The 51,654-nt window shown below is 63.8% G+C and overlaps 4 protein-coding genes across 4 annotated transcripts; 2 read left to right on the forward strand and 2 right to left on the reverse strand.

Moving 5' to 3' along the window:
- Positions 1 to 1,855: 1,855 nt before the first annotated feature.
- On the reverse strand, positions 1,856 to 4,526 carry PRX (periaxin; the record flags this gene model as incomplete). The annotated part of the gene is made up of 4 exons (XM_082785245.1): positions 4,433 to 4,526; positions 4,149 to 4,257; positions 3,870 to 4,063; positions 1,856 to 2,989 (listed from the first exon to the last, which is right to left on the reverse strand). Coding segments are annotated over exons 1-4 (1,464 nt in total), but the record flags the coding sequence as incomplete, so codon positions are not given.
- Positions 4,527 to 8,056: 3,530 nt separating this feature from the next.
- On the reverse strand, positions 8,057 to 12,003 carry BLVRB (biliverdin reductase B). Its single transcript, XM_082785247.1, has 5 exons — positions 11,861 to 12,003; positions 10,426 to 10,590; positions 9,516 to 9,605; positions 9,288 to 9,419; positions 8,057 to 8,318 (listed from the first exon to the last, which is right to left on the reverse strand). The coding sequence occupies exons 1-5, from the start codon at positions 11,940 to 11,942 to the stop codon at positions 8,152 to 8,154; spliced, it is 636 nt and encodes a 211-aa protein (XP_082641373.1). The 5' UTR covers positions 11,943 to 12,003; the 3' UTR covers positions 8,057 to 8,151.
- A 2,983-nt stretch (positions 12,004 to 14,986) lies between these two features.
- On the forward strand, positions 14,987 to 41,746 carry SPTBN4 (spectrin beta, non-erythrocytic 4; the record flags this gene model as incomplete). The annotated part of the gene is made up of 34 exons (XM_082785246.1): positions 14,987 to 15,104; positions 15,204 to 15,355; positions 15,583 to 15,756; positions 15,840 to 15,931; positions 16,015 to 16,095; positions 16,220 to 16,335; positions 17,151 to 17,263; positions 18,064 to 18,251; positions 18,338 to 18,455; positions 18,541 to 18,699; positions 19,453 to 19,755; positions 19,834 to 19,984; positions 20,246 to 21,116; positions 21,195 to 21,332; positions 22,179 to 22,935; positions 23,486 to 23,688; positions 23,924 to 24,014; positions 26,483 to 26,623; positions 29,555 to 29,819; positions 32,148 to 32,482; positions 33,207 to 33,296; positions 33,403 to 33,681; positions 33,778 to 33,908; positions 34,113 to 34,317; positions 34,942 to 35,567; positions 36,189 to 36,327; positions 36,413 to 36,497; positions 36,620 to 36,816; positions 37,399 to 37,805; positions 38,437 to 38,506; positions 38,598 to 38,884; positions 39,653 to 39,826; positions 39,935 to 39,977; positions 41,543 to 41,746. The coding sequence occupies 34 exons, from the start codon at positions 14,987 to 14,989 to the stop codon at positions 41,687 to 41,689; spliced, it is 7,446 nt and encodes a 2,481-aa protein (XP_082641372.1). The 3' UTR covers positions 41,690 to 41,746.
- Positions 41,747 to 42,612: 866 nt separating this feature from the next.
- Positions 42,613 to 49,440, forward strand: SHKBP1 (SH3KBP1 binding protein 1). The gene is given in 18 exon segments (XM_082785248.1): positions 42,613 to 42,678; positions 42,793 to 42,846; positions 43,539 to 43,584; positions 43,686 to 43,767; positions 43,770 to 43,817; positions 43,927 to 44,007; positions 44,120 to 44,275; positions 44,370 to 44,454; positions 44,530 to 44,720; positions 44,812 to 44,927; positions 45,002 to 45,089; positions 45,187 to 45,303; positions 46,071 to 46,241; positions 46,339 to 46,494; positions 46,587 to 46,683; positions 47,789 to 47,967; positions 48,054 to 48,187; positions 48,812 to 49,440. Coding segments are annotated over 18 exon segments (1,887 nt in total). The 5' UTR covers positions 42,613 to 42,625; the 3' UTR covers positions 48,845 to 49,440.
- Positions 49,441 to 51,654: the final 2,214 nt, after the last annotated feature.

Here is a 51,654-nt window from a genome sequence, read left to right on the forward strand (position 1 = left end):
GGTGAGGCGGGAGGGCCAATGGGGAGAGGGGGGCGGGGAAGGGGGCGGGAGGTGGGTGGGGAGCAGGGTGGACGCGCGGTCCTAGTGCCCGGCGCTCGGTCCCAGTACCCCCCCCCCCCTCCGTCCCAGTAATCCCAGCCCCCGGTCCCAGTACGGCCCCCACGGTCCCAGTCCCCCTCCTCCCTTTCGTCCCAGTATCCTCCCCCTCCGTCCCAGTAACCCTCCCAGTCCCAGAACACCCCCCCCCCCATCCCAGTATCCCCTCGGTCCCAGTATCAGCCCTCCCAGTCCCAGTGTCCCAGTGGGGCTGATGGGACCCCAAAACCCGGGATATGGGGTTAATGGGGACATGGGGCACCTGGGACCCCAAAACCCATGATATGGGGTTAATGGGGACATGGGGACATGGGACCCCAAAACCCGGGATATGGGGTTAATGGGGACATGGGGACATGGGACTCTTGGGGACGTGGAGTACCAGGGACCCCAAAACCTGTGTGGTGTGGGTTTAATGGGGACGTGGGGGGCACTGCGACATGGGGAAGCAGGGATCCCAAAACCTGTGATGTGGGGTTAATGGGGACATGGGGCTGATGGGGATGTGGGGGACATGGGGCACATGGGGACATGGGGCACCTGGGACCCCAAAAGCCATGATATGGGATTAATGGGGACATGGGGCTGATGGGGATGTGGAGCTTCTGGGCATGTGGAGCAGGTGGGACCCCAAAAGCTGTGGTATGGGGTTAATGGGGCTGATGGGGATGTGGCAGACATGGAGCAGCAGGGACCCCAAAACCCATGATATGGGGTTAATGGGGACATGGGGACATGGGACTCATGGGGACGTGGAGTATCAGGGACCCCAAAACCTGTGTGGTGTGGGTTTAATGGGGACATGGGGACATGGGACTCATGGGGACGTGGAGCAGCAGGGACCCCCAAACCTGGGATATGGGGTTAATGGGGACATGGGGCACCTGGGACCCCAAAACCCATGATATGGGGTTAATGGGGACATGGGGACGTGGGACTCATGGGGACGTGGAGTATCGGGGACCCCAAAACCTGTGCGGTGTGGGTTTAATAGGGACATGGGGGACACTGGGACATGGGGCAGCAGGGACCCCAAACCCCCTGACATGGGGCTCGTGGGTACATGGAGCACGGGGGGGGGGGGACACACGGAGCACCGGGGGGGGGGGGGCTGTCCCATAAGGCTGACCCCAAAAGCCCCCCCAATAACAGAGCCGGCTCCTGGCGCCCACCTTTATTCCAGCACCAAGGGTTTTGGGGGGGGGGGGGGGGGGGGCAAAAGCCGGGGGGGCCGTGTTAGCACCAGCACCCCCCCCCCGCGGAGAAACTGGGGAGGGGGGAGGGTTAAAATTGGGGTGAAAAGGGGGGAAAAAAGAACACCAAAAAGCTGAATTAGGATCTTCGGGGGGGGGGGGGGGGGGAGTGGGGTTAACCCCCCCCCCCCCATGGGCCGATGGCGCCGCTCCTTCCTCACCGGTTCACCTCCTCCTCCTCCTCCTCCCCCGGGGGGGGGCTGCGGGCGGGGGGGCTGAGCTCCAGCCGGGGCAGCTGGAATTTGGGGTCCCCCCCCCCGGCCCCCAGCCCCTCTTCGGCCCCCCCGGTCAGCTCGGGGGGGCACTGGGGGGGGGCGAGCTCCAGGCGGGGCAGCCGCACCTTGGGCTGCTTTTGGGGGGGCTGCGGGGGGTCCCCCCCCACCGAGAAGCCCACCTTGGGCACCCAGCGCCGGGGGGGAGCCTCCGGCTCCGTTTTGGGTTTAGAAAAGCCCCAAAAGGGGCCCCCCCCGTTTTCCTCGGCCCCCCCCCCCGGCTTTGCCCTTCACCAGCACCAGCACGGCCTTCCTCACGCTGCCCATCCTCATCCTCGCCTCCGCGCCTTCCCCCTCTGCCGGGGGCAAGGATTTGGGGGGCTTGGCCCCCCCCGCGCCTCGCCCCCCCCCGGCTGCTTCTTTGCCCCCCCCGAGCCCCCCGGGGGCCACCAGCTCCAGCTCGGGCACCTTCAAGGCCGGCCTCTTCCTCGCCCCCTCCTCAGCCTCCCCCCCCCGCGGCCTCCCCCCTTCCGAAAAGCCCACGGCGGGGATGGAGACCCCCAGCCCCCCCCCAGCCCAATTTTTGGGCCCCCCCCCGAGCAAGCTCTCGGCGCTGCCCCCCCGCCCCGCCGGCCGCGCTTTGAGGTCCCCCCCGCTGCGGATGTCGGGGCTCGAGCCCCCAAATTGGGGCAGCCTCGCCCCCCCCCACCGCCACCCCCCCAGCTCCCAGCCCCCGGGGGGGCCCGCTTTGGCCCCCTTCACTTTGGGGGGGGCCGATTTGGGGGGCTTGGCCTCGGGGACGCCCGCGTCCCCCCCGCTCCCCAAAGCCACCTCCAGGGCCACCGCGGGGGCGGCCACCTCCAGGCCGGCCACTTTGGGCCCTTCGCCCCCCTCGGCGGGCGTTTTGGGGCAAGAAAGGCCCAATTTGGGCAATTTCCCTTGGGCGCCGGCTTTGGGCAGCGCCAAACCCACCTCGACCTTGGGGACAGCGATGGCCAGCACTGGTGCCACCGGTGCCACCGGTGCCACCTCCTTGGGCGCGGGGGCGCCCAGCCCCACCTTGGGGACCGCCACCTTGGGGACCGCCACCTTGGGGACCCCCACTTTGGGCACCCCCACTTTGGGGACCGCCACCTCCACGGCGGGCAAGCGGGGGCCCCCCCCCGGCTCCGGTGTCCCCCCCCCGGGCTCGGTGAGGGTCCCCGGCAGCGCCACCTCCAGCGCCGCCGCCGCCTCCCTCACCGTCACCCGCGGTGGCCGGGGGGCTTCGGGCACCGCGCGGGGGGGCGAGGGGGTGGCGGGGGGGGGCTCGGTGCCTGCCCCCCCCCCCCGGGGGGGCAGCAGGGCCAGCTTGGGCAGGGCCAGCTCCACGTCCACGGGGGGCGACGGGGGGGGCTTCTTCTTGAGGGGCGCCAGGCTCAGGAGGTTCTGGGGGGGGGGACATAAAGCGTGGGGGGGGGGGCGTGGGGACGGCCAGCGGGAGGTGGTGGCGCCCATGGGTGTCCCCTTGTTCCTGGTGACAACCGTGGGTGTCCCATGTCCCTTGTGTCACCCACGAGCACCCCACGCCCCCAGTGCCACCCATGGGTGCCCCATGTACCCGGTGCCACCCATGAGCACCCCATGACCCCAGTGCCACCCATGGGTGTCCCACATCCCTTGTGTCACCCACGAGCACCCCACACCCCCAGTGCCACCCATGGGCACCCAGTGACACATATGGGTGTCCCATATCCCCAGTGCCACCCACAGGCACCCCATGCCCCCAGTGCCACCCATGGGTGCCCCATGCCCCCAGTGCCACCCATGGGTGCCCCATATCCCCAGCGCCACCCACAGGCACCCCATGTCCCCAGTGCCACCCATGTGTGCCCCATATCCCCAGCACCACCCACAGGCACCCCATGCCCCCAGTGCCACCCATGGGTGCCCCACGCCCCCAGTGCCACCCATGGGTGCCCCATGTCCCCAGTGCCACCCATGAGTACCCCAGTGCCACCCATGGGTGCCCCATATCCCCAGCGCCACCCACAGGCACCCCATGTCCCCAGTGCCACCCATGGGTGCCCCATATCCCCAGCGCCACCCACAGGCACCCCATGTCCCCAGTGCCACCCATGGGTGCCCCATATCCCCAGAGCCACCCACAGGCACCCCATGCCCCCAGTGCCACCCATGGGTGCCCCATGCCCCCAGTGCCACCCATGGGTGCCCCATATCCCCAGCGCCACCCACGAGCACCCCACGCTCCCAACGCCGCCACCCCCCACTCCCCCACCCCACCCCTCCCCCAATCCCCGTCACCCACCAGCCTGGCCACCTTGGCCTTGGGTCCCTTGCCCTGGGGGGGGGCTGCGGTGGTCCCGGGGGGTCCGCGCCCCCCCGGCCCGGCGCGCTTGAGGCAGACGGAGACGCGGCAGGGCTGGGCGCAGCGCAGCACCCGCGCCGCGTCCTCGCACCGCACGTCCTCGAAGAAGACGCGGGCGCTCAGCAGCCGGTCACCTATGGGTGGGGGGGGGGACGGGAGGGGGTGAGGGTGGCTTTTTTGGGGTGGGGGGCGCCGATGATAACGCGGGGAGAGGCTGACCTTGGCGGAGGCCGGAGCCGCGGTGAGCCTCGCGGACGTAGATGCCGTCGCGGCCGCCGGCCAGGAGGATGTCGCCCGCGCCGGCCTCCACCACCACCTCCAGCAGCTCCTGGGGGACACCGCGGGGGGTGGCACCCGAGGGGGGGGGCTCCCAAAATGGGGGGGCACCCAAGGGTGGGGAGCGCCCAGGTTCGGCATCCGAGCGCCCACGTCCTCCCTCCCCGTCCTCCATCCCCTCCGGCCTCCTCTTCCTCCTCTTCCTCCCCCCCTTTCTCCCTCCTCACCTCTCCGCTGGCCCGGGGGGGCTCCATGGTGCCCGGGGGGGGCCTCGGCGGTGCCCGGGGGTGTCACCAGCGTCACCACGGGGGGGGGGGCTGCAGGGGACGGGGCAGAGACACCGCTGAGCCCCCCCAATGGAACCTCTTGCGATGCAACCCCCAGCACAGCCCCCCTCCCGGTGCAGGCCCCCCCTTAAAGCCCCCTATTGAACCCCCCCATTGCACCCCCCCTACTGAGCCCCCCCCATTACAGACCCCTATTGCAGCCCCCCAATTTTACCCCCCCATTTCAAGCTCCCCTGTAGCACCCTCTCCCCAAATCACCCCCCTCCAGCGTGTGGGGGGGGCACAGCCCCATCCCTATCACCCTCCATGGGGACCCCCCCCACCTCCCCTCGACACCCCAAAACCTCTCCAATTCCCCCAAAAGAACCTGCAGCCACTTCAGCCCCGTCCCTGTCCCCCGGGGCCGGCAGGGTGGCAGGGGGACATTTCCTTCCCACGCCACCAAAGGCCACAGCTCATTGCTGGCATTCCCGCGGCGGGACGCACCCCGAAACGCGTGTCCCCCCCCCCCCGCAAGGTGCCACCCCCGTGCCCGTGGGGACAGCGAGCCCTTTGTCCCCAGCCTCTCGCCCCCCCGGCCCGGGGAATGCCGGGCATTCGGGGCGCTCAGCACAAACCCCACGGGGGTGGCACCCACGTGGGACTGGGGAGAGGGGGGGGGCACGTGCCGGCGTGCCCCCCCACCCCCCCCAAACAGGCCCTCGCTCCATTGCACGTGCAATTTGCAGCTTTATCAGGTGCAAAGGGTGCACTGGTGCACGGATATATGGGTGCAAAGGGTGCACGGATGCATTGGTGCAGCGGTTGCGTGGGTGCCCCCTTGCACGGGTGCACGGCTGCACGGTTGCAAGGGTGCACAAATGCAGGGGTGCATGGGTGCGCCGTTGCATGAGTGCACAGGCACATGGCTGCAAGCGTGCCCAGATGCACGGGTGCAAGGATGCAAAGGCTGCACGTGTGCACAGCTGCACGGCTGCAAGAGGGCAAAGATGCGTGGACGCAAAGGGTGCCTGGGTGTTCTGATGCGCTGCTGCAAGGGTGTACAGGTGCATGGGTGCACAGCTGCACAGGTGCAAGGGTGCAAAGGTGCAGCAGGTGCATGGTTGCACGGTTGCTCGGGTGCACAAATGTATTGGTGCAAAGGGTGCGTGGGTGCACGGATGCACAAGTGCACGGGTGCACGGGTGCACGGCTGCACACGCACGAAGGTGCACAAGTGCAAAGTTATGCCGGTGCACGGGTGCACGGGTGTGCAGCTGCACGGGTGCAAAGAGCCACGAGCGTGCAAATGCAGAGGTGCAAAGGTACAAGGGGTGCATGGGTGCACGGGGTGCACGCCAGCACGCCCACATCACGTCCCCCCCCCCCCCGCGGTGCCACCCTCCCTGCAGCCAGCACGGCCCCGAGCTGCCCCGTGTGCATCACCCCCCCCCCCCCCCCCGATGCAATGGGGACACGGGGATATGGGGACATGGGGAGGATGTGGGGGACACCGGGACATAGGGACCCAGGGACGGGGGATATGGGGACATGGGGGACATGGGGATATAGGGACAGGGGGACATGGGGACAGGGAATATAGGGACATGGGGGACATGGGGATATAGGGACAGGGGGATATGGGGACAGGGGGACATGGGGACAGGGGGACAGGGAATATAGGGACATGGGGGACATGGGGATATAGGGACATGGGGATATGGGGACAGGGGGACATGGGGACAGGGAATATAGGGACATGGGGGACATGGGGATATAGGGACAGGGGGATATGGGGACAGGGGGACATGGGGAAAGGGGGACATGGGGACAGGGGGACATGGGGGACACAAGGATGGGGGATATGGGGACTTGGGGACACAGGGACAGGGAGCACACGGGGACACAGGGATAGGGGTATATGGGGCCACGGGAATACGGGGACAGGGGGATGAGGGGAAAGGGGGATGTGGGGATATGGGGACAAGGGGACACAGGGACATGGGGATATGGGGTCAGCAGGATATGGGGACAGGGGAAGAGGGGGATTTGGGGACAAGGGGACACAAGGACATGGGGACATTATGGGGACACGGGGACAGGCCCTTACCTCCGTCCCGTGTCCGTGCCCGCCTGGCGCTGGCCCCGCAGGCGGGGGGCGATGGGGAAAAGGGCCGGGGGGTGGGGGCCGGGCGCTGGGGGCCGCCGGTGGCCATTGGTGGCCCTGGGTGCGGGGGCCGGTGGCACCCGGCCCTGCAGAGGCTGGCACGGGCTCAAAAGGTCAAGGGGGGGGGGGGGGCGTGTGGGACTGGGGGGGGGGGCACAAGCAGGGGAAAGCCCCAGGGTGGGGAAGGGACCCCAAAAATGGGCCCTGGAAGGTGGGGGGGGAGGCAGGGATGGGGGGGCACCACTGGAAATGGGGGGCAAGCGGTTGGGTTGGGGGGGCAGGGTGGAAGGACCCCCCCCCTCCCCTGGCACCATGGGGACCCCCCAGCACCCAAGAACCCCCCCGGACCCTCCAGCACCTCAGGACCCCCCCCAGCACCCCAGATCCCCCCCCCCAACATCCCTGGACCCCCCCCCCCCAGCACCCCCACAACCTTTGGACCCCCCCCAGCACCCCAGGACCCCCCCAGCACCCCCCCCCGGTGCTGACTCAGCACTTCCCGCATGGGGGTGGCGTCGGGGGGGGGGGGCCAAGAATGGGGCGATTCACGGCGGGGGGGGGGGCGGAATTTGGGAGGGCGCCAGCCCGACGGGAGGAGCACCCAAGGGTGCTGCGTGCCCCCTCCCCCCCCCCAAAGCAGGGACATCCCAAGGATCCCCCCCCCCGAAACCTGGGGACCCCCCCGCAAACTGCCCCCCCCCTTGCAAACCGGGGGCTTCCCCTGATTGGTCGATTGCGGATCCTCATTTGCATATAGGGCGGGGCGGGGTGCGAGGACTTCGGCGGCGCCCCATAGGAATCCCGGCCCCATAGGTGCCCCCCCCCCACACCCCCCTGCGGCCATATATGACCCCCCCAGTCCCATAGCAGACCCCTGGCCCCATAAGAGACCCCCCCGGACCCTATAGGAATCCCTCCAACCCTACAGTCCTATAGGAACCCCCCCAGCCCTACTAGACCCCCCCCTCCCCCAGCCCTATAGCACTATAGGAACCCCCCCATCCCTATGGGACCCCCCTCCTAGCCCTATAGGACCCTTTGCAGCCCTACAGGAACCCCCCAGCCCTATAGAACCCCCCCTCCCAGCCCTACAGGAAACCCCCCAAGCCCTATGGGACCCCCCTTCCCCAGCCCTATAGCCCTACATGACCCCCCCCCCCCCAAGCCCTACAGCAACCTCCCCCAGCCCTATAGGACCTCCCCCCAGCCCTACAGGACACCCCCTGGCCCTATAGCCCTATGGGACCCCCCCCAGCCCTATAGGACCTCCCCCAGCCCTAGGGGACCCCTCCCAGCCCTAGGGGACCCCCCCCAGCCCTACAGAATCCCCCCCCCACCCCACCGCCACCCTCCCCGTCCCCTCGGGACCCCCACCCCCAGCTCCAAGCGCCCCCTCCACGAGGGCCCAGACCCCGAAGGCGCAAACCAGCGACCCTTTATTGTCACCGGGGTGGGGGGGGAGGTGACCGCCCTGGGGGGTGGGGGGGGGCGGCCACCGCGTCCCCGCCGTCCCCTAGGCCTTGGGGTAGTGGCCGCAGACGTAGACGCCCTTCCCGTCGTACTCCGAGGTGTGGAGGCAGCGGAGCATGAAGTGGCCGAGGTCGTGCTTGGAGATGACACGAGAGCCACCAGCGGTGGCCCCCACGGACACCGTGTAGTCCCCGGTCAGCGGCTGGTCGTCTGCGTGGGGACGGGGACACGCCGTGGAGCCACGGTGCCACCACCACCGAGCGCGCCCTCGGGTAGCGTCACCCCGGCGGTGGCAGTGGTACAGGGGGTGGGGGGCGCCCAGTGGCTCCATGACACCACCCAATGTCACCAAGATGGTGGCATCTCCACGTAGGGTTGGGGACGCCCAATGGCTCCGTGACACCACCCAATGTCACCAAGATGGTGGCATCTCCACGTAGGGTTGGGGACACCCAATGGCTCTGTGACACCACCCAATGTCACCAAGATGGTGGCATCTCCATGTAGGGTTGGGGACACCCAATGGCTCCATGACACCACCCAATGTCACCAAGATGGTGGCATCTCCACGTAGGGTTGGGGACGCCCAGTGGCTCCATGCCACCACCCAGGGTCATTGGACCACTCAATGTCACCCAGATGGTGGCTTTGTCACATAGGGTTGGGGACACCCAAGAGTTCCATGACACCACCCAACATCGTTGGGTTGGGGGCATCTTCATGTAGAGTTGGGGACACCCAATAACTCCATGCCACCACCCGATGTCACCAAGACGGTGGCATCGGCACATGGGGTTGGGGACACCCAATGGCTCAGTCCCATCACCCAACGTCATTGAGTCGGTGGCACCTCCATGTAGGGGTGTCCCCAACCCTACATGCCACCACCCAACGTCACCAAGACGGTGGCACCGTTATGTAGGGTTGGGGACGCCCAATGTCTCCATGACACCACCCAACATCACTGAGGTGGTGGCATCTCCACGTAGGGTTGAGGACACCCAACGCCACCACCCAACGTCACCGTGACGGTGTCACCGCCCACCCGCGCCGCCTCGGTGCCACCCAACACCACCCACCTGGCCGTTTGTCCCCGCAATAGCGGCCACACCACGACACGTTGAGACCCCCCCTCGTCCCCTCACCCCCCCCGCCGTGTCCCCAAGTGTCCCCACGCACCGGCGATGTGCGGTGGCATCACGGCCACGCAGTCCAGCCCCGAGTCCTGCAGCACCCGGTGCATGCGGATGTGGTCCTCGGTCACCGGCAGCAGCCGGGGTGGCACCTTCTGGAGGTCCCACAGCAGGAAGGCTACGGGGTGGGGACACGGGGACACGAAGGGACGATGAGGGGGGGTCACCGGGGGGGTGTCCCCAAGGGGGGGGACGCGTCGGGGGGGGCGCTCACCGGACAGGCAGGCCACCACCTTGCGCACGCCGTGGGCCTTCATGGCGGCCACGATGTTCTTGGTGCCCTCGGACATGACGGTGGTGGGGCCTGGGGGGGGACAGGGTGACAATATGGGGTGGGGGGGGGGACACGTGGGGAGGGGCACGGGGGTGGTGGGGGAGGGTAAGGGGGAGCTGTGGTGCAGTCGGGGGGGTAAGGGGTGGTGATGGGGACACATGGGGGTGATGGGGACACGGGAGGGGCAAAAGGGGCACATGGGGGCAGGTGGGGACAACGGGGACATGGGGGGGGATGAGGGCACGGGGGGGCAATAGGGGCACGCGGGGACAGGCGGGGACAATGGGGACAAAGGAGGGCAATAGGGACATGGGGGCAACGGGGAGGCAGGGGGCAATGGGGATGCAAGGGACAATGGGGACGTTTGGGGACAATGGGGACACGGGGGGGCAATGGGGACACGGGGGCACTGGGGTCCTTGGGGCACTGGGGACACAGGAACGGGGTCCCTGGGGAAATGGGGACATGGGGGGGGGGGGGGGCAGGGGCCCTGGGGACATGGGGAGGTGTCCTTGGGGTAAGGGTGACACAGGGTTGGGGGTCCTTGGGGTATTGGGGACATGGGGTTGGGGGTCCTTGGGCAATAGGGACACAGGGACAGGGACCCCCCAGGGTAACGGGGACACTGGGTGGGGGGTCCTTGGGGTAATGGGGACACTGGGGGAACACAGGGGCCCTGGGGACACAGGGACAGGGACCCCCAGGGTAATGGGGACACGGGGTTGGGGGTCCTTGGGCAATAGGGACACAGGGACAGGGACCCCCTCAGGGTAACGGGGACACGGGGGGGGGGTCCTCATCCGGCTTGGGGACATGGGGGACACGGGGGGGACACAGGGGGGTCCCGTACCCAGGTCGTTGCGGGTGCCGAGGATGATGAGGACGGCGTCCTGGCCCCGCACAGCCTCGGCCACGTCGGCGGGCTCCAGGACGTCGCCCACCACCACCCGGGCTGGGGGGGGGCCCTGTTGGGGCAGGCGCCCGGGGTCCCGCACCAGCACTGTCACCGCGTACCCTGGGGGGGGGAAGGGTGACAATAGGGCCGTGACTCAGCATTCCGGGGCGTGACTCAGCACCGCCGCCGCCGCTGCGGCCCCGTAAGCCTATTCCGGGGGAAATAGGGGGGGAAATAGGGGGGGAATGGGGCTGGGGGGCTGCGTGGGAGCCCTATAGGGTCCTCCCGTCCTATAGTGGCAGCGTCTGCCCCATAGAGGCTCCACGTGCCCTATAGGGGCTGTATTGGCCCCGGGTGAGCTGTGTTGGCCCCATAACGGCTCCGGCTGCCCCATATCAGCTCTGGCAGCCCCATATCGGCTCTGGCTGCCCCATATTGGCTCTGTCCACCCCATATCGGCTCCGTCTGCCCCATATCAGCCCTACCTGTCCCATACAGGCTCTATCTACCCCATACAGGCTCTATCTACCCCATACAGGCTCTATCTGCCCCACACAGGCTCTGTCCGTCCCACAGAGGCTCCCCCTGTCCCCACTGGGTGGGCAGCTTCTACCCCATACGGGCTCTACCTGCCCCATACGGGCTCTGTCTGCCCCAGCCAACCTCTAACTGCCCCATACAGGCTCGAACTGTTCCATATAGGTTTTATCTCCCACATATAGCTCTGTCTGCCCCATACAGGCTCTAACTACCCCATACAGCCCCTTAGTGCCCCATACAGCCCCTATCTGCCCCATACAGCCCCTAACTACCCCATACAAGTCCCTAACTACCCCATACAGCCCCTAACTGCCCCATACTGTCCCTAACTACCCCATGCAGCCCCTAACTGCCCCATACTGTCCCTAACTACCCCATACAGCCCCTAACTGCCCCATACTGTCCCTAACTACCCCATGCAGCCCCTAACTACCCCATACAAGTCCCTAACTACCCCATACAGCCCCTAACTGTCCCATACTGTCCCTAACTACCCCATGCAGCCCCTAACTACCCCATACAAGTCCCTAACTACCCCATACAGCCCCTAACTACCCCATACAAGTCCCTAACTACCCCATACAGCCCCTAACTGCCCCATACAGCCCCTAACTGCCCCATACTGTCCCTAACTACCCCATACAGCCCCTAACTGCCCCATACAGACCCTATACACCCCATATGGGCTCCAGCTGCCCCACACAGCCCACAACCAGGACCCCCCGACCCCATGAACACCCGTCCCTTGTCCCCAGTGGCCCCGTTCCCAATGTCCCCGTCCCAACCCGGAAGGGGGGCAAGGGGGGGGCTGGGGGTGCCACCCATGGGTGCTGCCCCCCCCCCCCCTTACCGCCATCCAGAGCCTGGCTCAGGGTGGCCAGCCCAGTCCTGCCGGTGGCCCCGAAGATGGCGATGTTCTTGCAGGTGGCCATGGTGGCCCTGGGGTCGCCACCACCCCTCGGGGCCCCCCCTCCGCCCCCCCCCCGCCCCCCCCCCGCCTCGCTCCACCCCCGGGGGGGGCGGCCACGGAGCAACGGCCCCGCCCCGGGGGCCGAGGAGCCGGGGGGGGGGAGGGGGGGGGAGGGGAATGTTCCCCGCCCCGGGGCATGCACCGAGCCCTGCTCCGTGCACCCCCAGTTTGCACCACCCCGGTACGTGCACCCCCAGTTTGCACGACCCCCCCCGGTGCATGCACCCCCCGGTTGCACAACGCCGGTTGTGCACCCCCGGTGCGTGCACCCCCAGCTTGCACGACCTTCCCCAGTGCATGCACCCCCCCCAGTTGCACAACCCCAGTGCATGCACCCCCAGTTTGCACGACTCCCCTGCTGCATGCATCCCTGCTTGCACTTCTCCAGTTTGTGTGCCCCCGGTGCACGCACCCCCTAGTTTGCACAGCCTCACTTGTGCACACCTGGTGCATGCACCCCCAGGTTGCACAGCCCCAGCCTGGGCACTATATGGCCCTGCTCCGTGCACCCCCTGTCCGTGCATCCCCAGCATATGCACTCTGCTTTGCATGACACCATTTGTGCACCCCTGGTTTGCACGGCCCTCGTTTGTGCACCCCAGGCCTGTAAAACCCTGGTTTGCATGACCCCAGCCTGTGCACCCCTGGTGCATGCAACTCTGGTGCATGCACCCCGGTCTGTGCACCCCTGGTTTGTACAAATCCGTTCGTGCACCCCCAGTTCATGCACCTCTGGTGCCTGAATCCCCAGTCTGCACGCCCGCATCCGTGCCCCCCTGTTTGTGCCCCCTCCCCCCCCCCCCAGTTTGCAGGGCCTTGCTTTGTGCACCCTTGGTGCATGCACCCCCAGTTTGTGCAACCCCAGTTTGTGCACCCCCCAGTTTGCACGCTCCTGTTCATGCACCCCCAGTTTTCATGGCCATGGTTTGTGCACCCCCTACTCGTGCACCTGCAGTTAGCACGGCCTTGCTTTGTACACCCTGGCGCAGGCACTTGCAGTTTGCACCCCCTTGTTTGTGCACCCCCCAGTTTGCACAGCCTTGCTTTGTGCACCCTTGGTGCATGCACCTGCAATTTGCACACCCCCGTTCGTGCACCTCCAGTGTGCACGGCCTTGCTTTGTGCACCCTGGTGCACGCACCTGCGGTTTGCACAACCCCTGCTTGTGTATCCCCGGTTTGCACGGCCCGAGTTTGTGCACCCCTGTTCATGCACCCCCAGTTTGCACGCCCCTGTTCATGCCTCGGCATTCGTGCACCCCCGGTTTGCACAACCCCACTTTGCACATCTGCAGCCGTGCAGCCCTGTCCGTACAGCCTGGTGCATGCACCTGCAATTTGCACACCCCCGTTCGTGCACCCCCACTTTGCACAGCTCCAGTTTGTGCACCCCCACTTTACGCCCCCCCGCTTTGTGCCCCCCCCCCCCTCCGTGCATGCCCCCCCCTCCCGTTTTGCACGCCCCCCCCTTTCGTCCCCCCCCCCCTTTTACCAGCGGCAGCCCCCGCCCCCCTCCCTCCCGGTGCAGCACCGATGCGGGGGGGGGCTACGGGGAGGGGGGGGGGGGGGCAGCACCGGCGTGATTTTGGGGTGGGGGGGGTCACGGGGAGGGGGTCCAGCCCCGGGATTGGCTGCCGGGGTGGGGGCGGAGCTTGGGGCGAACCGGGCGGCTCCGCGGCGGCGGCCCCGGGAGCGCATCCCCCCCCCCGGTAAGTGCCCCCCCCTCCAGTAATTGCCCCCCCCCCCCTTTCCCATCCCACCCTGGTTGGGGGGGGCACAGCACCGGGAGGCTCCCCTCGACCCCCTTTTTCCCCTCCCCCCCCCCCCCGGTGCGGACGTGCTGGGGGATGCTGGAAACGGGGGGGGGGCTCCTGGGGGAGGGGGGGGCACCGGAGACCCCCCCCCGGTGCCACGGTAGCGGAGGGGGGAGGCTCCGGGAGGGGGGGGAGCGGGATCCCCGGGGGGGTCCCTCAAGGTGACCGCGGGGAGGGCCGGATCCTGCGGGGAAGGGGGGGAGGGAAGGGGGGGGAGCGCGGGGGGGGCTCCATGGGGGGCTGGGGGGGCTCTGGGAGGGGCTGCTTGGGGCTTTGGGGGGACTGCAGAGGGGATGAGGGGGCCCTTGGGGGTCAGGAGGGGCTGTATGGGGTGCTGGGGGGGCTGTATGGGATTTGGGGGGGGGGGCTACAGGGGAGCCGGGGGTCTCTATGGGGTGCTGGGGGGGCTGCAGGGGTGCTGAGGGCGGTTCTGTGGGATTTTGGGGGTGCTGCAGGGGGGCTGAGGGGTCTCTGGGAGAGGCTGGGGGGGCTGTATGGGATGCTGGGGGGGGCACAAAGGTGCTGGTGGGGTCTCTGTGGGATTTTGGGGGGTGTCTCTGGGATTTTGGGTGTCTCTATGGAGTGCTGGGGGGGCTGTGTGGGATTTTGAGAGGGCTGCAGGGGGCCTGGGGGGGTCTCTGTGGGGTGCTGGGGGGCCACAAGGGTGCCGGGGGGGTCTCTGGGATGCTGAGGGGGCAGTATGGGATTTTAGGGGGGGGTTGCAGGGGTTCTGGGGGGTCTCTGCGGGATGCTGGGGGCCGTATGGGGGGCTGGGGAGAACTGGGGGGGGGCTGCATGGGATCTCCATAGGGGGATCTCCATAGGCTGGGGGTCTCCATAGGAATTCTGGGGGGTCTCCATGGGATTTGGGGGGGTCTCCATGGGGTGCTGAGGGGCTTTAGGGGCGTTGAGGGGCTTTCTGTGGGATGCTTTAGGGGTTGCTTTTTGGGGCGGCTGCACCAGATGGTCGGGAGTACCTAGGATGATGTGGGGGGGCTCCTGTGGGGTCCTCCATTGCCCCCCCCCCCCCCACAACACCCCACAACTGAGGTGTGGAGGAGCCCCCCTTAATCCCAAAGTGAAAGGGGGGCACAACGGATGGACAGACAGACACATTTCAGGGGTCCCACCCTCCCCATGACCCTATCAACCCCCCTAATAAAAAAAAAACAACCCTAATCCCCCCCCCCCAGATGGCGACCGAGGTGGACACCATGGAGGTGCCGCAGAACAACAACGGCCCCTGGGAGGGTCCCGACCCCGCGGCCACCGCCAAGCTCTTCGAGTGCTCCCGCATCAAAGCCTTAGCTGGTGGGACCCTGCCCGGCACCCATGGGTGCTCCTGGGGGGTTGGTGGGATTGGGGAGGGTCCGACGGGTTATTTGTGTCCTCCCCCCCCTATTTGGGTAGACGAGCGGGACGCGGTGCAGAAGAAGACCTTCACCAAGTGGGTCAACGCGCACCTCGCCCGCGCCTCGTGCCGCGTCGGGGACCTCTACGCCGACCTCCGCGACGGCTACGTCCTCACCCGCCTCCTCGAGGTGCTCTCCGGGGAGCAGCTGGTGAGAAACGGGGTCCCCCTGGAGCCCCCCCGCCCCGAAAAGTCACCCCCAACTCTTCCCAACCCATCGGTCGCCCCCTTCCCGTCCATCCATTGCCCCAAGACCCAAGCAGGCATCCAACCATCTCCATAGGGTTCTTGGTGGAGGCTTAGCACGTTTTTGGGGGGGGAGATTCGGGGTGTTGAGGGGCTGTGACCCCCCCCCCCTTGTTTTTTTTGGGGTGTCAGCCCAAGCCGACGCGGGGCCGGATGCGGATCCACTCGCTGGAGAACGTGGACAAGGCGCTGCAGTTCCTCAAGGAGCAACGGGTGCACCTGGAGAACGTGGGCTCGCACGACATCGTGGACGGCAACCACCGCCTGACCCTCGGCCTCATCTGGACCATCATCCTGCGCTTCCAGGTGGGCCGGCCGGGGGAGGGGTCCCCCAGATTTGGGGACGGGGTCCCCAGCCCCGGTGGCAGTGCCCCATCGGCTTCATCCAGATCCAGGTGATCAAGATCAAGACCGAGGACAACCGCGAGACGCGCTCGGCCAAGGACGCGCTGCTGCTCTGGTGCCAGATGAAGACAGCAGGGTGAGTGGTGGCACCGTCCTCATGCCAGGATGGGTCCTCCCCGCCCCCAAAAAAAGGGGTGACCTTCCCCTTTCTACCCGCAGGTACCCCGAGGTGAACATCCAGAACTTCACCACCAGCTGGAGGGACGGGCTGGCCTTCAACGCGCTCATCCACAAGCACAGGTTGGCCACGGGGTTTGGGGCTCCTCTGTGGGGTTGGTGTTTTTTTGTGTGTTTTTTTTTTTTTTTTTGGGGGGGGGGAAGACACCCCAAAATTGGGCTCCACGTGGCTGTGTCCCGATTGCAGGCCGGATCTCATCGACTTCCACAAGCTGACCAAGTCCAACGCTACCTACAACCTGCAGCAAGCCTTCAACACGGCCGAGCAGCAGCTGGGGCTCAGCAAGCTGCTGGACCCCGAGGGTAGGGACAGGATGGGACGGGACGTCCTCGTGTCCCTGCTGCTCCTGGGGGACTCTGTCTGTCTGTCCGTCCACCCATCTGTCCACCCATCTACCTATCCATCTCTTCATCCATCCATCTACATACCTGTCCATCCATCTGTCCATCTATTTGCCCGTCCATCTGCCCCATCTGTCTACCCATCCTCCATCCACACATCTGTCCATCTGTCCATCCAACTACCCACCTGTCCATCTGTCTCCATCTGTCTATCCATTTATCCATCTCCATCCATCCATCCATCCATCCATCCATCCATCCATCCATCCATCCATCCATCCATCCATCCATCCACTAATTTGTCCATCTGTCCATCATCCATCTATCTATCCATCTATCCCATCTACCTGTCCATCTGTCCATCTGTCTGTCCATCTCTTCATCCGTCTATCTACATATCCATCCATCTGTTCACCCATCTGTCCATCTGTCTATCCACCATCCATCCATCTATCTATACATCTACTTGTCCATCTGTCCGTCCATCCATCCATCCATCCATTTGTCCAGCTCTCCATCCGTGTATCCACCTCTTCGTCCATCCATCTACACGTCCGTCCGTCCATCCATCCGTGTGGGGTGCGAGGTCTTCTCTATCCACCTACCCGAACCTCATCCAGCCCGTCCTCCTCACCCCATCGCTCGTTCCTCGTTAATTGCTCCCCGCTTCGGTTGCTGCCCCTGAGGACTTCTTCAGCCCGGGGACGGGGACGGTGGCGAGGGGGAGCATTTTGGGGGCAGGGAGGCTCGGGGGCCGACGCTTCGCTGCCCGGCAGATGTCAACATGGAGGACCCCGACGAGAAGTCCATCATCACCTATGTGGTCTCCTTCTACCACTACTTCTCCAAGATGAAGGCGCTGGCCGTGGAGGGGAAGCGCATCGGGAAGGTGGGTGTCGGGGTGCCCCCGCATCACTCTGTGGGGTGCTGGACCCCCAACCCCATGGGGAGCCCCCTCCTGTACTCTGTGGGGGGCTCTGTCTGTGGCTCCATGAGGTGCCACAGCCCAACAGGTGCTGGGTGGTGTCCCACAGGATGCACCCCAAACCTTGCACAGTTCCTCAGAGGGTTGCAGGATGCACCCTTGCACCATGCATGGTTCCTCGAAGGGTTGCAGGATGCATCCTTGCACCACGTGTTTGCTTGAGGGGTTGCAAGATGCACTTCTGCACTGTGCATGGTTCCTCAAAGGCCTGCTGGATGCACCCCTGCACCATGTGTGGTTGCTTGAGGGCTACAGGTGCATCAATGCACCATGCACAATTGCTTCAGGTTTGCAGGATGCATCCTTGCATCATGCATGGTTGCTCAAGGGGCTGCAACATGCACCCCCAAACTGTGCATGGTTGCTTGAGGGGTTGCAAAATGCACCCCTGCACCACATGTGTGTTTTTTTTAGTGCCACGGGTGCACCATTGCACCATGCATAGTTGCTTCCAGATTGCAAGATGCAACCCTGCACCACTTGCGATTGAGGGTCACAGGATCCACCCTTGCACCATGTATGGTTGCTTCAGGATTGCAGGATGCATCCTTGCACTATGCATGGTTGCTCGAGGGGCTGCAAAGTGCACCCCTGTGCCACGTGTGGCTTTTTGAGTGCCACAGGTGCACCCTTGCACCATGCATGGTTGCCTCGGGGGGTCTGTGGGAAGCCCCCCTCCAAGCCGTGCACGCCTCCGTGCCCAGGTGCTGGATCAGGCCATGGAGATCGAGGCCATCATCGAACGGTACGAGGCGCTGGCGGCCGAGCTGCTGGCCTGGGTGCAGCACACCGTCACCATCATCAGCAACCAGAAGTTCGCCAACTCCCTCACCGGGGTGCAGCAGCAGCTCCAGGCCTTCACCGCCTTCTGCACCCTGGAGAAACCCGTCAAGTGAGGGTCCCGGGGAGGGGGCAAGGGTGGGGGGGGACAAGGTTTGGGGGCCACATTCTCACCTTCTGTTGCCCGACCTGTGAAAGGTTCCAGGAGAAGGGGAACCTGGAGGTGCTGCTCTTCACCATCCAGAGCAAGCTGCGGGCCACCAACCGCAAGCTCTACGTCCCCAGCGAGGGCAAGAGCATCTCCGACATCAACAAGGTGCTGGTGGGATGGGGGCGAGGTGTCCCCCCGGGCGGACCCTTGGGGCGAAACCCCGTTGCGACTCCCCCCCCCTGCCTCGTAGGCTTGGAGCTGCCTGGAGAAGGCAGAGCACGAGCGGGAGGTGTCGCTGCGCAACGAGCTGATCCGGCAGGAGAAGCTGGAGCTGCTGGCCCAACGCTTCGACCACAAGGCGGCCATGCGGGAGACGTGGCTGAACGAGAACCAGCGGCTGGTGTCGCAGGTGTGGGGGGGGGGGGGGCTCGGCGGGGACCCCCCCCACAGCGGGAAAAAGAGGAGGAGGGGACATGGTTCTGGATGCTGGGTGGGGTTGGGGTTCCTGGGAAGAACGGTGGGGCTGGCGTCGCTGAGTTCCTAGTGGGCACCCCGAGGGCCAAGGTCATGCCAAGGGTTGGTGATGGCCAGTCAGAGATTGATTTTGGTTGGAGAAGACCCCAGTGGCCAAGTCCAACCATCAGCCGGTGTTCCCAGCCTGGTGGGATGTCCCCATGGGGTCCTGCTCTTCAGTGCAAGGGGACAAGGTCATCCTCAGGGTTGGAGATGCCCAATGACAGGCTGATTTTGGTTGGAGAACACCTCAATGGCCAAGTCCAACCATCAACCGGTGTTCCCAGCTTGGTGGGACATCCCCATGGGGTTCTGCTCTCCAGTGTGATGCACCAAGACCACCTCAAGAGTTGGCATTGCCCAAGGATAGATTCCTTTTGGTTGGAGAAGACCTTCTAGGTTACCAGGTTCTACCATCTACCAGTGCTCCCAGCTCGGTGGGACGTCCCCATGGGGTTCAACTCTTCAATGCAATGCACCAAGCCCATCCCAAGGGTTGGTGATGCCCAATCATAGACTGGTTGTAGAAGACCTTGGTGGTCAAGTCCGACCATTAACCAGTGCTTCCAGCTTGGTGGGACGTCCCCACGGGGTCCATCTCTCCTAGGTGGGGGGCCCACCTTCCTTACAACATCTCTCCCCACCCCAGGACAACTTCGGCTACGACCTGCCGGCGGTGGAGGCAGCCATGAAGAAGCACGAGGCCATCGAGGCCGACATCTCCTCCTACCAGGAGCGCATCCAGGTGGTGGTGGAGCTGGCCCTGGAGATGGAGTCTGAGGGCTACTACGACACCAAGCGCATCAGCGCGCAGAAGGACAACATCCTGCGGCAGTGGGGGCTGCTGACCGAGCTGGTCCGCGCCCGCCGCGCCCGCCTCGAGCAGAACTTGGCCCTGCAGAAGATCTTCCAGGAGATGGTCTACATGATCGACTGGATGGAGGAGATGCAGGTAGAGCCGGGGGACGCTGGGCATCCCCGAGGAGGACGCGAACTCCGGACCCCATTGGCTTTCCCCACCGTTCCCCAGGTACTGCTGGTCTCCAAGGACTTGGGGAAGCACCTGCTGGAGGTGGAGGACCTGCTGCAGAAGCATGGGCTGCTGGAGGCCGACATCTCTGCCCAGACCGAGCGGGTGCAGGCGCTCAATGCCGCCGCGCTCAAGTTCTCGGAGCTGGAGGGTAACAGGGACCACCAGGGTGGGGGCCACCGGGTTGGATGCCACCAGGTTGGGTGCCACCCGGTTGGGTGTCACCAGGTTGGTTGCCACCAGCTCACTAGGTTGGGTGCCAACAGGGTAGGTGCTACCACACTGGTTGCCCCCAGGTTGGGTTCCACCAGCTTGGTGCCACCGGGATGGATGCCATCAGGTTGGGTGCCACCAGAGGGGCTGAGCACAGGGTTCAGGACCTTCCTTGCTAAGTCATCTTCTCCTGCCCCAGGCTACCAGCCCTGCGACCCTCAGATCATCTGCAACCGGGTGAACCACGTCCAGACGTGCCTGGAGGAGCTGGGGGAGATGGCGGCCAAGAGGCGTAAGGAGCTGGAGGACTCACGCCAGCTCTGGGCCTTCTTCCAGGAGATGGAGGAGGCCGAGGCTTGGATCCGTGAGAAGGAGCAGATCCTGGCTGCCAAGACATGCGGCCGGGACCTGAGCAGCGTGCTGACGCTGACCACCAAGCACAAGAGCATGCTGGGCGAGCTGGGCAGCCGGCGGGCGCTGCTGCACCAGACCATGAAGCGGGGCGAGCAGATCCTGGCCAAGAAGAGGTTCAGCCCCAGCGGGATCCAGGAGAAGATCCGAGAAGTCCGCCTGCGCTGGAAGAAGCTGGAGGAGGTGACGGGGCTGCACCAGCAGCGGCTGCAGGAGGCCCTCAACTTCTTCCAGTTCAGCGCCGAGACGGACGACCTGGTGGCCTGGCTGCAGGACACCTACCGCATCGTCTCCAGCGACGACTTCGGCCACGATGACTACTCCACCCAAGCGCTGCTGCGGAAGCACCGGGCGGTGGTGGAGGAGGTGGAGAAGCACCGGGCGGCCGTGGTGGCCCTCCGTAAGCAGCTGGCACTGCTGGCACCCGAGCACCGCCAAGGGGTGGACGTGCAGATCCGCGTGGTGGAGGTGGAGCAGCTCTACGGGGAGGTGGCCGAGGTGGCCGTGCTGCGGCAGCAGTGGCTGCAGGACGCCCTGGCTGTCTACCGCATGTTCAGCGAGGTGCACGCCTGTGAGGTCTGGGTGGACGAGAAGGAGCAGTGGTTGGAGAGGATGGAGGTGCCGGAGGAGCTGGACGAGGTCGAGGTGGTGCAGCACAGGTGCGGGGTGGTGGGGACCGGGCGCCTGGTGACCACTGTCCGTCGGGGACACTGATGTCCCCATCCTGCTCGGGGCAGGTTTGAGAGCCTGGACCAGGAGATGAACAGCGTGATGGGCCGCATCCTGGACGTCAACCAGGTGGTGCAGCAGCTGGTGGAAGGAGGCCACCCCAGCTCGGAGGAGGTCCGTGCCTGCCAGGACCACCTCAACAGCAGGTATCAGCGTGGGGAGGGGTCAGCTTGATGGTGCATGGGGCCAAGCGCACCACAAGGGTTAGTGATGGCCACGGGTAGATTAATTTTGGTTGGAGAAGACCCCAGTGGCCAAGCCCAACCATCAACCAATGCTCCCAGCTTGTTGAGATGTCCCCATGGGGTCCAGCTCTTCAATGCAACGCACCAAGTCCACCACAAGGGTTGGTGATGGCCACGGGTAGACTCCTTTTGGTTGGAGAAGACCCCAATGGCCAAGTCCAACCATCAACCAGTGTTACCAGCCTGGTAGGATGTCCCCATGGGGTCCTGCTCTCTGGTGCAGTGCACCACATCCATCCCAATGGTCAGTGATGCACAATGATGGATTGATTTTGGTTGGAGAAGACTCCAGTAGTCAAGCCCAACTGTCAACCAGTGCTCCCAGCTTGTTAGGACGTCCCCATGTGATCCTGCCCTCCAACTCAATGACCAAGCCCATCCCAAGGTTGGCAATGGCCAAGTCTAGATTGATTTAGATTGTAGAAGACCTCAATGGCCAAGCCCAACCAGTGCTCCCAGCTTGGTGGGACATCCCCATGGGGTCCAACTCTGCAACGCAACACACCAAGCTCATCACAAGGGTTGGCCATGCCCAGTGATAAATTTATTTTGGTTGGAGAAGACCTCCTAGATCATCAGGTCCAACCACCAACCAGTGCTCCCAGCCTGGTGGGATGTCCCCATGGGATCGCGCCCTCCAACGCAATGCGCCGAGCCCACCGCAAGGGTTGGCCATGCTGAGGCCAGGCCTCCTCATGAAGGCAGAGCCTCTGCAGGGCTCCATCCCCTGCTTGTCCCCATCCCCAGGTGGAACCGGGTGGTGGAGCTGGTGGAGCACAAGAAGGGGCAGCTCAGCTCGGTGCTGAAGATCCAGAACTACCTGCTGGAGTGCGCCGAGATGAAGGCACAGGTGCGGGAGAAGCGCAAAGCCATCGAGGCCACGCAGTCGGGCAGCGGCGACCTGGGCGGCGTGCTGGCCTTGCAGCGGCGCCTCTCCACCATGGAGGCCGCGCTGGTGGTGCTGGAGCCCAGGCTGGTGGAGCTGCAGCGCGAGGGCGAAGCCTTGGCCGCAGACCACCCGGGGCGGGCCATGGAGGTCCTGCTGCCCTTCGAGGAGATCAGCGAGGAGTGGGAGGCCCTGAAGCGGGCGCTGCAGGGCTGCGAGGACTCGCTCAGCGTTGCCGGGCGCTTGCAGCAGTTCATCCAGGACCTGGACAACTTCTTGGGGTGGTTGGTGAAGACCCAAGCGGCGGTGGCCAACGAGGAGGTGCCGGGCAGCTTGGCTGAGGCGGAGAGGCTGCTGAACCAACACGCGGCGCTCAAGGAGGAGATCAATGGCTATGAGGAGGACTACACCAAGATCCAGGCGGCCAGCGACCTCCTGGCGCTGGAGGAGGCCGAGGTCCCCTACCTCTCGCTCCAGCAGTGGCTGCAGAAGCTGGACGCGGGCTGGGGGAAGCTGCTGCAGAGCTGGGAGGCTCGCCGGGAGGTGCTGGTGCAGGCGCACGTCTTCCACCTCTTCCTCCGCGACGTCAAGCAGTGCGAGGCCAGCCTGTACAACCAGGTTGGCCTCGCCTCCTCGGGGACGTCACAGCCCCAAAGTGGGGGAGAGGATGGGAGGGGAAGGGCTTGGTGGCCTCCACGGGGAAGGCTGGGAGGAGATGGAGAAGGTGGGTTTGGTGGCCTCCATGGGGAGGATGGAGAGTGGAGAGGTCTGGAAGGAGGAGGGCTTGGTGGCCTCCACAGGGAGGAAGGAGACTGGGGAAGGCTGAGAGGAGAAGAAGGGCTTGGTGGCCTCCGTGGGGAAGGCTGGAAGAAGGGCTTGGTGGCCTCCGTGGGGAAGGCTGGAAGAAGGGCTTGGTGGCCTCCGTCGGGAGGATGGGGACTGGGGAAGTCTGGAAGGAGAAGGACGTGGCGGCCTTCATGGGGAAGGCTGGGAGGAGAAGGGCTTGGTGGCCTCCATGAGGAAGGCCGGGAGGAGATGGACGTGGTGGCCTCCATGGCCTCCATGGGGAAGGCTGGGAGGAGAAGGGCTTGGTGGCCTCCACGGGGAGGCCGCAGCGGCCCTGCAGGTGACACCAGGCCATCTCCTACCCCCCCCCCCCCCCCCCCAGGAGTCCACACTGGCCCACGCCGAGCTCCCGGACACGGTGGAGGCCGTGGCCAACGCCATCAAGAAGCACCGGGACTTCACCACCTCCATGGAGCTCGGCCTCCACAAGGTCCAGCTGGCCCTGCAGGCCGGCGAGAGCCTCCAGCGCCAGGGCAACCTCTACAGCGCCCGCGTGGCGGAGGCCATGGACTCCCTCCGCACCAAGTAGGCGCCCCCCACCCCCCGTGGTGACAATGAACGACCCCCCCCCCCCCCCCATTGATGGGTGCATCCTGGTGGGCCTCCATTGCCCCGTGCCTCAGTTTCCCTTCGGGTCACAGTGGCGTTTTGGGGGAATGACGGAAGCTGGAGGGGTTTTGTGGTTGAGGGGGGTCTGGAGGTTTAAAGGAGGGGTGGGGGGGGTTGATGCGAGCCCCCCCCCACCCCCTGGCCCCCCCAGGAGCCACCACAACGCCGAGCTGGCGCAGGAGTGGATGCAGCGCCTGCAGGACCACCTGGAGCTGCAGCAGTTCCTGCAGGACTGCCACGAGGTAGGGGCCAAGACCCCCCCCCCCAAAAAAAAAAAAAAAATCCACGCTGGGGGTTCCCCAAAAATAAATTCACACTGGGGCGGTCCCCACTGGCTGCTTGGGGGGGCACAGGGGGACCAGGATGTGTCCCCCTCCCCATGCCATGGGGCTGGTGACCCGTGTGGGGGGCTGCTGTTTTGGGGGAGGCTGTGTGATATTTCAGGGGGCTGGATCCTAATTTGGGGGGAAGTATCCCATTTTAGGGGGCTGAATGCTATTTTGGGGGTGCTACATCTTATTTTGGGATCTGTATCTTATTTTGGGGGGCTATGTGCTGTTTTTGTGGGGCTACATGTTATTTGGGGGGCGCTGCATCCTATTCTGGGGGGACTGTATGATCTTTTGGGGCTCTATATCCTATTTTGGGATGCCGTATCCAATTTGGGGGGCTATATCCTATTTTGTGGGTGCTGCATCCTAATCTTAGCAGGTTGCATCCTCTTTTTGGGGTACTGTATCCTATTTTGGGGAGGCACATCCTATTTTTTGGTACTGCATCTTATTTTGTGGGGCTGAATCCCTACTTTTAGGGGCCACATCCTATTTCTGGGATGCTGCGTCCTGTTTTTTGGGTGCTGCATCTCATCTTTGGGGTGCTACCTCCTATTTTTTGATGGTCTGTATCCTATTTTTGGGGTGCTGCATCTTATTTTTTGAGTGCAGCATCTTGGTTTCGGGGTGCTGCATCCTATTTTTGGGGGGACTGAATCCTATTTTGGGGTACTGTATCCTTTTTTTGGAAGACTGCATCCTATTTGGGGGAGCCACATCCTATTTTTGGGGTGCTTCATCCTCATTTTGATGGACTGCATCCTATTTTTGGGGTGCTGTGTCTTATATTTTGAGAGCTGCAACTTGCTTTTGGGGTGCTGCATCCTATTTTGGGGGGGACCAAATCCTATTTTCAGGTGCTGCCTCCTCTTTTTGGAAGACTGCATCCTATTTTGGGGGACCACATCCTATTTTTGGGGTGCTTCATCCTCATTTTGATGGGCTGCATCCTATTTTTGGGGTGCTGCATCCTATTTTTTGGGTGCCGCACCTTATTTTTTGAGTGCTGCATCTTGTTTTTGGGGTGCTTCATCCTATTTTGGGGGGAACATAATCCTATTTTGGGGTGCTGCATCCTATTTTTGGGGGGACCAAATCCTATTTTCAGGTGCTGCCTCCTCTTTTTGGAAGACTGCATCCTATTTTGGGGGACCACATCCTATTTTTGGGGTGCTTCATCCTCATTTTGATGCGCTGCAGCCTATTTTTGGGGTGCTTCACCCAGTTTTTTGGGCACTGCACCTTATTTTTTGACTGCTGCATCTTGTTTTTGGGGTGCTTCATCCTATTTTGGGGGGAACATAATCCTATTTTGGGGTGCTGCATCCTATTTTGGGGGGGACCAAATCCTATTTTCGGGTGCTGCCTCCTCTTTTTGGAAGACTGCATCCTATTTTGGGGGGCCACATCCTATTTTTGGGGTACTTCATCCTCATTTTGATGGGCTGCATCCTATTTTTGGGGTGCTTCACCCAGTTTTTTGGGCACTGCACCTTATTTTTTGAGTGCTGCATCTTGTTTTTGGGGTGCTTCATCCTATTTTGGGGGGAACATAATCCTATTTTGGGGTGCTGCATCCTATTTTGGGGGGGACCAAATCCTATTTTCGGGTGCTGCCTCCTCTTTTTGGAAGACTGCATCCTATTTTGTGGGACCACATCCTGTTTTTGGGGTACTTCATCCTCATTTTGATGCACTGCAGCCTATTTTTGGGGTGCTGCATCCTATTTTTTGGGCGCCGCATCTTATTTTTTGAGTGCTGCATCTTGTTTTTGGGGTGCTGCATCCTAATTTTGGTGGCCTGCGTCTTATTTTTGGGTGCCTCATCCTGTCTTTGGGGTGCCGCATCCTACTTTTGGGGTGCGGCATCCTAATTTTTGGGCGCCGCGTCTTACGTTTTGACTGCTGCATCCTATTTTGGGGCGCTCCGTCCTAATTTCGGTGCGCTCCATCTTATTTTCGGGCGCTGCACCCCAATTTCTGCCGGGCTCCATCCCCTTCTTGGCACGCCGCGCCCCGCTCGCAGCTCGCCTGACCCTATTTTCGGGACGCCCTACCCCATTTTCGGGGTGCCCGACCCCTCCGCGGGGGGGGCTCCCACCTTTTTTCGGGCCCCCCACGGTTTCCCCGGGGTTTGGGGGGGGGTGGGGGGGGGGTTGGCAGGAGGCTGGCCGCGGTGCCGGATCCGGCCCCGTGCGCTCCGCCCGGCTGCTGCAGGGCTCTGCGGCATCGCGCCCATGCAACCGCGCAGGTACCGACAATTGGGATTGGGGGGGGTGGGGGGGGCACGGAGGGGGCCGGAAGGAAAGCCGAGGGGGGGGGGTGGGGGGGCTCCCCGATTTCGGGGGACCCTCGGCGACCCCCCAGGCTCTCCGCAGCTGGACGGTTGGGTCGGGGAGAAGGTGGCGATGGCGCAGGATCCGGCCCCGGAGCAGCGACCCCATAAGCGCTGGCTCCAGCACCAGGCGTTTATGGCCGAGCTGGCGCAGAACCGGGAGTGGCTGCAGCGCATCGAGGAGGTACAAAAATCCGGGGGGGGGGGGGGGGGTCCCGAGGGGGGGTGGGGGGGTGGGCTTCTAACCCCCCCCCCCCCCCTTTCCATCCAAGCTTCCCCCGGAGCTTGCGCCGCCGCCGCTGCATCCGCGTGAAGGGGCGGGGGGCTTCGGAGGGGGGGGGGGGGGGCGAGGGGGGGGATGCGGCGCTCCTGGAGCCCCCCCCCACCCCCCCTCGTTGAGCCCCCCCCTCATTGCGACCCCCCCCCCCCCCCCCCCCGATTGCACAACCCCCCTCCGAGCCCCCCCCCCCATCGCCTCTCCCCCTTTGAGCCCCCCACTTTGGGCCCCCCCCAATTTCACCCCCCCCCCCCTTTTGAGTCCCCCCCATTTCATCCCCCCCACTGCACCCCCCCATTTCACCCCCCCGTTACACCCCCTGTATTTCACCCCCCCCATTTCACCCCCTCATTTTGCCCCCCCCATCCCACCCTCCCCTCACTGCACGCCCCCCCCCCCCCACGCCCCCCCCCAGCATTTCCCATCGCTGCATCCTTCAGCAGCTGCCCCCCCCCCCCCCCCCGCCACTGCAGGCCCCACTTCATGGCAGCCCCCCCCCAAAAAAAAAAATACCCCCCCCACTGCCCCCATCCTGATCGCCCCCCCCCTTCGCTGCACCCCCTTTTCTTGCACCCCCCCCTTGTTGCATGCGTGCCCCCCCCCCCAGCTGCACCCCCCCCCGGAAAATGCATCTCCCCGGGTGTCACCCCAAAACCTAGTACCCCCCCCCAAAAAAAATTTAAACACCTCCCACTGCCCCCAAAAAACCGCACCCCCAAAAAATGCACCCCCAAACTGTACCCCCCCCAAAAAAAAAATTGCACCCCCCAAAACCTGCACCCCCCCCAACCTGTCACTCCAAAACTGCCCCCCCCTTATTGCCCCCCTTATTGCCCCCCTTTATTTCACCCCCCTTATCGCCCCCCCTTTAATTTAACCCCTTTTATTGCCCCCTCCCCTTATTGCCCCCCTTTTATTGCCCCCCCCGATCGCCCCCCCCCCTTTATTTTACCCCCTTATTACTCCCCTTTTATTGCCCCCCCCCCTTATTGCCCCCCCAAATGGGGGTCCCCATCCTTGGCCCCCCCCCCCCACCCCCCCTCCGGGCACACGTGTGTGTGCGCGTGCCCCCCCCCCCCCCCCGCACATGTCCCATGTCGCCCCCCCCCCCGCACATGTCCCCCCCCCTCGCCCCCCCCCGCCCGCGCTCCCCTCTCGCACGGCTGCACCCGGCCCCAAATCGCCGCAGCCGCCGCAGCCGCTCGTGAGCTGGGGACATTTTGGGGGGGGGGGGACACGTTGGGGACACCGTGGGGGGGGGGACACACATACACACACAGGGGGACATTGGGGGGGGGTGGGGGGGACACGGGGATGCCCCGGGTGGGTTTTGGGGACCCCCCCCCCCCGGCTTGGCAAGGTCCTTGAGCGGTGTTGTCCCCGTGTCTGTCCCCGTGTCCCCTTGTCACCATCCCTGTCCCCCCTCCCCGTGTCCCCCCATCGCTGTCCCCTTGTCCCCCCCATATTCTCCTGACCCCCTCCCCGTCCCCCATCCCTGTCCCCATGTCCCCCCCCGTCCACATCCATGTCCCCCCATCCTCCTCTCCCCATCCCCACGTCCCCCTGGCCCCACCCACGTCCCCGTGTCCCCCCCAACCCCATGTCCCCATCCACGACCCCGCATCCTCCCGTCCCCATGTCCCCACATCCCCCTGTCCCCCACCCTGTCCCCATGTCCCACCGTCCCCATCCATGTCCCCACATCCCCCTGTCCCCTTGTCCCTGTCCGTGCCTCCTGTCCCCATCCATATCCCCCGTCCTCATGTCCCCACATCCCCATCCCCATATCCCCATGTCCCCATGTCCCCATCCCTGTCCCCCTGTCCCCACGTCCCCATCCCTACGTCCCCACGTCCCCACATCCCCATCCATGGCCCCCTGTCCCCATCCATGTTTCCTTGTCCCCACGTCCCTGTCCCCATCCCCACATCCCCATCCGCATCCCCCTGTCCCCATGTCCCCACCCACGTCCCCCTGTCCCCATGCCCCCGTCCCCACATCCCCATCCCCACATCCCCCTGTCCCCACGTCCCCATCCACATCCCCCGTCCCCATCCTTGTCCCCCTGTCCCCACATCCCCATCCCCACATCCCCACATCCCCACGTCCCCATCCATGTCCCCTTGTCCCCACCCTATCCCCACGTCCCCATCCCCATCCCCGTGTCTCCATCCACATCCCCCTGTCCCCATGTCCCTATCCACCTCCCACTTGTCCCCACATCCCCATCCACGTCCCCCTGTCCCCATCCCTGTCCCCCTGTCCCCACCCTGTCCCCACATCCCCATCCCCGTCCCCCTGTCCCCATCCCCATCCCCCTGTCCCCATCCCCGTCCCCCTGTCCCCATCCCTGTCCCCACATCCCCATCCCCGTCCCCCTGTCCCCATCCCCGTCCCCCTGTCCCCATCCCTATCCCCACATCCCCATCCCCGTCCCCCTGTCCCCATCCCCGTCCCCACATCCCCATCCCTGTCCCCCTGTCCCCATCCCCACCTGTCCCCACGTCCCCACCCACGTCCCCCTGTCCCCATCTCCGTCCCCCTGTCCCCATCCCTGTCCCCCTGTCCCCATCCCCATCCCCCTGTCCCCATCCCCGTCCCCCTCTCCCCACCCTGTCCCCACATCCCCATCCCCGTCCCCCTGTCCCCATCCCCCTCCCCCTGTCCCCATCCCTGTCCCCACATCCCCATCCCCGTCCCCACATCCCCCATCCCTGTCCCCCTGTCCCCATCCCCACCTGTCCCCACATCCCCACCCACGTCCCCCCGTCCCCATCCCCGTCCCCCTGTCCCCATCCCCGTCCCCCTGTCCCCCCTGTCCCCCCCCCCGGTCCCCAGGAAGGCCAGCAGCTCCTGCAGGCCAAGCCGGCCCTGGCGGGGGCCGTGGCCCCGCAGCTGGCGGCGGTGCGGCAGCGCTGGCAGGAGCTGGAGAGCGCGGCCCAGGCGCGGGGGGCAGCGGCTGCGGGCGGCGGGGGCGGCCGAGCGGCTGCAGCGCGGCTACGCCGAGCTCGACCAGCGCCTGGCCCGCCTGGAGGAGCAGCTGCAGGCGGCCGGGGGGGCCCAGCCCAGCGCCGCCATCGGCACCCAGCTCCGCAGGCTGCAGGTAAAGGGGTTGGGGGGGGGGGGGGGGGAAAGGGGGTGTGTGGGGGGGAGGTTTGGAGGGGGTTTGGGGGTGTTGGAGGGGGGGTTGGGGGGGTTGGGGGGTGTTGGAGGGGGGGTTTGGGGGGGGTTGGGGGGTGTTGGAGGGGGGTTTGGGGGGGTTGGGGGGGTGTTGGAGGGGGGTTTGGGGGGGTTGGGGGTGTTGGAGGGGGTATCGGGTCATTGGAAGGAGGTTCAGGGGATATTTGGGGTCAAGGGAGGGGAGTTTGGGGGGATTTGGGGTCATTGGGCTGGGGTTTGGGGTCATTGGATTGGGGTTTGGGGTCATTGGAGGGGGGTTTGCGGGGCGGTTGGAGTCGTTGGAGGGGGTTTAGGGGCATTGGAGGGGCATTTGGGGTCACTGGAGTGAGTTTTGGGGGGGTTGGGGTCATTGGAGAGGGGTTTGGGGGGATTTGGGGTCACTGGAGGGGGGTTGGGGGCATTGAAGGGGCATTTGGGGTCACTGGAGGGCATTTTGGAGGGGGTTGGTGTCATTGGAGGGGGGTTTGGGGGTGTTGGAGGGGCATTTGGGGTCACTGGAGAGGTGTCTGGGGGCTTTGGGGGTGTTGTAGGGTGGGTTGGAGTCATTGAATGGGGATTTGGGGGGGTTGGATGAGGGTTTGGGGTCATTGGAGGAGGTTTGGGGTTATTGGAGGGGTGTTTGGGGGTATTGGGGTCATTGGACGGGGGTTTGGGGTCACTGGATTGGGGTTTAGGGTCAGTGGAGGAAGGTTTGGGGTCATTGGATTGGGGGTTTGGGGGGTCTGGGGGTCATTGGATGGGGTTTGGGGTCATTGGAGGGGATGTAGGGGGAGTATTGGGGTCATTGGATTGGGGTTTGGGGTCATTGGAAGGAGTTTCAGGGGATATTTGGGGTCAAGGGAGGGGAGTTTGGGGGGATTTGGGGTCATTGGGCTGGGGTTTGGGGGCATTGGAGAGGGGTTTGGGGTCGTTGGAGGGGGGTTTTGGGGGGTGTTTGAGGGTATGGGGGGTTCTGTGTGAGGGTTTTGGGGTTGGAGGGGGTGTAGGGGGGGTTGGGGTCATTGGAGGGGGGGTTGTGGGATATTTGGGATCAAGGGAGGGGGATTTGGGGTCATTGGATTGGGGTTTTGGTGGTTTGGGGGTGTTGGAGGGGGTTTGGGGTCATCGAAGGAGGGTTTGGGGGATATTTAGGGTCAAGGGAGGGGGGGTTGGGGTCATGGGGTTGGGGTTTGGGGAGGGTTGGGGGGCTTGGAATGGGGTTTGGGGGGTATTGGGGTGTGTGGGGGGGGTCTGGGGGTGTTGAAGGGAGTGTAGGGGGGGGTTGGGGTCACTGCATCGGGGTTTGGGGGATTTGGGGGGTTGGAGGGGTATTGGGGGGGGGATTTGGGGGTTTGGGGGCTTGGAGGGGGTTGCAGCTGGGGTTCAGCACCGGTTGCAATGGGGGCCCAGCACCACGTGCACGAGGAGCTCAGCACCACTGCAGCAGGGTCTCGGCACCATTGCTATAGGGTCTCAGCCCCATTGCTATAGGGTCTCAGCCCCATTGCTATAGGGTCTCAGCACCATCGCAGTGAGGTCTCAGCATTTTTGCAGCAGGGTCTCAGCACCCCTGCACCCAGCTCAGCACCACTGCAGTGAGCTCAGCACCATTGCAGCAGGGTCTCAGCCCCACTGCAATAGGGTCTCAGCCCCACTGCAATAGGGTCTCAGCACCCTTGCACCAAGCTCAGCACCATTGCACCCAGCTCAGCACCACTGCAGCAGGGTCTCAGCACCCTTGCACCAATCTTAACACCCCTGCACCGAGCTCAGCACCACTGCAGTAGGGTCTCAGCCTCTTTGCAGCAGGCTGTCAGCACCACTGCACCCAGCTCAGCACCCCTGCGCTGAGCTTAACACCCCTGCACCGAGCTCAGCACCACTGCAGTGAGCTCAGCACCATTGCAGCGAGCTCTCAGCCCCGTTGCAGCAGGGTCTCAGCACCCTTGCACCAAGCTCAGCACCATTGCACTGAGCTCAGCACCACTGCAGCAGGGTCTCAGCACCCCTGCACGGAGCTCAGAACCATTGCACCCAGCTCAGCACCACTGCAGCAGGGTCTCAGCACCCTTGCACCAATCTTAACACCCCTGCACCAAGCTCAGCACCCCTGCACGGAGCTCAGAACCATTGCACCCAGCTCAGCACCACTGCAGCAGGGTCTCAGCCTCTTTGCAGCAGGCTGCCAGCACCCCTGCACCCAGCTCAGCACCCCTGCGCTGAGCTTAACACCCCTGCGCCGAGCTCAGCACCCCCCGTGGCCCCCTCCCAGCCCCGCTGCAGCCCGGCCAGGTGCTGAGTCACGGCCGAGGCTGCCCGGAGCTGCCGGTGCCGCGGTGCCGGCGCGTCCCCCGGTGCCCACGGTCCCGCCGCCGCCCGCAGACGATGGAGACGCAGGTGGAGGAGTGGTGCAAGGAGGTGGGCGAGCTGCAGGCGCAGGCGGCCGCGCTGCCCCCCGAGGCCCCCGGCGCGGAGGCGGTGGGCGAGCGGCAGAGCGCGGTGGGCACCCGCATCGTCCGCCTGATCGAGCCCCTCAAGGAGCGCCGCAGGATCCTGCTGGCCGCCAAGGAGGTGCACCAGGTCAGCCACGAGCTGGAGGACGAGGTGGTGAGTACAGGGCGGGATTGGGATTGGGATTGGGATTGGGATTGGGATTGGGGAGGAATGGGATTGGGATTGGGGTGGGATAGGGAGGGGGATGGGGATGGGATTCCGACTGGGGTGGGAGTGGACTGGGGATGGGATTGGGGTGGGATGAGGATGGGATTGGGATGGGATTGGGGTGGGGGTGGGGATGGCATTGGGATAGGGATGGGGATGGGATGGGGGGGATGGGATTGGGGTGGGATTAGGATTGGGATTGGGGTGGGGGTGGAGATGGGATTGGGATTGGGATTGGGGTGGGATGGAGTGGGATTGGGGTGAGGAGGGGATTGGGATTGGAATGGGATTGGGATTGGGGTGGGACTGGGGTGGGATGGAGTGGGATTGGGGTGAGGAGGGGATTGGGATTAGAATGGGATTGGGATTGGGTGGGGGTGGAGATGGGATTGGGATAGGGATAGGGATAGGGATGGGGATGAGGATGGGATGGGATTGGGATGGGGATGGGATTGGGGTGAGGATGGGAATGGGATTGGAGTGGGATTGGGATGGGGATTGGGATGGAGATGGGATTGGATTGGGATTGGAAAGGGGATGAGGAGAGGATGGGATTAGGATGGGATTGGGGTGGGAATAGTATGGGATTGGGATGGGATTGGGATGGGGCTGGACCAGGACCGGTACAGGGCCAGCACAGGGGCCGGTCCCATCCCCTGCCGCCCCCCAGCTCTGGGTCCAGGACCGCCTGCCCCTGGCCACGCAGCAGGACCTGGGCAGCAACCTGCAGAGCGTGCAGCAGCTCATCAAAAAGAACCAGGTGAGGCCAGCAGCGAGGCCGGGGGGGGGGTCCCACCATCATTGAGGGGGGGTCCACCCCATCACCTCCCCCTTTTCTTCACCCTCTTCCCCCCCCCACGCCCCAGAACCTCCGCCGGGAGATCCAGGTTCACCGTCCCCGCGTGGACGAGGTGCTGGAGCGCGCGGCCGCCGTGGCCTCCATCAAGAGCCCCGAGGCCGAGGGGGTGCGGAGGCTGCTGGAGCGCCTGGGGGGGGCCTGGGGGGAGCTGCAGGAGCAGGCGGAGCGGCGGCAGCAGGCGCTGGACGCCGCCTTCCAGCTGGAGCAGTACTACTTCGACGTGGCCGAGGTGGAGTCGTGGCTGGGCGAGCAGGAGCTGCTGCTGATGAGCGAGGAGAAGGGCAAGGTGGCGGCGGAAAACGTGGTGGTGGGGGGTGTTTTGGGGTCGGAGACCCCCTCCCCGGGGCTAAATTCCACCCCCCCTCCCGTGTCCGTGCCCAAGGATGAGCAGAGCACCCTGCAGCTGCTGAAGAAGCACCTGCAGACGGAGCAGACGGTGGAGAACTACGAGGAGAGCATCGCCCAGCTCTCGCGCCAGTGCCGAGCCCTGCTGGAGCTGGGGCACCCCCAGAGGTGGGCGCAGGACCCCCCGCAAACCCCCAAACCCCCCTCCCCCAAACCCCCACCCCCCCCAAAACCCCCCCAAACCCACCGCAACCCCCCCGCAAAGCCTGCAGCCGGGGGGGGGCCGGGTGCTCACCGGGCGCTCTGTGTCCCCCCCCACCTCAACCTTCCCCCCCGTCCCCCCACCCCGTCCCCCTCCCCGTCCGTGCCCAGCGAGCAGGTGAGCCGGCGGCAGTCGCAGGTTGACCGGCTGTACGTGTCTCTGAAGGAGCTGGTGGAGGAGCGCAAGGGCAAGCTGGAGCAGCAGTATTGGCTCTACCAGCTCGGCCGCGAGGTGGGCGAGCTGGAGCACTGGATCGCCGAGAAGGAGGTGGTGGCCGGCTCGCCCGAGCTGGGGCAGGACTACGAGCACGTCACGGTGAGCGGGGACAGGGGGCTGGGGGGGGCCTCGTTCCATCCTGGGGGGCCTGGCGCCGCTCCTGCTCCGTGCTGGGGGTCCTGGGGTTGTCTTTGTGCAGTGCTGGGGGTCCTGGATTTATCCCTGCTCCACGCTGAGGGTCCTAGGGATCGCTGCTCCTCCATGCTGGGGGTGCTGGGGGTGTCCTTGTCCCATCCTGGGGGTCCTGGCACTGTTCCTGCTCTGTGCTGGGGGTCCTGGGGTTGGTTATGTGCCATGCTGAGGGGCTTGGGGTTGTTCTTGTGCCGTACTGAGGGTCCTGGGCATCATCACTGCCCTGTACTGGGAGTCCTGGGGTTGTCCCTGGGCAGTGCTGGGGGTCCTGGGTATCATTGCTCCTCCATACTGGGGGTGCTGGGGGTGTCCTTGTCTCATGCTGGGGGACCTGGGGCTGTCCTTGTCCCATCCTGGGGGTCCTGGGGTTCTTCCTGCTCCATCCTGGGTGTCCTGGGGCCGTCCTCATCCCACGCTGGTGCTCCTGGTGCCATCCCTGCTCCACGCACCGCAACCCCAGCCCCACGCCGCGGTCCCGTCCCCCGTCCCCATCACCTCCCTGACCCCCGTCCCGTCCCGTCCCGTCCCCAGCTGCTGCAGGAGAAGTTCCTGGAGTTCGCCAGCGAGACGGGCAGCGTGGGGCAGGAGCGCATCTCGGCCGTCAACCAGATGGTGGACGAGCTGATCGACTACGGCCACGCCGACGCCGCCACCATCGCCGAGTGGAAGGACGGCGTCAACGAGGCCTGGGCCGACCTCCTGGAGCTGATGGAGACGCGGGCGCAGCTCCTGGCCGCCTCCCACGAGCTCCACAAGTTCTTCAGCGACTGCAAGGAGCTGCTGGGGCAGATCGAGGAGAAGCGGCGGCGCCTCCCCGAGCTGGCGGCCAAGGAAGCGCCGCGAGCCTCGGCCGGAGCCTTGCAGCGGGCGCTGAGCGCCTTCGAGCACGACGTGGAGGTGCTGGTGGGCCAAATCCGGCAGCTGCAGGAGGGGGCGGCGCAGCTGAGGACCGTCTACGCCGGGGACAACGCCGAGGCCATCGCCAGCCGGGAGCAGGAGGTGCTGAGCGCCTGGAAGGAGCTGCTGGGCGCCTGCGAGGAGTGCCGGCTGCACGTGGCCAGCGCCGCCGACCGCGTCCGCTTCGCCGGCACCGTGCGCGACCTGGTGTCCTGGATGGACGGCGTGCTCTGCCAGATCGGCGCCGGAGAGAAGCCCAGGTTTGGGGGGGGTCCTTGCCCCCCCGTGGGGACGGGGACACGGGAGAGGGATCGGCACCAGGAGCCCTGGTCTGGTCCGACCACAGGGCTGTGCGTTGTCCCCGTCCCAAGGACCCAAGTTGGGTCCCCATCCCAATTTGTCCCCATCACAGTGGCCCAAATTTTGTCCCCATCCCAATTTGTCCCCATCCCAAGGACGCAAATTTTGTCCCCATCCCAACTTGTTCTCATCTCAAGCATCCACATTTTGTCCCCATCCCAATTTGTCCCCGTCCCAAGGACCCAAATTTTGTCCCCCTCCATGGAGCTGAGGATCCGTGCCCATCCCAATGCCCTGTGTCCTGTCCCATCCCAAGGTCCCATGTCCTGTCCCATCCACGGTGCTCGTGTCACCCATGTCCCATCCCAAGGGCTCATGTCTTGTCCATAGGACTGGTGTCACCCATGTCCTCTCCCACCCGTGGATTGGTGTCACCTGTGTCCCATCCCATCCCAAGGCCCCGTGTCCTGCCCCATCCACGCCACCGAAGACCCCAACGCCCCCTCCAAGCTCCCGACCTCTCTCCCCACGTGTCCCCCCGCCTTGGTGCCGCAACCCGTGTCCCCCCCCTGCCCCCGCAGGGACGTCTCCTCGGTGGAGGTGCTGATGAACTTCCACCAGGGCTTGAAGAGCGAGATGGAAGCCCGCAGCAAGAGCATCGCCGCCTGCCTGGAGCTGGGCAAGACCCTCATCCTCGCCAAGAGCCCCGCGGCCGACGAGGTGCTGGGAGCGCTGCGGAGCATCAGCGGCATCGGCGGGGGGGTCCCGGCTCACGTCGGGTCCCCCCCCCCCCCTTTTCCTCCAGATCAAAGCCCTGGCGGAGAAGCTGCTGGCGAAGAAGAAGGAGCTGGCGGAGAAGTGGGACAAGCACTGGGAGTGGTTGCAGCAAAGTGAGCGCGGGACGGGCTCGGCCATCCCCGGAGGCTTGGGGGGACGGGGAAGCGGGGGGCGCCTGTCCATCCCGTCCTCCCGTCCACCCACCCACCCGTCCGTCCGTCCGTCTGTCCCGCAGTGCTGGAGGTCCACCAGTTCGCCCAGGAGGCGGTGGTGGCCGACGCGTGGCTGACGGCGCAGGAGCCGCTGCTGAAGAGCCAGGAGCTGGGCAGCAGCGTGGACGAGGTGGAGCAGCTGATCCGGCGCCACGAAGCCTTCCGCAAGGCGGCCGCCGCCTGGGAGGAGCGCTTCAGCTCCCTGCGCCGCCTCACCACGGTACGGGACCCCCGCCTCGGGATCGCCAGGGGTGGGGGGCAGCCCCCCGGGGGCACCGGGAGCCGACGCGGCGCCTGGGGAACCCCGTAGGAAGGAGGACCCTAAGTCGTGGAGAACCTCAACGCGTGGTGGACACCGAGGTGTGGGGAATCCGAAATTATGGGGAATCCGAAATTATGGGGAATCTGAAATTATGGGGAATCCGAAATTATGGGGAATCCTGAATTATGGAGAACCCCAAATCACAGGGAAGCCTAAATTGTGGAGAATCCTAAATCATGGAAAACCCCAAATCATGGGGAATCCTAAATTGTGGAGAATCCTAAATTATGGTGAACACCAAGTCATAGGGAACCCTAAATTATGGAGAATCCCAACTCATGGGGAATCCTAAATTATGGAGAATCCTAAATCATGGAAAACCCCAAATCATGGGGAATCCTAAATTGTGGAGAATCCTAAATTGTGGAGGTCCTCAATGCATGGAGACCCCGAGGGCATGGAGAAGCCCAAATCAAGGAGACCCCCAAGGCATCGGGATCCCCCATAAATGCCCCATCTCACCCCCCTTCCCCTCCACAGCTGGAGAAGCTGAAAGCGGAGCAGAGCAAGCAGCCGGCCACGCCACTTTTGGGGCGCAAATTTTTGGGAGAACCCCCAGCGTCCTCGCGCCCCGGGGGGGATGAACGCCCCGAAACCCCCCGCGCCCGGCCGGAGCCCCGCGTCGCCTACGTGCGGCAGGAGCTGCGTCCCGAGAGGCTCCAGCCCAAGCTGGACCGGGTGCGGGAGGGGGATGGGGACGGGGACACCCCCCCCGCCACCCCCACTGCCGTCACCACCGAGGCGCCGGTGGCACCCAAGGGTGACGGTGGCGGGGGGGACGTCGGGGAGGGGAAGACGGGGCTGCTGGAGCGGCGGAGGGAGAGGAGGGAGCGGAGGATGGAGAGGCAGGAGTCCAGCGAGCAGGAGGGGCCTCGGCACGGGTGGGTGTGGGATGGGGATTGGGGTGGGATTGGGATTGGGGTGGGGATGGGATTGGGGACTGGATGGGATGGGATTGGGATGGGGAAGGGGATGGAGATGGGGATGGGGATTAGGATAGGATTGGGATGGGATGGGAATGGAGATTGGGATGGGGATGGAGGTGGGGATGGAGATTGGGATGGGATGGGGATGGGATGGAAATGATGGGGATGGGGATGGAGTTTGGGATGGGATGGGACGGGATGGGATAGGATGGGGATGGGATGGAAATTGGGATGGGAATGGGGATGGAGTTTGGGATGGGGATGGGGATGGAGTTTGGGATGGGATGGGACGGGATGGGATGGGATGGAAATTGGGATGGGGATGGGGATGGAGTTTGGGATGGGGATGGGGATGGAGTTTGGGATGGGATGGGACGGGACGGGACGGGATGGGATGGGATAGCATGAAGATTGGGATGGGAATGGGGATGGGATTGGAATGCAGTTTGGGATGGGATGTCATTGGGATGGGGATGGGGATGGGGATTGGGAAGGGATGGGGACGGGATGGGGACAGGGACAGGGACAGGGACAGGGACAGGGACAGGGACAGGGACAGGGACAAGCACCCCCCGTCCCCTCTCCCCACCAGCAAAGCCACCCTGGCTGACATCGTGGAGCAGCTCCAGGAGAAGGAAGCCACCGTCCCCTCCCCAGCACTGGTGAGCACCGCCCATCCTCACGTCCCCCAGCCTCAATGACGCCCCCCCCCCCCGAGTCTCCCCCTGACCCCTGTGTGTGTGCGTCCCCCAGCCCCGGGACCGCGAGTCCCCCGGCCGCCTCCCCAACGGCGTCGAGGCCCTACCGGAGAGGACCCCACGACCAGACCGGCCCCGTGCCCGTGACCGCCCCAAACCCCGTCGGCGCCCCCGGCCCAAGGAGCCCGGCCAGGGGGGGCCGGGGGAGGCCCGGAGGTCGAGGTCGGCCCCTGCCCAGAGCAGTGCCCCCCCTCCGCCGCCCCCCAGCCACACGGTGCAGCACGAGGGGTTCCTCTTCCGCAAGCATGAGTTGGACGGGCCCAACAAGAAGGCGTCCAACAGGTCGGTGGGGTTGGGCGTGGAAGATGGGGGTTTCAACGGTTTGGGGGTCCGACAGTGGAGGGGATCCATCAGCACTCGGGGACCACCAATGGGGAGGTGTCACGATCATTTGGGGGGCCCATCTTTGGGGAGGGAGCGCTGTGATTTGGGGCCTGTTGATGGTGGAGAAGCTCCAGGATTTGGGAGGCCATCGATGGAGGAGCTCCGTGATTTGAGTGCCCATCAATGGTGGAGGAGCTTCATGATTGGGGTGCCCACCCATGATGGAGCTCCACGATTTGAGTGCCATCGATGGAGGAGAAGCTCCAGGATTTGGGTGTCCATCGATAGAGAAGCTCTACAATTTTGGTGCCCATCGATGGTGGAAGGGTTCCACAATGTGGTTGCCCATCAACGATGAAACTCCATAATTTGGGTGCTGATCAATGGTGAAGGAGCTCCACAGTTTGGGTGCCCATCAAGAATGAAATTCCACAATTTGGATGCCCATCAACAACGAAGCTCCATGATTTGGGTGCCCATCAATGATGAAACTCCACAATTTGCTTGCCCATCAACGGGGGAGAAGTTCCACAATTTGCTTGCCCACCCATGACAAAACTCCGCAATTTGGGTGCTCACCAACAACAAAACTCCGCAACTTGGTTGCGCACCAATGAACCAAGACCCCCACCACTCGACCAACCATCAATGGCTTGGGCCTCCCCTTGCCCCCCAAAGCCTCCCCCAACCCTGGGGTCTCACCACAGCCCCCCTCTGCCCCCCCAGGTCCTGGGTGAACCTCTACTGCGTGCTGAGCAAGGGCGACCTGGCCTTCTACAAGGACGCCAAGGGCCCGGCGAGCGGCAGCACCCATGGGGGCGAGCCCCCCCTCAGCCTTCACCAGGCCATCAGCGAGGTGGCCGCCGACTACAAGAAGAAGAAGAACGTCTTCAAGCTGCGGTGGGCGTCAGGGGGGGCTTCGGGGTGTGGGGGGGCAACGAGGGGAGTCTTGGGGTCAGGGGGTGTATAGGGGGTGGGTGTTGAAGCCCCCCCTGTTGCCCCCCGTAGGACCGGTGACGGCAGCGAGTTCCTGCTGCAGGCCAAGGACGAGGTAGGCCCGAGGAGTTGGGGAGGGGGGTTTGGGGGGAGATTTGGGGGGTTTTGGGGGAGATTGGGTGGTGTTATGGTGAGACTGGGGGGGTTGGGGTCTTTTTGTGGGGTTTTGGGGTTGTTTGGGGGGACGTTTATTGATATTTTTGGACAGCTTGGGAGCTCCATTGCAGATTGGGCAGATTGGAATAGGGGGAGAGTTTAGGGGGGATTTGGGGGAATTGGGGGCTTTTGGGTCTAATTTTGGCTGTCTTTTTTATTACTATTATTTGTTGGAATTTTGGGAGGTTCTTTGGGGTTTGGGGGTTATTTTGGGGCTAATTTCAGTGGTTTGGGAGTCTTTGTGGTTTGTAAAGATTTGTGGTTTATTTTTTTTTATAACTATATTTGGAGGTTTGGGGGTTTCTTTGGGATTTGGGGGGTAATTTCAGTGTTTTTAGAGTCTGTTTATAATTGATTTGTGTTTTTTATAATTATTATTTTTGGAGGTTTGGGGGTTTCTTTTGGATTGGGGAGTAATTTCAGTGGTTTTCGAGTCTTTGTTGTTTTTGTTGATTTGGTTATTTATAATTATTTTGGGGGGGTTGGGGCTTTCTTTGTAATATGTGGGGTAATTACAGTGGTTTGGCTGTCTTTTTTTTTAATATATATAATTATTTTTGGTGGTTTGAGGGTTTCTGTGGGGTTTGGAGAGGGTTTGGATGGAATTTTTGAGGGATTTGGAGACTGTTGTTTTTTATTATTGTTATTTCTGGCAGTTTTGGGGGGGTAATTTTGGAGGGTAATTTTGGGGATTTGGGGTCTCTTCACTTTTTTTTTTTTTCATTTTTACTGATTTAATAATTATTAATGAATTGATTTAGGGATTTAATTATTATTTAGGTTAGGGATATATTTGGGATTTGGGATTTCAAGTGATAATTATGTGGGTTTGGAGTCTTTTCCTTTATTTTTCTTTAATTAGCATTTGAGGGGGTCATTGGGGCTTAAGAGGTAATTAGGGGAATTTGGGGGATTTAGGTACATTATGGGGGGGATTAAATTGGGTCAATTTACGGGGGCTTCATTTCTTTTTAAGGGTGGGATGTGGGGGGGGTGAATTTTAGTTACATATTTTGTGTTTTCTTTTGCTTTTTCATGGCTTTGCGGTTATTTTTGCCTTTCTTGTATTTCTGTGGTTATTTTTGCCTTTCTTATAATTTTTATTTTTTGTGTGTTTTTTTTTTTTGATTGTTTACTTTTTTTGTGGGATTTTTTGTACTTTTTTTTTTCATTTCTTCCATTTTTTATCGTGTTTTTCTCGATGTTGTTATTTCGCTGGTCTTTTTGCTTTTATTTTGCTATTTTTTGCTTTTTTTTTTTTTTTTTTTTCCGTTTTTAAATACATTCCCCCCTTGTTTTTCCCATTTTTTTTCGGTTATTTTTTCTTTTTTCCCCCTTTTTTCCCCCCCCACCCCCCATTTTTAAACCCCGCTTTTACTTTCCCTTTCTCCTATTGCTTTTTTTCTCATTTCCTCGCGGCTTTCACCCCCCCACACACCCCCCCCGGGCCCCCCTCCCCAATAGGAGGAGATGCGCGCCTGGCTGCGCGTCCTGGCGGCCAGCGCGCGGGAGCACGCGGAGATTGCGCGCGCCGCGGCCCCGCCCACCACTACGTCATCAACCGACGAGGGGGGGCCGCGGCGGGAGGGGGCGGAGCGCCGCCGGAAGTGACGTCGCCGCCCCCGCCGCTTCCCATTGTGGCGGGAGGGGGGGAAGCGGGAGGACCCCCCTCGCTCTGCTCCCTGCCCCCCCCCCCCCTTAATTTTTTCAACCCCTCCCCCCCCAAATAATTTGGGGAGGGGGTGAGGCCACGGGGCCGGGGGGGCCCCCGCTCGCCCCCCCCCACCCTTCCGGGGGTCTCCCGGCCCCCCCCATCCCATGCACAAGCCATAGAGCCCCTGGGGGGAGGGGAGGTCCCATCACTTTTTTTTTTTGGGGGGGGGGGCACCCCCCTTTTTTGGGGGCTGGGGGGGGAGACAGAGTTTGTAAAGATTTTACCAAAAGCCAGGAAATTAACCAAAAAAAAAATTAAAATTAATTAAAACAGCCCCCCCCAACACCCCCCCTCCCCCGCTCCGCCCCCCACCCAACCCGCGCTGTGATAAATGTACAAATGTAATAAAGCGCCCCCCCCCCCGCAATGAATGGAGGCGTCCGAGTGTTGTGTTGGGGGGAGTGCTGGGGGGGGGTGAGTTGGGGGGGGACCCCTTTTTTGGGGGGGGACCCCCGGGGTTTAGGGGGGCCTGGCGGGAGGGAAGGGCCCTCGGGGTGGAGTTGTGGACGGGGGGGTTGGAGCTGCCCACCCCCAAGCCCGTGCCCCCCCCCCCCCATGAAAGCGACCCCCCCAAAACCGCTGTTTTCTCCCCCAAAACACCTGCCCCCCCCCTTCCCCACTAAATGCCGCGCCTGCCCCTTTAAGAGGCCCGCCCCTCTCCCTGCAATCCCCGCCCCTCCCCGCCCCTCTCAGCCAATCGCCGCGCGGGGCGCCGGCCCCCGTCCAATTAAACCCCGGCGCCCGGCGGCGGCGCCCAATGAGGAGGCCGGCGGTGGGCGGGGCCGGGGGGGGCGGGCGGCCAATCGGGGCGAGCGGCGGCGGCCGCCGCGGCCATGGCGGGGCCGGGCGGGGCCGAGGTGGTGGAGCTGAACGTGGGCGGCAGGAGGCGCGTGAAGGGCCGGGACCCCCCCGGGACCCCCCTGGGACCCCCCCCCGGGACCCCCCCCGGGACCCCCCCCGGGACCCCCCGACCCTGACCCCGACCCCGACCCCCCCGCAGGTTCAGCACCTCCCGGCAGACCCTGACCTGGATCCCAGACTCCTTCTTCTCCAGGTGGGGGGGGGCTTGGGGGGGGGTCTCGGGGGTCGTGGGGGGGTCCTGGGGGTCCTGGGGGTCCTGAGGGGGGGTCATTAGGGGCTGGGGGGGGATTTGGGGAGGTCCTGGGGGGTCTTGAGGGGCTGGGGGGCTCCCAGGAGTGTTTGGGGGGTGGGGGTCGTGGGGGTCCTTTGGGGGGTTGTGGGGGAGCTGGGGGGGGATTCGGGGGGGGTCCTGAGGGGCTGGGGTGTGCCAGGAGGGGTTGGGGTGGTCTTGGGGTTCCGGGGGGTGGGGGGTCCTGAAGGGTTGGGGGGGTCCTGGTGGTCCTGGGGGGTCCGGAGAGGTTGGGGGGGGGGGGGGGTCCCAGGAGGGGTCCTGGGGGGTTTCGGGGGTCTTGGGGGGGCTGGAGGGGTCCTGAGGGGGGGTCCTGGGGGCTGGAGGGGTCCCAATGAGGGATTTGGGGGGGGGTCTGTAGGGTCTTTGGGAGCTGGGGGGGGGTCTCGAGGGGGACTGGGGGGTCGTGGGGGGAGAACTTGGGGGGGGGGGGGGTCCTGAGGCGGGATGGGGGGGTCGTAAGGAGTTGCAGGAGGGTCCCAAGAGGGATTGGGGGGTACCTAAGTGCTTGGGGGGCTGTTTTGGGGAGCTGCGGGGGGGTCTCTAGGGCTGGGGGGGGGGGGGGGTGGGCACTGACTTTGTCCCCCCCCCCGCAGCCTCCTGAGCGGCCGCATCTCCACCCTGCGCGATGAGACGGGAGCGGTGAGCGCCCCGACCCCCCCCCCAGATCCCCCTCCCCCCTTACCCACACCCCTCCCCGACTCCCCCCCCCATCATTTTTATTCCCCCCCCCCCCCCCCAAGATCTTCATCGACCGCGACCCCACCGTCTTCGCCCCCATCCTCAACTTCCTCCGCACCAAGGAGCTCGACCCCCGCGGCGTCGCCACCCCCTGCTGCTGCACGAGGCCCAGTTCTACGGCATCACCCCCCTAGGTGACACCCCGGGGGGGGGGGGGGGGGGTCACGGGGACACGGGGGGGGTGTGGGGGGTCACAGACCACCTCTCACGTGTCCCCCCCCCCTGTTTTTTACCCCCCCAAAGTCCGCCGCCTGCAGCTGCGCGAGGAGCTGGACCGCTCGTCCTGCGGCAGCGTCCTCTTCAACGGCTACCTGCCGCCCCCAGGTGATTTTGGGGGGGGGGGGGGACATCGTCACGGGGGTGGGTGGGGGGTGCCACCGCTCCTCAGGGTGGTGACACGGCCCCCGCGCGCAACCCTCCCCCCCCCCCCCGGCAGCTCTCCCGGCCAAACGCCGCAGCCGGCACAGCGTCGGGGGGCCGCGGCCCCCCGGGGAACGAGCGCCGGTGCGCCGCAGCAACACCATGCCCCCCAACCCCGCGCACGCCGCCGGGCTCCTGGGGCGCCTGGGGGACGACCGAGCCCCCCCCGCGGGTAAGGAGGGGGGGAGGTCAGCGGGGTGGGTGCCACCCCCCGTGGGTGCCGCCGAGCCCGGTGACGTGTCCCCCCTCCCCGTGTTGCCCCGCAGCGGGTGACGCCGGCATGGTGCGCGTGGTGTGCGGCCACCACAACTGGGTCGCCGTGGCCTACGCGCAGTTCGTCGTCTGCTACAGGTGGGTGCCGGCTGGCACCCGCGGGCGTCCCCGGCGTCCCCTCGGCGTCCCTGATGGTCCCCTCGTTGTCCCCAGGCTGAAGGAGACGTCGGGGTGGCAGCAGGCCTTCTGCAGCCCGCGGCTGGACTGGGTGATCGAGCGCGTCGCCCTCAACGCCAAGGTGTTGGGCGGCCCCTTGGGCGACCACGACAAGATGGTGGCGGCGGCGTCCTGCAGCGAGATCATCCTCTGGGCCCTGCAGGGCGACGGCGACGGCAGCGAGATCGGTGGGTTGGGGGCGCCGGGGGACGGCCCCGTGTCCCATCCCCCCCCCCGCCGTGTGTCACCCCCGGTGGTTTCACGTCCCGGCACCCAAAGGCGTCTTCCGGCTCGGCGTCCCGGTGGAGGCCGTCTTCTTCGTGGGCAACCAGCTGATCGCCGCCAGCCACACGGGCAAGATCGGCGTCTGGAACGCCGTCACCAAGCACTGGCAGGTGAGCGGTGGCCTTGGGGACGAGCAGGGGGGACAGCTGACACCGCCGTCCCTCCTCATCCTCCCCCGCCGCAGATCCAGGACGTGGTGCCCATCAACAGCTACGACGCCGCCGGCACCTTCCTCCTCCTCGGCTGCAACAACGGCTCCATCTACTACGTGGGTGAGGAGGGCCTTGGGGACACCGCGGGGACAACCCCGGGGGGGTGGGGGTGGCCCCCGGTGGCCCGCGGTGACGGTTCCCGCCCCCCGTCCTGCAGACGTCCAGAAGTTTCCCCTGCGCATGAAGGACAACGACCTGCTGGTGACCGAGCTCTACCGCGACCCCTCGGAGGACGCCGTCACCGCGCTCAGCGTCTACCTCACGCCCAAGAGCAGTTGAGGGTCTTTGACACCTTGGGGGGGGTCCTTGTCCCGTCAGGGAGGTCCCCGTCACCTCGAGGAGGTCCTTGTCACCTTGGGGGGGGGTCCTTGTGCCATCTCTTGATGTAGAGGAGCACCTCGAGGGGGTTCCTTGTCACCCTAGGGAGGTCCTTGTGCCATCTCTTCACGTGGTGGAGCACCTCGAGGAGGTCCTTGTCACCTTGGGGAGGTCCTTGTCATCCTAGTGATGTCCCCATCACCTCAGGGAGGTCCCCGTCACCTCCAGGAGGTCCTTGTCACCTTGGGGAGGTCCCCGTCACCTCCAGGGGGGTCCTTGTCACCCTAGGAAGGCCCCCATCTTCTCAAGGAGGTCCTTGTCACCCTGAGGAGCTCCTTGTGCCACCTCCTGACGTGCTCCTTGTAACCTCGAAGAGGTCCTCATCACCTTAGGGACGTCCCTGTCACCTCGAGGGGGTCCTCGTCACCTCGCAGAGGTCCTTTGCCACCTCCTGGTGTGGTCCCTGTGACCTCAAGGAGGTCCTCGTCACCTCAAGGAGGTCCTCGTCACCCTATGGAGGATCCCATCCCCTCGAGGAGGTCCCCACCGTCCTGGGGACATCCTAGTGCCACCTCCTGGCCTACCTGTTGAGTCCTCACCACCCCGCGGAGGTGCCACCACCTTGGGGACATCCCGACGAGCTCTTCTCCGAGCCCTGCGCGTCTCAGCCAGGAAGTAAGCCTTTTTTGGGCCCAAAAGCGACCGTTTTGGGTCTCTTCCCAGGTGACAGCGGCAACTGGATCGAGATCGCCTACGGCACCAGCTCGGGCGTGGTGCGGGTGATCGTGCAGCACCCCGAGACGGTGGGCTCGGGCCCCCAGCTCTTCCAGACCTTCACCGTGCACCGCAGCCCCGTCACCAAGATCATGCTGTCAGAGAAGCACCTCATCTCCGGTGGGTGCCTGGGGGGGCACGGGGCGCACGCGGGTGCCCCCTCTTGTCCCCCCCCCCACGTTGTCACCCATCCTTTGTCCCTCCCCCCCCCAAAAAGTGTGCGCCGACAACAACCACGTGCGGACCTGGACGGTGACGCGCTTCCGCGGGATGATCTCCACCCAACCCGGCTCCACGCCCTTGGCCTCCTTCAAGGTCTTGGCCTTGGAGGATGTCGACGGCCACGCCGGCTGCGCCGCCGGCACCGATATCGGTAGGGGGAACGGGCTGGGGGGGTGTTGTCCATGGGGACCTTGTCCCCGCGGGGATGCCGGGCCCGGTGCTGAGCCCCCACGGTACTGGCAGGGCCCTTCGGGGAGCGCGACGAGCAGCAGGTCTTCATCCAGAAGGTGGTGCCCGACGCCTGCCAGGTCTTCGTGAGGCTGTCGTCCACCGGAAAGAGGTGAGGGGGCGCTTCGGGGTGCCCCCCGGGGCTCTGGGGGGCTTCCAGTTGGCTTTGGGGGGGGGGGCTAAAGGTCTTTGGTGGACTATCAATGGTCATTAAGGGGTCGTGATGGTCATCAGGGGGCCCAAAGGTCTTTGAGGGCCCATTGATGGTCATTAAAGAGTCCCAACGGTCATTGGGGACCCATTGATGGTCACTGAGGGGTCCTAAAAGTCTTTGAGGGCCCATCAGTGGTCATTGAGGGGTCCCGTTGGTCAATGGGGGGCCCTGAAGGTCTTTGGGGACCCATCAGGGGTCATTAAGGGGTCCTGATGGTCACTGGGGGGCCCCAAAGGTCTTTGGGGACCCATTGATGGTCATTGGGGGTCCACAAAGTTCTTCGGGGGCCTGGTGATGGTCATTAGGGGGCCCCAAATGTATTTGAGGGCTCATCAATGGTCATTAGGGGGCCCCAAATGTATTTGAGGGCTCATCAATGGTCATTAAGGGGTCCCGATGATCACTGGGGGGCCCCGAAGGTCTTTGGGGACCCATCAAGGGTCATTAAGGGGACCCTAGAGGTCTTTAGGGACCTACTGGTGGTCACTGGGAGGCCTCAAAGGTCTTTGAGGGACCAATGATGGTCATTGGGATGCTCCAAAGGTCTTCGAGGGCCCATCAATGGTCATTAAGGGGTTCTGATGGTCAATGGGGGGCCCCGAAGGTCTTTGGGGACCCATCAATGGTCATTAAGGGGGCCCTAAAGGTCTTTGGGGACCTATTGATGGTCCCTGGGGGGCCCCAACAGTCTTTGGGGGCCCGTCGATGGTCATGAAGTGTCTTTGGGGTCCCCGCACGAGCCCATAGAGTTCCCCTAAGACCTTAGAGCCCCCCCACAACCCTTCAGAGCCCCCTCAAACCCTTTAAGCCCCCCCCCCCCAGCACCCTCCAGGTGCCCACGGAACCCCTCCAAGGGCCCTCGGAGACCCTCAGGGGAGAGGCCACCACGGGCCTCTCCCCCGAGACCTCCGCGTCCCCCAACATCTCACCTGTGTGTGCGTGCGTGTGTCCGTGTGTCCCCCCCCCCCCAAAATAAATAAAATAAATAAATAACTAAATAAAGGATCTGCGAGGTGCGGGCGGTGGACGGCTCGGCCATCACGGCCTTCACCGTCCACGAGTGCGAGGCCTCGCGGCGCATCGGCTCCCGGCCTCGCCGCTGCCTCCTCACCGGCCACGCCAACGGCAGCCTCCAGCTCTGGGACCTCACCACCGCCATGGAGATGCTGGGGAAGCCCCCGGGTAAGGCTTGATCCCCCTTCGTTGTGGGGGGGGGGTCCTTGGGCTTTTGTCTGCCCCCCCCCCAATAAAAATTTGGCCTCCCATAGAGGCCGGAGGCCCCACGGAGCGGGAGCTGCTGCAGCAGCTGGAGCAGTGCGACCTGGCCCTGGTGCGCACCCCCGAGCTCAGCCCCGCCGCCTCCGTCGCCCCCCCGGGACCCCCCCCGGGGCTCCACCACCAGGTACGGACCCCCCCCCCTCCCCCCCCCCCCTTCAAAAAATTCGGGCGGTTTTCCCCCAAATTTGGGGTGATTTCCCTCCCGCGTTTGGGGTGTCCTCTGTGCTCCTCCGACCCGCTCTCGGGTGTTCCCCCACCTCCTTCCTTCCCAAATTTGGGTGCCCCCCCCCCCCCAAAAAAAAAAAAAAAGAAAATCTGGGGTGGGGTCCTCCCCCTAAATTTGGGTGCCCCCCCCCTTTCCCAGTTTTGGGTGTTTGACCCTAGTTTTTAGGTGTTAGAGTTCCCAATTTTGGCGTTTCCCCACCAATTTTGGGTGCCCCCCCAATTTTAGGTGTTCCCCTTCCCAATTTAGAGTCTACCCCCCCCCCAGTTTTAGGTATCCCCATCCCAATTTACGGTCGTCCCCCCCCCAATTTTGGGTGCCCCCCCCCTCCATCCCAATTTTGGGTTGTTCCCCCTCCATTTTGGGTGCCCCCCCCCCCCCCCAATTTTTCATCATTCAACACATTTTGGGTGCCCCCCCCCCCCCATCCCAATTTTGGGTTGTTCCCCCAAATTTTAGGCATCATTTCCCACCCCCACCCCCCAAAAAAATTTCACCTTGCCCCCCCCCCCCTTTCTTCTACAGCCTCCACTCCCAAAGCAGCGACGGGACCCGTGAGAAGCCCCCCCCCCCTCTGCCGCCGCCGCCCCCCCCCGCCACCCCCCCCAGCTTCGTGGAGCGCTGCCAGGAGCTGGCCCGAGCCCAGGCCCCCCCCACGCCCCCCGGCCTGGGGGCAGGGGGGGCAAAGCCGCCGCCACCCCCCCCTGCTGGCCACTGCCCCCCCCCGGCCGCTGCCCCCCGAGGGGGTCCCCGGCCCCCCCCCAGTGCCCCCCAAATCCCGGCTCAATGAGACCTCGTTTTGAGCTGGGGGGGGGGCCCTGCCCCTATTTTTGGGGGCACGGGGCGGGGGGGGCCCTACGTCTGTGCCCCCCCTCCTCCCTTACGGACTTTGGGATGAGTTTTTATTGGGGGGGTCGCTAATTTTTTTTTGGGGGGGGGCGCTTTGGGGTCCCCATCGCTCAGCAGGGTCCTGGGGGGCATTTTGGCATCCCAAGGGGGTCGGGGGGGCTCTTTGGGGTCCTGCCCCCCCCATCATCATCATCATCATCATCATCATCATCATCATCATCATCGTCATCTTTGCCCCCCCCCCGACCCCCCCCAATATCCAGGACTCATTTCCCCTTTTCCCAAGTGCTTTAGGACCACCCCCCCCCCAAAAAAAAAAAAAGGTGGGGACCCCCAAAAAAAACTGGGGATCCCCCTAAAATTTGGGGTCGGCAGGGGGGTCCCGGGGGGGGGGGGTTTGTATTGGTTTCATGGCGCGGGCGCAGTTTTGTACCCAAAAAAAAAAAAAAAAAATGGGGTGAAAACGGCTTGGTTTGGTGTCTTTGTGGCGTGGGGGCACCCCAAAACCCCCCCCTCGTCGCCTGTGGGATTTTGGGGTACCCCTGGGGAATGGGGGGTCCCCTGGGGAAGGTGGGGGGGCTCCTTGGGGGCTATGGGGTCCTTTATGGGGTGGGGGGGTCACTTACGGGGGGTGGGGGCTCCTTATGGGGTCCTCTATGGGCTGTGGGGGCTCCTGGGATCCCCTATGGGCTATGGGGTCACTTAAGGGGTGGGGGGGCTTCTTCTGGGGTCCCCTGTGGGTTTGGGGGTACCCTTGTGGGATATGGAGTGCCCTGTTGTGCAGGGGGGGGGCTTCTTAAGGGGTCCTTTATGGGGTGTGGGGACTTCTGAAAGGGTCCCATAGGGGATCTCCTATGGGATACGGGGTCCCTTATGGGGTCCCTTGTGGGATGTGGGGTCCTTATGGGGTGGGGGCGCTGTGTGTGGGGGGGGGGATGTCCCCATGGGGACTGGAGGTTCCTTATGGGATCCCCTGTGGGGTCTGGGGGCTCGTTATGGGGTCCCCCTGGGGTTTGGGGATACCCCTACGGGATACGGGGTCCCCTCTGGGGTGGGGGGGGGGCTTCTTCAGGGGTCTCCCTGTGGAATAGGGATCTCCTATGGGATGGGGGGGGGCTGCCCTACAGCATGTGGGGTTCCTGGAGGGTGAAGGAGATGTGGGGGGGGGCTCCCGTGGGGTTTGGGGTTCCCCTGGGACATATGGGATCCCCTATGGGGTGGGGGGGCTCTTTATAGGGTCCCCTATGGGATTTGGGGGGGGGGGGGGGGGCCGGGGACTGGGTGCCCCCGGCACAGGGTGACGAGGATTTTCCGGGTGACGTCACCCCCGGCGGGGGGGGGGGGGACGGGACGACAGGGGGCCCCCTGGGGGTAGGAGCCGGCGGGGGGGGGGGGGGCTGGCGGGGAGCCCCCCCCCCGAGTGTCCCTCCCCCCGGGTGTCCCCCCCCAGGGTACCCCCTGTCCCTGGGCGCCCCGTGTCCCCGAGGGTCCCCATGTCCCCCCTCAATGTCCCTTTCCCCCCCCCCGTGTCACCCCCATCCCTTCTGTGCCCCCCCTCCGTGTCCCCCCCCCTCCCCATGGCCCCTTTTTGTACCCGTGCCCCCCCTCCCCTGTGTCCTCATCCCTGTCCCACGCCCACGTCCCCTCCCCGTGGCCCCCCCCCCCCCATCAGCATCCCATTTCCCCTCCCACGGGATGGGGGAGCCCCCCCCCCCCCAAAAAAAAAAAAAAGTGAGAAAAAAAAGAAGAAAAAGAAGAAAAAAGAGAGAAAAAAATTAAAAAAAAAAAAAAGAAGGAAAAAAAAGAAGAAAAAAAGAGAGAAAAAAAAGAAAAAAAAGAAGAGAAAAAGGAGGGAAAAAAAAGAGGAAAAAAAAGGAGAAAAAAAAAAGAAAAAGAGAAGAAAAAAAGAAGAAAAAAAAAAGAAAAAAAGAAGAGAAAAAGAAAAAAAAAAAGAGGAAAAAAAAAAAGAGAAGAAAAAAAGAAGAAAAAAAAAAGAGAAAAAAGAAGAGAAAAAGAAAAAAAAGGAGGAAAAAAAAAGAAAAAGAGAAGAAAAAAAAGAAGAAAAAAAGAGAAAAAAAGAAGAGGAAAAAAAAAAGGAGGAGAAAAAAGAAAAAAAAGAGATAAAAAAGAAGTAAAAACATGAGAAAAAAAAGAAGAGAAAAAGAAAAAAAAGAAATAAAAGAAGAAAAAAGAAAAAATAAGAGAAAAAGAGAGGAAAAAAGAAGAAAAAAAAGAGAAAAAAAAAGGAGGAAAAAAAACAGGAAAAAAAAGAAGAAAAAAAAAGAAGAAAAAAGAAAAAAAAAGAAGAAAAAAGAATAGAAAAAGAAAAAAAAAGGAGAAAAAAAAAAGAAGAACAGAAAAAAAAAAGGAGAAAAAAAAAAAAAAAAACAGATGAAAAAAAAAGAAAAGGCAGAAACCACCCAAAAACCACCCAAAAACCACCCAAAAAGGCCGCCGCGGGGGGGTCGGGGGGGGGGGGCCGCTCCCGCTGCCGTCCCCGTCCCCTTGCGGCGGCCCCC

Source organism: Aythya marila (assembly GCF_965140915.1).
Source record: "Aythya marila genome assembly, contig: HAP1_HAP1_SCAFFOLD_63, whole genome shotgun sequence".
NCBI lineage: Eukaryota > Metazoa > Chordata > Aves > Anseriformes > Anatidae > Aythya > Aythya marila.

Bases quoted from the DNA above. Each gene is read 5' to 3' on its own strand.
- BLVRB (XM_082785247.1), bottom strand. From the start codon at position 11,942: ATGGCCACCTGCAAGAACATCGCCATCTTCGGGGCCACCGGCAGGACT. The intron at 10,591-11,860 runs GTAAGGGGGGGG...TCCCCCCCCCAG, and splicing joins GAGCCAGGCTCTGGATGGCG to GGTACGCGGTGACAGTGCTG. The intron at 9,420-9,515 runs GTGAGCGCCCCC...CCCACCCCGTAG, and splicing joins GGTGGTGGCCTGCCTGTCCG to CCTTCCTGCTGTGGGACCTC.